Source organism: Mytilus edulis, chromosome 14 (genome assembly GCF_963676685.1).
Source record: "Mytilus edulis chromosome 14, xbMytEdul2.2, whole genome shotgun sequence".
Taxonomy (NCBI): domain Eukaryota; kingdom Metazoa; phylum Mollusca; class Bivalvia; order Mytilida; family Mytilidae; genus Mytilus; species Mytilus edulis.
Genome location: NC_092357.1, coordinates 51497589 through 51569677, shown reverse-complemented (window position 1 = coordinate 51569677; position 72089 = coordinate 51497589). Strand labels below are relative to the sequence as shown.

General features: G+C 32.3%; 3 protein-coding genes across 4 annotated transcripts; 2 read left to right on the top strand and 1 right to left on the bottom strand.

The window, feature by feature from the left end:
• Positions 1-12183: 12183 nt before the first annotated feature.
• Positions 12184-14434, top strand: LOC139503570 (cephalotocin receptor 2-like). The gene is made up of 2 exons (XM_071293370.1): positions 12184-13188; positions 14066-14434. The coding sequence occupies exons 1-2, from the start codon at positions 12255-12257 to the stop codon at positions 14386-14388; spliced, it is 1257 nt and encodes a 418-aa protein (XP_071149471.1). The 5' UTR covers positions 12184-12254; the 3' UTR covers positions 14389-14434.
• Positions 14435-22645: 8211 nt separating this feature from the next.
• LOC139504505 (zinc finger protein ZFP2-like) lies at positions 22646-29798 on the top strand. Its single transcript, XM_071294612.1, has 2 exons — positions 22646-22722; positions 27967-29798. Exon 2 carries the CDS (start codon positions 28007-28009, stop codon positions 29471-29473), a length of 1467 nt encoding a protein of 488 aa, XP_071150713.1. The 5' UTR covers positions 22646-22722; positions 27967-28006; the 3' UTR covers positions 29474-29798.
• An 8552-nt stretch (positions 29799-38350) lies between these two features.
• Positions 38351-67373, bottom strand: LOC139502490 (A disintegrin and metalloproteinase with thrombospondin motifs 18-like). 2 transcript variants are annotated; one of them, XM_071291972.1, is made up of 17 exons: positions 67146-67367; positions 66664-66842; positions 64246-64323; positions 63698-63815; positions 60092-60257; positions 58542-58617; positions 57328-57405; positions 53866-54017; positions 52919-52953; positions 51851-51956; positions 47298-47480; positions 46894-47038; positions 45830-45949; positions 44865-44916; positions 43832-43948; positions 42896-43042; positions 38351-39153 (listed from the first exon to the last, which is right to left on the bottom strand). In XM_071291972.1, exons 1-17 carry the CDS (start codon positions 67240-67242, stop codon positions 38981-38983), a joined length of 2022 nt encoding a protein of 673 aa, XP_071148073.1. In that variant the 5' UTR covers positions 67243-67367; the 3' UTR covers positions 38351-38980. The 2 variants fall into 2 exon arrangements, with proteins under 2 accessions (XP_071148073.1, XP_071148074.1); XM_071291973.1 differs by lacking the exon at positions 42896-43042 and having other exon boundaries at positions 67146-67373.
• Positions 67374-72089: the final 4716 nt, after the last annotated feature.

Below are 72089 nucleotides of genomic sequence, written 5' to 3'. Positions count from 1 at the left end.
TAAATTTGACAAGTAAAATCACAAAAATACTGGCCACCGTTTCTGAGCGGTTTACGTGTGGTACTACTGAAAGACTGAACTCCGAGGAAATTCAAAAACGGAAAGTCCCTAATCAAATGGCAAAATCAAAAGCTCATACCCATCAAACAAATATCTCTCAGCTCCATTCTAGAATTTAAGTGTAAATAAAATATGCTAACACTTATCTTGATGTTATGATACAATGTTAGTGCTTCATAAGATTATGTGAAGTTGACAAATCCTGCCTTTAAATAATCAAATCGACATGTTATGCTTAAAAGTAAGCAGATTGTTTATATTTTTACTGCATTAACTAATAATAATGACATTTATTTTGCTCAAATAATAACCCCATAAGAGGATCAAAACCATAAAACATGACTATACAAACAAATCCAAATTACATCATCATTTAGACATCAAAATCAAATAACATATCTAAACAGAGGCCTTGTCTTTATTCATTGTTTATTTGCCAAAATGACGTGATCCATTTAAGTGATAATTTTTGGTCTGCAGGGCAGCAAACTCGCGGTTGGTACAAGGAATTTTAATCAAATCTCCTGTAATCCCTGCATGGATTGATACACGAAGTAGGATAAGATTTTATATTTGTCATTATAAACTAAAAAAAAACAAAAAAAAACAGCAATGACAAAACATCATTTCAATGCAAACTAGTTTAAACTGTCTTCAAATTTAAACTTTGCGAGTGTTTCTAATGTTTTATTATATTTTGTTGTCTAGTTTTGTTTGGCTTTCAACTTTGATTCAACTGTGAGACGTATTATATCACTTTAATTAAACATCAATAACTGTGTATTACAACGAACAAATCTATCAACGAGTTTATTAAATTATACATATAAAAGTGTATACGTCAAACATAAATATATCTCACATTGATTATACAAATAAGAAGATGTAGTTTGAGATACCTAATGACACAGAAATAAACAACTATAGGTAACATTTAACAATGAGAAAAGCCCGTACCGCATTATCAGCTCATAAAAGACCCCGAATTACAAATATAAAAAAAACAATTAAAGGAGAAACTTATCGGGCTTATCTATGTAAAAAAATGATAAACAATAATCAAATATGTAACACAGCAACACACGACAATCAATTAATTGCAGGCTCCTGACTTGGGGACAAACACATTTTTATAATTTGGCGATGTTAAAACTCGTTTGAAAGAGATATTATGCTTGTTTTATTTTATCAAATAATAGGTTTGATACTGAAGAACAAGTTCAGTTTTTAATGATTTTTTCTTGGAAATTTGCAAAAAGTCTAAAAGAAGTTACTTCCCAACTTGCACTTATCATGTCGCTAATGACCGACATAAGTTCGTTGATAGTTCGCAATTAAAGCTAAAGACAAGACAGGAAGTCGAGTTGGTGACAACCATAAATTTTAAATAATCATATTCCATAATGGGCAAGCTAATCGAGATGGCTTTAGAAACATTCGAAGAATTGATTTCTACGATTCTATTAATTATACGAGTCTCTACTTCTGCAGATACTATCTTATATTATAATTTGATAACAGTGTAAAGACCTGAAATCAGGTTTTAAGCTTAAAAGTTCAGTTATCAATCGAACTTCATTGTGAATTTGTAGTTGATGGAAAAGATATGAAGCAGACACAAATACATCTGTTGTAACCTCTATTGTTTAAAATTTGAAAAACACGGACACTAAACTTCTGATTATTTAGAGAGAAGGTGTCATTGCAATTTTCCTCTTAATCTCTTTTGTTTAATTCAACCAAACGTAACAAATATGTTGTGAATAAAAACATTACCATTTAGAATGATGAATTTTTTTCATTGAATCCCCGTAGTGTAGTTGATATTAAAAAAAACCAATCAAACACAAAATTGTTTGTCGTTGTTCTCACTGAATCACATATATCGTCATATGTTTATATTGATACCGAGTTGTTAGCCATTTTAAGTATTATCTTTTTCGTATATTGAAATTTAACTAAATTCTTATTGCCCTGGACATTAACCAGGGTGAATTATAAACGAGTCGTTAAATATTTCTTATCTGTTTAATTTGAAAAATATAATCTCCATATAAAAGAGGGACGAAAGATACCAAAGGGACAGTCAAACTCTAAAATTCAAACTCATAAATTAAATCTAAAACAAACTGACAACGCCATGGTTAAAAATGAAAAAGACAAAGGACAAACAATAGTACACATGACACAACATAGAAAACTAAAAAATAAACAACACGAACCCCACCAAAAAACTAGGGGTGATCTCAGGTGCTCCGGAAGGGTAAGCAGATCCTACTCCAGATGTGGCACCTGTCGTGTTGCTTATGTGATTACAAATCCGGTAAATAGTCTAATTTGGTAGGTCACATTCATGAAAGGGAAGGGGATTGTAGTTACGACGTAAGGAACATATCCGATATCATTTGTGAAACGGTTATTCTATAACCTTTTTCTAATAATTGTTTCAGCTGTTTGTACAGTGTAATTTTTCTACATATTTGTAAAGCTGAATCAGAGGAATTGTTCTTATTTTACATTTTAACTCTTTTATTTATTTAAAAGTATCTTGTTAATTATGCGTCTTCAAATATTTAAGAACTGTCAACTAGCCTTCATTACGACTAATTAACCTACATAAATGCTACCTAGCTGACATTACTTTTATATACTTTCTATTATTGTTAACATCGGCCAAATTGGTTCATCCTACATCCTTCAAATATGTGGAAAAACACATACCGCATAGCATGCTATACAAGGCATGTCAAATGTTAAACAATTCAAACAAGTAAGCTTACGTCCTGATTCATGTACAATACACTAAACGAAAAACAAATATGATATACAGCAAACGTCAATAAAAACTGAATGAAGCTTATGGCTTGATGTTCACGAGAGAGAGTGCTCGACTAAGTGCGAGAAGTCGTGGGTTCGACATTCGTGTCATTTATTAGTAAGAGATTAGTTAGCTAGGATTCATAATGTGTCCTGGTATGTTGACATGATTGCGGACTGATACATTGTGTACTAGCACTAAAAACACGCCTCATCGTGTCGATTAGTACCAAAAGAAAACTCGGTTTAAAAAATTCAAGTCATATTCTCGTTCTAAATATGCATTTCACTAACCTGTAATATTAAACAGCCCCAATCATCATTGTCATTCTGACTAAAGACAGAATGTGGAAGGGTTAAACATTTTTGGAGACTCTGTCGTCTCTATCACTGGTGACAGCTGTAAAACAGCACAACATACAAACCAACGACAGAAATAAATTAAAATGAGCACAACTCATCAGATCAATACATAGCACCAAAAACTATCAAAACATGCCTTCCTGACAGTTATCCTACACTACAGTTGACTCGTATACATTAATTTTTACTTTTCTTTTCTATGTTATTGTTAATTTTCCTGCATTAAAAACAAGGAGATGTGGTATGATTGCCATCGATACAAATATGCACCAGCGTTCAAATGAAGTAAATGTAAGCATCTAGCTTTCAATATTGTTAACTAGCCTATATTGTGCTAGATCAATGTAGTAAATGCTAGGTCAACATGTTTCTGATTAAGAAGATTGGTTGATTGAACAACTTATTGAACACAAAGTGATTGACACTGATGATGACGATTTTTATTAAACACATAATCCCTCAATACATTCATAAGCATTGAAATAACTCTTACAAGTAAAAAAAAAATAGGATAAATTATCTTTGTTCTATATAATTAAATCCATATTTTGATAAAACGAAATCGCCTATCTTATCTTGGTATGTTTTCTGATTTTCTTTTATCGGTTTAAAAATAATGTGTTAGAATTGATTGCGACACTGCTTTGTGCTTCATTGTTGGCAGGTACAAATCCAATATCAAAAATATTCAACAAATTATATTAAATCATTTTTTTAGTTATTAACTCCTTTTAAAATTTGTCGTCTAATCTTTTATTTGAAAGATTCTTATTCGATAATTTAGTATTCCAAGTTATTGACAAATACTATTTATAATAAGTTACAATTTTGTTTTCAAGCGGAAATTCTTTATCATATTTTTCACACTGCACAGGAAGGAGAATAAGTGATTATGAATTGAACACACGATGCCGATCATATAAATGAATTTTATTAATTGACATGACTATTATGGCTTTAATGCGATTTAAGATACCTGGAAAATAAAATTGTTATCGATACGTTTATGCAATGTGATTTACACGATGTTTTTTTCTAGACTTTATCTGTGGGGACATCAACTTATTTGCCATGGAGGTCGGAAAAGTATTTGAAGGTCATTAAAGATTTATATAACATGTGTACATATACATCCATTTATTTTCTAATTCTGATCTGTATCAACGACCTCATAGCCACAATCTATCAGGAAAGAGTATCTACTTCTTTATCGCGTCATATCCATTGCCTGGAATAATTCCCGACAGAATCCATCCGTGTCTTGAAGTTGTGTTTCCGTTTAATGGATGTAAGATCACGATATTCGGACCATTTGATAACACATTTCGGGTCATTAATGCTCTTCGCCTTTGAATTTGCTTTGATTTACTGGCTATTTTGATCTGATTGATTCTGATGAGTATATGTAGACAAAACGCGCGTCTGGCGCATCAAATTATAAACCTGGTGCCTTTGATAACTATTAGTAGAGAAGCATTATTGAGGTCACCGGTAAAAACGTAGTCAACCAGATGATATAAATGGGGAACTAGCACAGGTGCAATATTGAATTCGTCAATATTGTGATCATGCAACACGTCTTTGTAACTGAAAAATTTACAATTGCAATTGGTTGGTAAAGGTATAAGAAATGATAGGTTCAGGAAAAATATTTTCGATTGAACTAATAATTTTTTTAATGATTTTGTCGAAGGTGAAGGCATCGAGCCCTTTGTCGGCAAAGGAAAGTTTAAGAAAGGATATTTTCTCTTTATCAACTTATCCAATGCTAACTTTATTTGGCGGTGCGGTGGTTGGTAGTGGATACAAGGTAATCAAATTGGATCCATTTTGTCAAAAATAAAACACGTTTCTGTAGGATCGTATTACATTGTGTTTTATCTATACATTAGCCTCGATAGGAAGCCCTATTTTATTCTAAATAATATATAATGCAATGACTCTTTAGTAATTGCTCTAAATTACCGGTATAATTTTCTTATTTCAGTGACGATGTACTGTAATGATAATTCTGCGCACTTTATTGACGACAATGAGGTTTCAAATTCCATAAACGGCGGAGTAACCTCAACAATAAAAACAGTAGCTCTAAATAACGATCTAATTGTACAAATACAATTTTTTCCTACATTATATCGATTTTATTCTGGTGTGACGATACGAATTGATGGAAAAGAACTAATGTTGAATAAATGAACATCCATGAAACAATTAAAAGTCCTCTTAAGTAGAAAATCAGGTGGTATATTATTCTATTTTATGTTAATTAAATTCAATATATTTAGATAGAATGTAAAACGTCTATATTGCTGTCTTTGATCGTTAAATGAAACCAATCTATGTTGAGATGCTTTCATTAAGAAACCTATTTAACTTGGTAGAAGCAATTCTTAAATTTCCGGATTAATTAAGAAAAGTAATGCATTTCAATGGTATGGTGTTGCTGGACATTTTAGTGTTGGTATTCAGTTCGGATCGATCAATACTGTTCAGAACATCAAGAAAAATACCTTTACCATTATTTGAAAAATATAACCCTAAGATACAAGAATGTATCAGTTTAAATGCTCATACAATGAGCACTTCGAAACTTATCATTATAAGCACCAGTACATTAATAAATATGACATTGATTGAAAAACTCAAAAGTATACTATGCAAGAGATGATGGCAATGAATTAAGAAAGCCCACAGAGGAAAGGGGTTTTGTTACCTTCATTTATAAAAAGTAACTAATTACAATTACTAAGGTACAAGACAAATGCTGATTCTTACCATATACATGTAATGAGATAATGACGACAGTTATCGCATGTACAGCTATGGCTATGGTTACTTATCTGGAATAACTTACGATCACTTTTGTTTATGATGGAAGTTCATAGTTCTGAAAGCTTTAGTACTAAGAAATCACTATGAACAACATTTTACTGTATGTGCCATTATTTTAAATTTTTTAATCTGTTGCTCTCTTTTGAATGTTAACTGCCATATAATAATGCAAACATTTGATTTTTTTTAGACAAGACAATTTACAAAAAAACAATTATTCATCAAATTATTATTAACATAAGATGATCATTTGGTCTTCAGTAAGGATAATTAGTAAAGCCTAAGTTAAAGATGATGAGTTAAGACTTTTTCAACTTATTTTATAGTTTGTTCTTATGTTGTACTATTTACACCACTGTCCCAGGTTAGGTGGAGGGTCGGAACCTGCTTATATATTTAACCCCGCCACATTCTGTATGTATGTGCCTGTCCTAATTCAGAAGCTTGTAATTAAGTGGTTGTCGTTTGTTAATGTGTTACATATTTGTTTTTCGTTCATTTGTTGTACATCAATTAGGACGATATTTACCGTTTGAATTGTTTTACATAGTCATTTCGGGGCCTTTTATAGATGACTATGCGGTATAGGCTTTGTTCATTGTTAAAAGCAATAATACAATACAATATTTTATTAACGTCTCACCTTATACAAAGCAATACATAACACATTGATTAAAACAAATTACACATATGTAAAAGCCATTCGTGTAGAATTTATAAGAGACGAACCTACGGTGACCAATAGTTTTTAATTTCTGTGTCATGTGTTCTCATGTGGAGAGTTGTTTTATTGGCAATCATACCACATCTTCTTTTTAAACTGAAAGTACAAACACGACGAGTGTACAGAAATATGTTAAACTACTGTTAAAGTGATGTTCACGTGTTTTTCTGTAAGACCTTGTTCATCACTTCTATTTAAAAACAAACATTCTCCATCTCAAAAACAATCTTATCAACTGAATTGACCTAGATTCACCTTTCAATAAATCCCGTCCTGTCTAATTCAAACGTTACCCTCCCACATAATTCAAAGTTTCAATTAAAAAAAACGATAATTGCATTACATTCAACTGAAAATTAAGTCTCTTAGAGAAGAATAAATCACTTTCTTGTTCGTTCAAGATGCGGTTTAAGTTTCACGAGTGTTAAAGTGTGATGGTATTAATATAACAACAAATTGATACAATTTGCTTTAAATGATAGATACATACTTGGCGTGTTTAATCAAGGGTGATTGATCCAGTTACTCTACTGGTTACAAATAAATGCAGTTTAACAATTCAATGAAACCACCTTTATGAATCAAATATGGTTAAAGTCATATGAAACCTCAAATTGAAAAAAATATGCATATGTTTTTTTATAACTAAATGGCTATTTTTTTTTTATTATAAAACTTATGTACAGACCACTAGTAAGTTTTTGATATACGTATGCATTAGTTCAATAATTAGATTAACATTATTGTACACCGATCACTCGTTTCATACGACTTTAATATTTATATTTTAGAAAGTGAAATAGTAAAATACCGAACTCCAAGGGATTTTTTCTTTTTCGTAAAGAGTTTATACCAACCATGAATTAGTAGTTCGTTGTGTTTATGTCTATTTGTATAAGTTACAATACTTTCGTCATTAAATGTACTCTTTTCGAAACTTTTATTATTGAAGATCATAATTATGATCGGATGATGAATACATTTTTCTTTGATTTTCCCTCTTTCTCAAACATGTCTTTTTCTTAATATATATATATAAGCAAAACAATATTATAAACATGTTATAACACTAAGGTCAATAATTAGATCTCGTATTATTCTACCTGCACCTTTCTCCTTTTTGAATTCTTTTGTTCCTCTTGATATTTGTGTCATGAAATACCAGTTCCTTCGTAATATAAAGTCAAAATTCAAGAAATCTTCTAGCTTTAATGGTATAGAATAATTGATCCAACTGTAACAGACTGTATTGCATCGTTTCAAGTGGAATTTATGTTTGCATGAACAAATATCAGTCTTACTTTTTATTGATAGATCTGTATTGTTTTGTTAGTTAGAAAAGGTCGTTCGTGTATAAAATTTATAGTGCACACCAAGCCATGTCCTATGAAATATGTGATGCAAGTAAGTCCACACTACTGGTTTTCCGTTAGATTGGTGGGGCAATTTTGCTCTAAATGTTGACTAGATATATTTCTCTTACTCTTATGTTAGATGTGAGAGCATGATTCTTCCTTTCTTCATTACTAATGAAAATACAATCCGCTTACAAACTAACAGTTAAAATGGTGTTTTGAATGGCTTTATTCAAGATTTCATTTTATTGTCAGTGACATGTTTGCAAATCATGTACGACTTCTTTTTATAAGCAAAATTTTTATTAGATTTAGGCATGCAAGTAATATCAATAATATAATCGAATTTATTACTGCACCGATAAAACTCATCTGATTTGGATTTTATCTGTTGGTTAAAAATAGTCGGCATCTGCTCAGTTATAATTATGATTCCTTAAAAACTGTTAAATAAGCTTAGGGGAGGTTACATATTGACTAACAGTCAGGATTCTAATTCGTTTAGATCATCTCCCCATTACGCCACCTAATTTTTGTTATAGAAAAAATGGAGGCCATAGCAGTGATGACGCGCTATCAATTTAGCTCTTGAAAACCTACAAATTTATCAACATAGTACCATAACAATCCTTATATGCCAGCTGTTTAAAAAGAAAAATGTATTTAATAGCTATTGGCATACATGTAATTTAGAGAGATTTCTAAAATCTTAATTTTATTTTTTTATAAAGGATTTTCCGTTTTGAATTTCTCTTAAAATTCGGTCTTTTTGTTAATTTACTTTTTTCTGTAACCATGTTCAATAATGTAACTGTTACAACAAATAATCAAACAAATGTAAAAATCAGTCAAAATGGACTTGTGTATCACAAAGCACTAGCCAAGTTACAACAGGAAAAATACACAAAATACCGATCCAGGTTTATTTGCATTGATTGAAGGCTGGTTTAAAGCCGATTTTCAACTTACTAAACATGTGATTAACTATGTTACCCCAGATTAAATTGCAAATTAGTACACTACCGGAGGATTCAGTATAAAGATTTCATAAGCAGTTGGAAAATCCATACTATGTGAAATACCATGACAGAAATAGATATCGTTAGAAACTAGGAGCATACGAGTAAAATAAGGCTGCATACCAAAATCTAGAGAAACCGAAAACGCTAGGACAAAAATAACAGATGACAAAAAGATAAACATGTTTACAAAACAGTACAGAAAGAACCGAAGACTGAGCAACACGACCTCCATCAGATATATGACACAATTTAATTTATAAAACATATCTGTCGTGGTTGGAGACACTGATACGTCCTATCTGTTAACTAATTCGTATTGGTGATCGTTACAGATATGTTATGTCGTTTTTCTTCATAATTTTGTTTGATCAGTTTTTGTGTAAGGAGCAATGAAGTCCGTTTAGTGGGTACATTCTTGAACGTATAAGATATATAAATAAAGAGATGTAGTATGATTGTCAATGAGACAACTTTCTATCATAGTTCAAATGAAATAGATGTAAGCAAAAATCGGCACCGGTAGACATTCTACCATGAGAAAAAAATCAATACAGTAGAGACCCGACATGCAAAAATATGAAACAATTTGATTTAGAAAATTGAATGTTGATTTATATTTACGAATGATGTCCTTGTACCAATGATAAAATTAGTGAAAGTTTTAATAGTTAGTTTGTTTTATACAAAAATCTGTCAGTATTAAAAATTATTTACATTGTAAAGTACAAGAGCTAATTGAACAAGTTGAAATATATATAAACATCTTACGATGGTGCAAAGAAATTGTCAACTTTTAAAGACAGAAAACTAACATTTTGAACACGGCTACGTCTTATAAACGAAGTCGATAACGTGTTTTTTTTCTAAACATTTTCCAATTGATATTTCTCACATGTGATGTAAATAAGTGCACACAGTTCGGGGGAAAAGATCTATAAGCGACCTTCCCAATTTTTACAGTTATACACAGGATACTTTATAAATAGTACTTAACATAATCGATTTGAGATATGTATACACAAAATGGGCCAAATGAACATCATCAAAAGGGGAAAATAACAAAAGGGTATGAAAAAGTCGTTTCTACTTTTGGATTGTCAACTTTTCGAAAAGTACAATTTGAATTGCTGATTATTTTATTTGTATTCAAAGTCAGATCCCAAAGGAAATATTCAACAGAATAATGAGATAAATCTTGATTATGTAAATCATTCAAAACATCAAAGTAACGGCCTAGCATTTCCACCTAAACCACAACCTTGATTTCACAGACTGACGTTTTTTTTTCGTTTTTTTAATAACATGTACACTTTATTCTTTAAAACAATCGTTTTAAATTGTTTATCAATCTTTATCTTTAGGAAAAAAAAGTGTTTCCTTTTTATTGGCAATAGATGCATCTTTTTGTCATTTAGAAAAGTGTGTTTGTAATTTCGAAGGGCATGTAGGTATTTAATTTTTCTAGATTTCATACAGTTTTGCTTTTCAAATCTCTTCTAGTCAAATGTATCAAAAAAGAAAGAAAGAGTGGTATGATTACCACTAAGACAACTGTCAACAACAGACGAAATGACACAGAAACTAACAGCTATAGGTCAACATACGGCCTTCAGTAATGAGCAAAGCCCTATACTCTTAAAAAAGATTAAAAAAAAATAGATATACGAATGTGTAATCCCGTAAGAAGTTTGTCCGTTCTCCGCTGTAAGTAATTTTTGAGTGAACTTCAGACAGTTGATTGTTTGACTTATACATTATCAGGACAATTGCCATTGATGTAAAGGTATCATTAGGAATGGCAAACTCAATTTAACTATTCAAATTAGTCAATATTTGTAATAAACAGTACAACTTTCACAAACTTCTATAAAGATTCTACACAGATTTTTAAATGCCAGTGTATAAAGATAGTGAGAAGATATTATTTAGTTACAAAACTTGTATCTGATTCATTTTCATTTGTTCTTTTAGGCGATAAAATATGTTAAAACTAAGAGCAGACAAATTAATGAATTGTACCTACTATGGTATAACGAACAGACGTAAATAGGATTTTATTTTGTCCTATAGGATAAGAATAAATTCCATGGAGAAATTAAAGTTCATAGGATTACACAAATCTCATGGGACTAAAACTGTCCTCGAGATTGAAAAAAGTGTATTTTTGTAAATTCAAATAATAAACTACATAGTACATGTATAAAGCTTTAAGACTTTGTATTTAATAAATCCCGTTTTATTTCGCACGTTTTGGTTATTAACATGACGCGGTATATTGAATGAAATGCGGCGCCGAATGTGCAATTGAGTGTTATGCAAATTCAAAGTTTTAGTGTTTATTACGTTTATGTTATAATCATCCAAAACCATTCCTATTGTGTAAAATTCAACAGCTAAATGATAGAGCTTCGCATTATTTGAATCAAGTTATCTTTAAATTAATAATCATGCAATTAACTGGGAAGGCTATTGGAACCTCTAATATTTAAACGGTGAATAAACTTGCTTGAACCTGTATCGAAGATGTTGTATGAGGAACAGTATTTTCATTTCGGGTTACTTTGATTTCTTAAAAATAAATGAGTATTCCGAAGATGAAGCAGAAAAACATGTAAAAGTGTATATGTGGTAATCCCCCCTCCCCCCAAAAAAATTATAATAAAAATTTAGATGTGATAATTTTCAACATTAAATAAGATCTTCTGTAATAAAAAGGTAACTATTCTTTAGTTAGAGAGAACCCAATGGAACTAAACTACAACTGACTTCTTGCACATATATTCAGAATTACATTGCATTGCATGTTTCACTTTTACTACTAGCAACTAATCTTACTTCTTTTATCGTTCATTCTTCTCAATTATATTTGATGAGTCTGTTATCACTCTGCTCATAGACAGTTGTCTGCTTTATGTTGTGATCTGTAAAACATATAACAAAGTTAATCAATTTATACGACTGTCAACATCATACTTACAAGCGACTACAAACTTATTTATTGTAGGAAGGATGGAGAGTATTGTAGTAGACTTTTACAACAACAGCTTTTGGGACATCAGGCCGGTCTACAATGTAACAGATATGTCATCTTCTTCAAATAACAACACAAAATTAAATCAAAGAGACGAAGAACTTGCAAACATTGAGATTGCTGTCCAAGTGGCGATTTTAACATTGGCTATTTTTGGAAACTTATGTGTACTGTATGCATTATGGAAACGAAAACGGAAAGTTACTCGCATGCATATTTTCATCATGCATTTATGCATTGCAGACTTGCTGGTGGCAATATTTAATATTTTGCCACAAATGGTTTGGGATGTTACAAATAAATTTCAGGGTGGAGACTTTTTGTGCCGATTTATTAAATACATGCAAGTTTTTGTGATGTACTTATCCACCTATATTCTCGTCATGACAGCTATCGACAGATATCGGGCGATATGTCATCCCTTATCTAACCATACATGGACACCTAGATTAGTCAAAGTGATGATAGGTGGTGCATACTTCATTGCAGGAGTGCTGAGTATTCCTCAATTTATCATTTTCAAATATCAAGAACGGGAGTTCAGTGGGGTGGTGGATTGCTGGGTAGACTTTAACCCAATATGGACATTGGATCTTTATGTCATTTCGTTTACAGTTTTGGTTTACATTATCCCACTGATTATACTATCTGCATGCTATGGATCTATATGTTATACAATTTGGAAAAAATATAAACTGTCGGAGGAATCTGGTAACTATATCCAACGTAACGAAAACAGACGATCCAGCATACAAGGCACCAGTTCACCGTCATATTCATCAAAGGCAGTCCTAACTAACAATCGGCGCGGCACTCCCTCTGTAAACATTATTCTCCGATCACATTCATTTCGAGGATTCAGCAAAGCTAAGTTAAAAACAGTGAAGTTGACCTTTGTGATTATTTTGGCGTATATAACATGTTGGTCACCGTTTTTTATTTCACAGCTTTGGTGGTTATGGAATCCGGCAGCTCCATATACTAGTAAGTATTTACGTACTCATTGAAATTTTAAGTAACACTCGTCGATTGCTTAAATAATGCCTATGTTCAATCGCATGCTTGATTGGAGTTCTATTTCCTTTCAGGGAGACGCGTATATATTATTTGCTGTCATCTCTGTATTCAAAAACAGCTGGAGATTGTGTTCTAATTCCTAACAGGTTTTTTCCAATAAAATAGCATTTTCATTTTAAAATATAAACGTGTCGTACTAGTTTCTTAAAAAATCTTCATTAAAAGCAAGCGAAAACATAGGTGGGAATAGCCATATAAGACACTGTTAAAGGTATAGAATGGTCTTTCTGAACATTTACAGTATACATTAGCCAGTACCAAAGGATTTGTTAGTTGATAGAAAAACTTGACAATGGTATAACCAAAATATCAAAATCCCAGACAAATTCAAATTAAGGTGTCAATAAAAACTGACAACATCAAAAGAGAGGCGAAGAATATCAAAAGAACATTCAAACACATAAGTTGAAAAATAAACAGGCCATGGCTAAAAATAAGGAAAACAAAACATACAAATATCAGTATATCAGAACCAAAGACTGAGCAAAACGAACATCACAAAAAACTGGGGTGAGAATCTCAGGTGCTTCGGCATTACGAATAGTGTTATTATGTCTGTAGATATTTTTTTATCATTGATTTTTGTAAAATAATCATAACCTGACATTTCTAACCAGACACCTAGAAGGCGGAAAAAACACTAAAGCGTCTAAAGTTATTCCATTGAATATTATATCTTTCGCTGTAAGAATTGACCGTACTTTGCTTTCTTTTAGATGACACAGTGGTAATCATGTTATGTTGGCTAGCCTTAACAGTATGACTGTACTTTTCTTTCTTTCAGATGACGCGGTGGTAATCATGTTATTGTTGGCTAGCCTTAACAGTTGTTGCAATCCATGGATATATCTGGCATTCAGTGGAAATATGCTTTCTCACCTGAACCCCTGTAGATGTAAAAACAATAACGTCATTAACTCACCATATGAAGGGAAGTTAAGACATCTTTGTCTTTGTTCATGTGCAGACTCCAGAACCAATGGATTATCTTTAAATTTAAACATTCAACGTGAATCAGTAACATCAACCAAATCGACTGTTGTAACATTCAGTTCTGAACCAAACAAGTTCAAATCGGTTGCTATTCCACTTAAAGATTTGAATTGAAAGTTAATAAATGTTGATGTATGTGTTATAAAATACGATCTTTCAACTTGTGAATTTTTTAGAACATATGATGATGAGGTTAAAATAACAAACATAAAATATTCAACAAATGAAGTGAACAGGGTAAAAGAATAAACAATTCCTAATAACTGACGTACAAATTAAAAATGTTCTGTCAAGTGCAAGTTACCATTTCACTTTCAAACAGAATTTTATAGAACGAAAATTGGTAAGATCACTGTATACTGAAATGGGAACTGCATATACATTGTACATGTATATAGGAAGTAATATATTTAATTGGACCAAAAATAAACAATCTACACTTATTAAAAAAAACATTATTAACATTGCCTAACACCTTAAAATACATGTGCAATTTAAAACATCTCCAACTTGACATGTTATTCAAAGGCAAGCATTTACTAAAACTTATTACTGTAAGAATGACCCTGATTAACGGTTGCAACTTACATGGAAGCTATTAAAACATTTCTTTTAATGTGTTATATGTTTTTTCTGATGTGTTTGGTCGTAACGCACTATCTGTGTGTTCTTGTTTGTGGCGAATGCAACAAATCACCTGAATTTTGTGTGGTTCGTCTTGTATACTTTTTATTATTCTTATGTGTAATGTTTTATTGACACTTGTATATTTCTGAGAAATTATTGATTTGATTTACCAAGCAACAAAATTCCGTAGTTTGAACTTGTATCAAAATGTAAATCCAATAAATATCATCCCTGTTGCAAGCCCTTTGTGAATTATTTTGAAACCTCCACAGTTAGTTTAGTCTGTACCAGCTTTTACAAAGAATGGTAATTATGATCTGATGTACTGTCGAGTATTGTTCCGGGCGGGTGTGGGAGATTCTCGCTGCGTTGAAGACCTATTGGTGACCTTTTGCTGTTGTCTATTAGATATGATCGGGTTGTTGTCTCTTTGACATATTCCCAATTTCCATTCTCAATTTTATTGATGATTTTTATTATACCTTTTATATATTAATAAACAGAACGGTGGAAGACGAACTTAAAAAGGAAGGAATCACTATGTGGTCAAAATGTGATATTTTATGAAACTTCATTTGCAATACAAGTAACTTTTTCTTGGATTATGAACATGGTTAGCATTTATATTATATATCTATATATACATGATATATATATAAAAACACGTACGCTTTCGCAGTACACTGTGTTATTGTTTTTACTTTTATTAATGAGATTTTTTTTACAGCAAATACATCTGAAATAAGCTTCTCATTTAAAATATGAGATTTTAACAAAAGTTGTTTTACTGAACATATAGAACCAATTATGTTATCTGGAACTAATATCTGTTTTTTAGAAATGGTGACTGATTGTTGTGTTGACACTTGTAAGATAACGCCATTGTACTTATAACATTGACATTCCTAAAGGAATAGTGTCACGATCCTACTTTATTCTGATTGATTGTTTCCTGGTTTGCTGATTTAAAATAATTAAGAGATGTCGAAAAGTTAATACGTCCTTTACGTGACGCTGAACACTAACATTGTTTACACGGTTAGACGTTAATTATACTGGTTCGGGAAATGGTGGAGCTCATCTAGACATTTTATTTAATTTGGAATAAGTCTTGGTTTTTTTTTTGGGTCTCATTTCGTTTCAGGTTCCGAGTAAAATAATATAGCTTTAATAAAGGACATTCACTGCGTATACTTAAACCCAAATATCAATATTAAAGCAAACAAAAACAGTTGTTAATACAATAAATGAAGTTTTTCCATCATTAACTTTCTTGTTTATTTTAACAAGAAGCCACTTCTGGTTCACTTAAAAGTTACTACTACTGACATCAAATCAACGGTTTTTTATACTAACTGATTCCGTAAACATATGGTTTGTACATTTATACATGTTATACTATTTCCTGAAATAAGGGATATTATTTGTTGCCTTCGGTTATGTATAATATGTTACTTCTTGTCTGATGTGAGAGCTTTTTCATACCGATTAAACATACTTGGAAGGAGAGTTGTCTCAAAACGTGGCGGACGAAGAAAAAACTAATCATATTAAAATCAAAAGGTATTTCCACAGAAAACGTGAAAAAAACTTAATAAAAATGGTTATTCGAAACTAATAAGTCGATAAGAAAAACTGACAACGCCATGACAGTAACCTATTATACTAATATTACATTTCTCTGGCCATGACAAACAACAAACACAACAATAATACGTACAAATCAATACAAACTTTACATAAAAAAAAACCTAGAGATTGAGAAACACAAACCCAAAACAATAAAAAAAAAAAAAAAGGGAATAAACTCTGGTGCTCCTGAATGGTGTGCAGTACCTTTTCCCAATGAAAGTATTCTATGAATTTTAAAATATGTTCCGTAGTATAATAGCCATTTCAGAATAATAACCTCTATTAGGATTCATTTAATACTTTTTGTCTGATACTTTAATCGTTTGTCGGAGGGCTTTTTGCTTCCCCGGAATGAATTAGTAATTCGGGTTCATCCTGACTCTGCTCATTGTTTGGGTGGGGTCTGTTTGCTTTCACTGACTGTCTTTGTGATTTAGGTACTTTCTGGCTTTGCTGATCGTTTATTGGAGGTCTTTTCTCTTCCCCTGCCCGATTGGGTGATCGAGGTCCTTCCTGACTCTGCTAATTGTTTGGGTGGGTCTGTTTGATTTCACTGACTGTCTTTGTGATTTAGGTGCTGTCTGGCTTTACTGATCGTTTATTGGAGGTCTTTTATCTTCCCCTAATTCATTGGATGATCCAGGTAATTTCCGGCTATAGGAAACGTTAATTACACAGCACGCCAAAAACAAATAAGACTGTGTGTCTCATTTTCTGTAATATAAAACAAATCTTCTCAACGTTAGGCTCTAAAAAGTTACTATGATGATGATTATGCACAGTTTTTGTCTAATTGCCTTAAAACTTATATTTGTAAGTGAATATATTTGCGTTAAGGTGGGAGATGACATAAATGGATTACTCCTTGTTTATCTCACTCGACCGATTATTACTTTATAGTTACCGTTTAATGTAAAACCAGGACATCAAAATAGTGAATTAAACAGTATAAACCAGAATAATTTCCATTTTTTGCAACTTTTTTTTGTGTACCAAACTATTAAAACACATGGTGCAACAGACCAACTGACTGACTTTTTTAAAAGTACGTTTCATTGAAAAATACACATTTACAAATTAACATCCAAATGGCACCACAAATGTGCGTCCGTAACAAAAAAAACCCGACTAATTCAAACTAATGCTTTAACCAAAATATGTGAATTTCATTGTAGGATTTATGTCTCTCACCGTTTGTATAAAAGGCGACGACATCATCGCGTTAACATTCTGAAAACAACCTGGACGATCTTGTACTTATAAATCTTGGTTTAACGACTTTATTTGTGAAACCTTTGTGGAAGTAATAAGCTTCGGCATATCGTAAAATTCTGCAATGAAATTCTCAAATGAACACTTTCTATAATTTCAAAGTTCAAAGTGGTCTTTATTTTTGAAGATTCTATTTTACAAGTATCTATCAGTGTCAAGCATGTCTAATAGGACTAAAGGATAAGATTGGTTTATCCAGATTGGTTGGTTATATAAATTGGACCGAAAAGTAAAATACAGCATCAATATATCTGTATCTAAATTGATTTAACAACTGTAAAATTGATTTGTGTCTTAAATAATTATTAATTTAGTCCTGTTTTGGACTTTACAATTGAAATATCCTAATTTTAAATTTTGTGATTAATCTGCAAAGTCAATTAACTTCAAAGCTATAGTAGTGAAATTTTGTTATACACGAGAGAACCGAATAACAAATTACAAAGACAATAATGTTTTTTTTTTTTTTTTATCAATTTTAGGCAAATATGACACATTAGTGGAAGAAAGTAGATAATATCTTTATCCAATTTAACAGAATCTTCATTTATCTTAAATTATACAAACTTTAAATCATGTAAAAGAGACAATTTATCCTTGAAATTCGTTTTTTAATACCCAATCCAAATATAGATTTCATTAAATTACCAAGATCATTATGAAAGTGTCAATTCTATAAGAAATATGACCATGTATATATGATACGCGCTGTTGTTGATTACTAAACTTCGGACATTAACTTGAAACACGACTTATTTTAAAAATTACATGAAAGATATTTAATTGAAAAACCTCGATTCATGTCAGTAGGTAGGTACACTCGTTACAGTTTCAACATGTTTCTAGAAGAAGAAAATAATAATAAAGCTTGATTGAACCTTTTTCTCAATGATAAATCGAATTGTGTGGTTGGAGATGATTGGGGTCTTCCGTCATCTCTAATTGTTACAAGAGTGCATACGCTGAAGTGACATGCATGCCTGTTAAACTTATAGTGATTCAATTTGTATGAAGGTTTTTCTACAAGTATATATCATGCACATTTATAACATTATCAATGATTCGTGTAAATAAGGCTTAGGTCATATATGAACACTGCTAAACAGACATTGCTACCATTAAAACGTTTAATCCCGCTGCGATTGTTTGTACCTGTCCTAAGTCAGGAATCTGATGTTCAGTGGTTGTCGTCTGTCTATGTGGTTAATTTAAGTGTTTCTCGTTTTTATATAGATTAGACCGTTGGTTTTCCCGTTTAAATGGTTTTACAACAGTAGTTTTTGGGGCGGGTACTGTTCGGTGTGACCCAAGGCTCCGTGTTGAAGGCCGTACCTAGACCTATAATGGTTTACTTTTATAAATTGTTTCTTGAATGGAGAGATGTCTCATTGGCACTCATACCACATCTTCCTATATACATGTATATGTACACCCTACAATCATAAAATACACCAAATATAGTAAGCATGTTGCCTGTATTAGATCATAATAACAGGCTTAATTATTTAAAATAAACATTGACCAATGAAACCAGAGAATTTAGGCCAGTGTCCGATAAACCTGCCAGATAACATTCAAACTAAAGATGATTGGCTATCTTGAGGGTTTGTATGGGGTTAAAAGATTAAAGAATAATGCCCTTAAAAAATGAAGATTAGAGAATAACGGGCAAAAAAAATTAGGAATAGAGTAATGCGTGGTCTAATTTTTGAAGATAAGAGAAAAAAGGGGTTAATTTTTGAAGATTAGAGAAAAAAGGGGTATAAATTAAATGTTTACAGAATAACAGACCCCCCCCCATCCAGACCCTCTATCATAGTATTCGAAAAACAGACAAAACCTTGAAAAATAACATTGACCAATAAAACATTAAAATGAGGTCAATGTCAAACGTGCTAGACAGACATGTACATTACAATTTATATTAAAGTTAAGAAAACAAATATAGTGGACTGGTCAAGGAAATTGATTATAGTATCTGAGAAATAGACTTAACCGGTAAACAATGATAAAAAAAAGTCAAGGTCAGATGAAATCTGCTAGACATACATGTATTCCTTACACTCATCCATATATAGACACATATATATCATTTGTGCATGATAAATAGTTCCTTAAAAGATATATTTTATATAGTCTTTAAATACCTGAAAATAAGACCGGCAAAATAGCGAGACTCTATATAAATCGCTGTTTTGCCAGAGTCTGCAAAATAGCGTGAAGGTGTCACACCACCAATTACTCCCTCAAATTTAGAACGTAGTGAAAGTAGGCCTACTAGAACAACAAATAGTGCATTTGATGTCATTGTTTACTTAAACTAACCAACAAATTGGCAGAAATGAAACTTTTGGTGAAAGAAAAAAATATTAAGACCATTTTGAGCTAAAATTTAGCTGTTAATGAGTTTGCATTCAAAATTGAGGATTAATGCACTCCATAGTATACTAATTCAAGATTTCCAGAAAACCAGGGTAGTGGTACCTCTATTCGGAAGACCTTTTCTTTTTTATATGATTTCAAACATCTGTTGAAAATTGGCATGTAGAAAGCTGATACATGTACGATTCAGGATATACCTGGTTTCTATGAAGTTAAACTCAACTCAAAGTAAAATATTTAGAAAGCTGTGAAACTTTCAAAATTTGGTTGAACAGATAGGGACTTTTAATTGGTGGTATGACACCTGAAGGAGGCAATTTTTCCGGAGCCGGCAAAATAGCCACTGTAAAAAAAAACTGGACTAGTAAACACTGAAAATGACTCGATAACTCGATAAATTTAAAACGCGAGATACTTATAAGATTTTACTGCTGAGAGTTGAGAAATATCGCAATACACGCGATAATGTGAATAATCTACTGCTCTCGTGATTTTTAGACGACATCTAAACAAAGTCTATACTTACCTTTCAAAGATTTGCAGAAAGTTGTGTTCTTTATATGTCATTTATGTGACTGCACTGGACATTGTTGTCTATTCATGATGTTACAATAGGAACTTCATAAGAAGTCAAGGGCCAAGTTCGAATGGCTATCAGTCATCTGTTGTTAAGTTATCACTATATCCACTGTAACTGATACAACACCGCTCCGTGATGACGGCGGAAGCAATAAATGGAGGCCTATCCTGAGCAATGCATTTTGAAGTCAAACTAATGCCTCTCAACATTCTCCTGTTAAAGTATTTCTTGTTGTACATTTGTAAGTATGTATCGGGAAATGGTGATTATGCGTTTAGGGGCTTACCGTGATAAAAAAAAGCTGCCAAAAATAATCTTCGCTGTGGCTCTTACAGGCGCTTTGTCAACATGGTAATATGGACCTGCTAAGTTATTCACATAAACTAAATAAATCAAGTGGCGGATCTATAGAACTTTTTCAAAGAAGGGGGCACCGACGACCCGATCCAGTCATGCTTTAGTCATGTTAGTGATTCCCTATATAATTAACCATTTTCCCTCAAGAGCTGATGGGCCAGCCATCCACCACCCCACCCCACCCATCCAGGATCCGCATGCATATGAACACTTATATACTAGTTTATAAAATTGAGAATTTATAAGCTAGGAATGTGTTAAAAAGACATCAACCGGAACATCGAGCAGAATCATTAGAATTGCATGCAATTGTGATTGGGGTTATATAGTTGCATATCATATGTTCATTCTAAATATAATGATTGTTATACTAATTGGGGTAGAAACATGTTTCTTAGGTCTGCCTTGCATTTATTAACATAAAAAGAAGAAATAAATAAGTTATGTGTTTTATTTGTTTCAGCAGACCGTTTCAGTTCTTCACATGATTTTCACGACGGCCAGCCTCAGTTATGTCTGAGATTACTATAACAATAGCACTGTTTAATTATAATGCTTTTTTTGTTATTTTTTTTTATGGATCTTGTCTATATACCAGCTTTGATTATCATTTGGAATATCTTCTAATTTTCACTTCGTCTTACTACATTTGTATAAACTTCAAGATTTACCTGTATTGTTAAGTGAATACTTTCGAAAGGTTAAATATTTCGCAGTGGTGTCTTGCCATTGCTTTGTTTGGACTTGTTTGTTTGCTTTTTGGCCTTGAATGTTTGTCCCTAATATTTTATTAACTGTGCATTTGCATTCAGATATCGCAGATCAAATTTATTCGTTCATAGTGTATTAATTTACGTTTTTTGATTGAGTTAAGCCTGCCAATTGATATTTTATCGTGTGTTTTTCTATGTTGTGATGTTATGCTATTGTTTCAGAAAAGGGAGAAGGTTTGGATTCATTAAAACGTTTACTCCCGCTGCAAATGTTTGCACCTGTCCTGGTCAGGAATCTGATGTACAGTAGTTGTCGTTTGCTTATGTAATTTATACGTGTTTCTCGTTTCTCGTTTGAAAAAAAATATAGTATAGATTAGACCGTGTGTTTTCCCGTTTGAATGGTTGACACTAGTAATTTTGGGACCTAATTTTGGGGCCCTTTATAGTTTGTTGTTCGGTATGAGCCAATGCTCCGTGTTGAAGGCCGTACATTGACCTATAATGGTTTACCTTTTTTTGTTATTTGGATGGAGAGTTGTCTCATTGACACTCACACCACACCTTCCTATATCTATATAGTAATCTCAGATTATGTCAATCATAATTTGTACTGACTTATTGTTTATTTGTGGCACATTTTTATCTAAATTATATTTTTTTTAATTTAAGACTGATCAATAAATTTATCTTATCTTTATCATGAATTGTAAGGGGTGGCAAGAGGTGAAATTAAGCTATTATTTTAAACGTTACATCGATTTTCAAGAGGAGTTAAAGACTATGCCAATTGCGCATCGTAGTTTTTATTGATGGATAATCTCCCTTTGTTTGAGCCAAGCTCATTTAACATTTTATTTCTACAGTTGAAATTGAATCATTATCGTAAGTTTGAACTTCTTATTGTGTAATCGATTATATTGTTTGTCAAATCGCATCATAGCGTTTATGATGTTGATGTTTTTATTTCTGCCTTTTATAATATGAACGTTCAGTTTTTTTTTTTTATTATGATTAGTTGCACAAAAGTATGGAACGCCTCTAAACAGCTAATACATATATATACTAGAACACACCCGTGATATCGCGGGTCCGTGACAGAATTAAAGTATATAACTATGCGCAAGCATTATTTTAGTATTAGTATTGTCATCTGATAAAGTCATGCCGATTATAAGATACACAGTTTTCTCTGCTTTCAAATCTTTCTGTTTGAACCCGTCGAACTGGAACTTATCAATTATTGGTAATATTAATAATTTGGAAAACAAAAGGTCCTGGAATGGAGTATTTTTTAATCAACAGCATTGTCCTATATACATGTTATAAATAAAGTTGAATTCTTTGATTCGCTGTTTTACGTCATGCCCGCTAAATGTACCTATATGCCTTATGCCTTATTTTTAGTTCAGATTTTTAGTATTCGTATTGTTATCTTAGAAAGTCTTACTGATTAAAATGCTACAATAGGTAACAATTCGACAATTTAGTAGTGTCAACTCTGTGATTATGACCCGTGTATATAGCATATATAAATCCTGAATACACCATTTGTTGGTGCGCCTGTCAGATGCGGAACATACAGATAAGGTAATAGGTAACAGGTGAATATACTATTGGTATCGGTATCGGACTCGACCCGGAACTTCTTAATTATTGGCAATATTAATTACGTGGAAAACAAAAGGGCTTTGAGTGGTGTAATTTTTAATCTACACCTTAGTACTATATTAGTTATATATAAAGTTGAATTCTTTGATTCGTCGTTTTTACATGATGACGGCTGACAAATTGGACCTCGTAATTTTAGTATTATAGATATATATTTGTATCTGTTACAAAACAATGTGTACAATTGTTGATATTATTTTGTAGGAAAACAAACTTATTTTTACAGACACATTTTTAAATGAAAAACTAATAAATGTTGTTTATGCATAAATTACAAAAAATATGTTATAATTTATATATAATATCTTCAGGCAGTGGCTTTGCCGGTGCTAGAAAATTTGATTTTTTTGCCTCTGATTAAAATAACTTAATTCAAGCCAGCAAAATAGCCTGTTTCTGTATACTGGCACCAATATATATACATGATATAGTGAATTTGTCATTTTGCTAGATCTTTGTGAAAAGTGAAATTTAAAATGATATTTACTTTTGAAAAGTACTATAAATAAACAGCTGCGCCATGAGCGCATGATACGCCTAACGTCTTGTGTGGAAGTTTTATGCAATAATCATAAATAGTTTCTGAGAAAGTTTTAAGCAATATAAACCATATATTATTTTTGAGACACGGCGGGACATGTGAAACCCCCAACCCTGTTTTTTTTTCAAAAAACTAAATATCACTAAAATGAAAACCAAAAAGTATACAGACCTTTAGATTAATATAACAAAGAAGTGTGTAAAGTTTTAAGCAATAATCATAAATTATTTTTGAGGTACGGCACGACATGTAAAAAAACCCTCCCCTTTTTACAAAATACTCAATAACTCAAAAATGAAATTTTGAATCATCACCAAAAAGTATACAGATATTAAGATTAATATAACTAAGAAGTGTTTGAAGTTTTTAGCCATAATCAAGTATCCTTTTTGAGATACGGTGCAGCATGTGAAAAAAACACACCCCTGTTTTAGTTACAAAGTGCCGTAACTCAAAAAGTTTTAAACTTATTTTCCCCCAAAAATATACAGATCATTTGATTATCATAAGAAACAACTATGTTTAGTTTCATGAAATTTGGATAAGTTGTTCTCAAGTTACGGTGTGATATGTTTACGCCGGACAGACAGACGGACAGACACCGGACATTTGCATACCATAATATGTCGCGTCAAAATTTTGACGGGGCGTATAAAAATGTGCACTGTCAACAAAAAAGAATAATTTAATTTTGGATGGAAAGCGTCTTCTGATTTGCTGACGTTTTTTTGTTTATCAGCTTAGAGACACGATTTAGTCATGTGACCGTGACTTCATCAACATTTTTTCATGGTTTACTCCAGTTTAAAATGGAATTTAGAATTAAATTATAAGAACTAACTGTAATATTTTTTCTATCTTGTTTGAAATAACATACAGAATGTGGTGCACACTTTAAAATAATTAACCCGCTACACAGGTTATTCAGTGTGCACCACTTTTTTGTTGTTATTTATTCATAGACCGAAAACATATCACAGTCATTCTTTAAATTGAATCAAATAATTACATTTATTACTGTTCCTCCATATTGATAAAATTTTAGTAGGTTTCTGTATATGAATGGGAATGGGATTTTGAATAGAAAAGTATATTCACTGGGGAAAACGTTGCGTGCTTTTACGTGCTTAATTTTGGTAAAGAAAACATTTGATTTACAATTGGTTTAGAATTAAAAAATTACAGTCTTTTGTTTCGGTAAATATGTGGTTTCATTGACTTTTGAAAAACTGATATTTACTTTGCCCGGCAGTCTTCATGCTGAGTGGCAGCCCAGGCTTGTAAAATTGCTCTCGGGCCTGTAAAAATCATATCTACAGGCCAACAGAATCTAACTAAAAAAATTTTTAAATTGAGCTCAGGGCCTGTAGATTAAACAGTCCATCGTGAAGACTACTTTTGCTGTTGCCCTCAGTGAATATCAGTTTTTCAAAAGTCAATAAAACTACATATTTACCATGTTTACCTTATCAAATGACAGTAATTGTATAATATTTTAGTAGTTAAAAAAGAAAACAGTTATCAGTCGAAGTGTATTTCTTTCTTTTCTCTATTTTTTTTTATGGCTAATTACAAATGTAGTAAGATTACCTTTGTGAAAGTTTAACACCCCCCCCCCCCAAACCCCTTACATTAGAGTTAAGAACTATGCAATGACCTAAAACAAAACCTTTTTGAAGATATCTTGAATTTTTATCATGAAATGAAGAATTATACCCCCCCCCCCCCAAAAAAAAGGAAACTATAAGAATTAAATAATTGCATAGTTTAATCATTGTAATGTTGCAAAACACTTGTCCTACCTCCATGACAAATATTTTGTTGTCCCCTCAGATAAAGCCCCAAACAACATTGTTTTTGTGTGTAAATATCATTGCATAAACTGCTTGATAAAAGAATTATGTATTGACAATTAACTTGGGAACTCAACATATACCCTCACGACACTCACCAAAGAGGAAGTCCTGGATAATCATGATAAGCATAGAACATTCTCTGTTCCTTTGGAATTTCAACATAAGACGGAGAACTGGATCTTCCATCACTATATTGGATACCTAAACTACATAAGTGTCCTTACAAACAACGGTATATTGCTGGATCTTCCAAGTGCTCCACGAAAACTCTTTCTAAATTATTAACATCTATTTTATCAGCAATCAAAGCCGGGCTCCAAAGTTATTGTGAAACTGCCTATCCTAGAGGTGGCGTGAATCAGATGTTGATAGTAAAAAATCCAAAGATCTTTCACAGTACATGTACATACAATATAAGACTCTCTCATCTTGCAATCGTATTAAAACAATTGACTTTTCTACTTTTTACAAAAGTATTCCCCATTCCAACATGTCCAAACTAAAATACAAATTGAAAGAGTTGGTATTACTTTGTTTCATTAAAAGGAATGGCGAACGTAGATACAAGTATCTTGTCTTGGGGAGGGATTAAGTTTACTTTGGAAAAAATCACTCTGATTCCAACAAAAAATTCTCTGAAACTGACATTATCAAGATGCTTGATTTCTTGATTGACAACATATTTGTTACGTTTGGAAGACGTGTTTTCAACAGACTGTCGGAATTCCAATGGGAACCAATTGTGTACCTGTTCTTGCCGACTTGTATCTTTGTTATTATCTTGTCGTACAGGAGCTTCTTAGGAAGAAAGATAAGAAGTTAGCAATACCCTTTAACTTTACGTTCTGCTATATTGATGATGTTCTTTCAAAAAATACAAAATTTGGTGACTATTTTAAACAAATCTATCCCATCGAACAAAGATGAAGGATACTACAGATAAAGTTAGGTCTGCCTCATATTTTGACTTACATCTAGAAATTGACAATGAGGGTCGGTTGAAAACAAAACTTTACGACAAAAGAGATGATGTCACCTCCCAAATTGTGAACTTTCCGTTTCTATGTAGCAACATTCCAGCAGCGCCTGTATACGGAATATATATATATCCCATATGATACGATATTCCCGGGCTTGTATTTCTTATCATGATTCCCTTGATAGGGGATTGCTGCTCACAAGGAAGCTATTAACCCAAGAGTTTCAAATGGTGAAGTTGAAATCATCACTTCGTAAATTTTACGGACGCTATCACGATTTGGTTGACCGTTATGGAATAAGCGTTTCTTGGATGATATCGGATATGTTCCTTATGTGGTAACTACAATACACTTCCCCTTCCACAATTGTGACCTACCGAATAAGACTATTTACCGGATTTGTAATAACATAAGCAATATTACGACGGGTGTCACATGTGGAGCAGGATCTGCTTACCTTTCCGGAGCACCTGAGATCACCCCCTGTTTTTTGGTGGGGTTCGTGTTGTTTAGCCTTTAGTTTTCTATGTTGTGTCTTCTGTACTATTATTTATCTGTTTAATCTTTTTATTTTTAGCCATGGCGTTGTCAGTTTATTTTTAATGTATGAGTTTGACTGTCCATCCGGTGTCTTTCGTCCCTCTATTACATGTTAGAATTTGTAATTAGGCCAGTTTGAGGGGAGTCCCAAACAGTAGGTCAATATTTTTGTGCAGTGGTATACATAAGCATTATCACATGTCAATTCAAAGTTTCGTCCTTTCCCTGCAGTATGTTTTATTGATTTTGAAACTTTTGCACAATTTACATTAAGGTCACTTAAAAAGGAACCACTTCTGATAAGACTGTGATATTTGGGATAAAGCTGTATTATCATTCGTATGGATTATTTCCATGGATTTGACTTAGAATATTTTGCATATTTTACACGTTAAAGTGTTGATATTTCAATACCAACATTTATTTCTCTCATATTTTTGTCCTAGAAATATTGGAACAACCAGTTTTTGTATCAGTTATTTGGTGGTAGAGTGGAAGACAGTAGTATTACATTTACAGTATATATATGTTTGTTTTTCAGATCGAACTGGTGGTGTTTCAGGTGCACGAAGTCCTTAATTATGACTGGAATCCCTCTGTGTGGTAAGGATCCAATTCAAGACAATCTATTACAGATGGAAATAGCAACACATATTTCAGGCAGCGTATTTTATCAGATAGTTGACCCTAGCAAACAAAGGGGAGAACAAAGTAGTGACAAGTATTTTAAATGTAATTACTGTAATAAGTTTTTTGAAAGTAATGGAGACCTACAGAAACACATAAGAACACACACAGGTGATAAACCGTATATATGTGATGAATGTGGTAAAGGTTTTAGTCAGAGCAGTAATCTACGTACACACATGGGAATACATACAGGTGAAAAACATCACGAATGTAAAACGTGTGGTAAGTGTTTCCGTCTGAAATCATGCTTACTGGAACATGTAATGAGAATGCATACAGGCGAAAAAAAATACAATTGTGATGTATGTGGAAAAGGATTTTACACCAAACCTAATCTGAGGAGTCACAAGAGAAAACATGCAAGTGATATAACATATAATACCATAAGGGAAGATATCGCCAATAAACCAGATCACATCAACCCCTCTTATACCGTTGAGAAATCAGATAACAGCAATGGAGGTGGTATCGCCGATAATCCCGATCATATCAAAGGAGTTAACATCACCGATAAACCAGATCACATCAAAGGAGTTGATATCGCCGATAAACCAGATCACACCAATGGAGTTGATATCACTGAGATTTCTAAGATCAATAAAACAGGAGGTGAAGGAAATGCTCTTGATTTCATTAAAAACTGTAAGGGAATTATTGCTGAAAAATCTTCTAATGATCTCTACCCAAGCGGAACATTAAATTTACACATCAGAAGGGATCGAAAACGTTTCAAATGTTTTGCGTGTGTAAAGGGATTTGCAGCAATTAGTATTCTTGAAGCACATGTGAGGACACATACTGGGGAAAAACCATTTAAATGCGAAATCTGTGGTAAATCATTCAGTGAGAAACGAAGCGTAAAGGAACATTTGCGAATACACACTGGGGACAAACCTTACAAATGCTATCTGTGTGAAAAAGATTTCAGTAGTTGCAGTAATCTTCAAAAACACGTTAGAACGCATAGTGGTGACAAACCTTATGAATGTTATTTCTGTGGAAAGCATTTTTCTTCGACCAGTGTGAGAAAAGCTCACATTCGTTCTCATACAGGTGAAAAACCATATAAATGTAACATTTGCGATAAAGGAGTTACATCTTCTAGTAGCTTACAGGAACACATAAGAACACATACAGGTGAAAAACCATATAACTGTGACGTTTGTGGGAAGAGATTTACTAAGTCTAGTAACTTACATGTACATATGAGAACTCATACGGGTGAAAAGCCATATTCATGTTCTATATGTGGAAAACTGTTTAATACAAGTAGTAATCTCTACAAACACAAGAGACAGCACACGGATAAAGATGACAAAGCATACATGAGTGATAAATGCAATAAACTTAGCGTTTAAACATTGAATGTGATAAGTGTAACTTATTTTTACTGGTGCAGAATTTGCGTGGAAGAGTGAAAATTATCATAAAAACCCTACCGGCTATTTGACGTTGATATACAACCTCTAGTTATGGTAGATACAGCGACAAAGGCCTTTGACTGTTGACACTTATCATGCTTATGGCATTCACCACAATTACATTCTTCCCCATCGGTATTTTTCGTGATCGAAGTGTTAAGCGACATATTGTATTTTCGATGCTTAAACTAATTATCAAATGTGAATGTTGTTGTTCGATTTCAAAAATGGAGTGTTAAAAAATTGTATTCGAAATCATGAACTCTTTGTTCTTGTCTATTTTTTTCAACAAATAGCATTACAAAAGTTAACGCACCATACATTTGCTTTATGAAAACAAGATAAGTGGTTTTTTTTAACGGATCTACGGTCTCACATCCGAGGAACGTCGTAACCAAGTGATGCTAAATTGTCAGGTGGGTTTGGTATCGAAAGCGTGTACTACTTGTATTATTTATAGTTATGATATGTTGTTTTTTTTAAATGGAATAAGGTTAATCATAAAAAATGGACAAAAATGGCTGTATTTAGACCTCAAAAACTAACCTGTGCAATTGGAAAAGTTTTAAGGCCTGACATCTACTAGATATATAAAAGCTCCTTGATTGTCATTGCTAATATATATTTACAGAACTATAGGTGAGTGAAAGTGTATAACTGAGTGGACAGTATCAAGAGCAATTCAAGTGTTTGTTTATTTTTGCAACCTTAGAGTAGTTTTTGAGGTGTAAATACAGCTATTTTTGTTTATTTGTTATAATGAATTCTTTTGGTCTGTTTCTCCGATACTTTTACACACAATGTACATGGACAATTTTATTTGATTAATGTAAAGATTGCTTGTGATTATGACCCTGTAACACGGTCCATCTGACCTTGTCCCAATAGCATGGTACATTCGACATGTTCAATCAAATACATTTAGAGAAAGGAATGGTGTAAAAAAATGTCCTCTTTAATTGGTTCATTGTTCAGCGTGCTATAAAAGTTTTCGTTATTCAAGTCTATTTCTCTAATGCTCTAAGCGGTTTACATAGTTTAGAATATAGATTTCAATGATGAAGTATTTCGGTTCATCTGGCAGGGTTCCGACATCTGATCTTGACATCATTTTGTATGGTTCATCGGTCAACTTTAAGCGCATTTCTCTGCTAATTTGAGTACAGAGTGATTTTAATTATAAACTCATCATATAATCGAATTAAGTTATAGTTCTTTATATAACATGATATAAAGCTTTATTTCATACTCGTATGATTGACATATAGCGAAATCAGAAAACTATATTTCAATAAGATTCACCATTGAAACCGTAATTTTCATGTTTATATCCAAGACGCGCGTTTTGTCTGTAATGCAAGTGTCATACATTGACATAAAGACTGACGTGCACCAGACGTAGAGAAAATTGACTTCAGTCCGTATACGTTAGATGCACGCAATAGGAACACTAAGCAACCGTTAGACCCGCATTAAATACGTTTGAAGTACGTCAAAATGCACAGATAAACGGTCAGTGAACGCTTCAGCTCCAGGAAATTTGTATGCAGCAGTACAATTGTTACCTAGCTCTAGCGTTTACCAAGCGTATACCTGTTTACATATGTTAAAAATGCGTGGGAAAACGCTACAGATAAGTTTGAGACACGTTTAGGGCACGTTTAGGCCTCAAGATCGTCCGACTTTGACGTATGCGGGGCGTGTTTGTAGCATACACGTGACGTAGTTTCAGCGGTCTGTGAACGATTAAAAGGCATCAGTTGCGTATCCAAAACATATTCTGACATTCAATGAAACTTGCTCTAACCTTTATATAGCGGTATATGTCCGTGAATTTACAAGACAATGTGAATTCAGAAGTAGTGTTATGATATTGTAATTATTATGTTATTTATGTTGGCCTAATTTGTGTTGTATGGCCTGATAGTTGTTTACCAAATAATATTATAACTATGCAGTTTAGGAATCACTGGAACAATCACAGAATGATTGGAACTTTCTAGAATGATCCTTATAAAAAATGCGTAATTTAAACTTCTACGATATTCCAGAAACTTCCGTTGTAACTTTCCAGGATTTTCCACAATGTTCCATTATAGAGTGTTCTAGAATTTTCCATGACAACACTATATATACAGACACTAAAGTTAAACTCTCATAATTAAACTTGGACTTAGACATTGATAGACATTAGTATTCACGGCATTTGGATTGACACTTTTATTCTACAAACAACATCATACTGGATTGTGACCTTAGTAGTGAACATAATATTCAGATTGGATTCCGAAAGATTTCCGGATACAGATAAAGATAACAGATTGGACTCATATTTTGACAGTTAAGTTAACAGTAATATTTGTGTAATACCTTTTGTAAACTTTTGTATAATAAATATTGTTAAATTTTACTATTGATTTGTGTCTTTTGTTGGCTACAATTTAAAGGCGATTTCTGGCCGTAACAGAAATTGGGGGCTCGTCCGGGAGACTGAACATATTTTATTCAAAATTTGTTTAATATTTTTATTATAACTAGCCAACAAAATTCTACAAAATGGCATTTGATGCTGGTAAATTTTTGAAAACGCCGGACCTGGAGAGTTTTGATAATTTAAAGAAAGAGGAACTTGTGTTGCTTGCTAAACAACTGAAATTAGTTTTCAAAGTATCTATGAGAAAACAAATTATAAAAAATTTGGTTATAGACAAATTAGTTGACGAAGAAATTTTAGGTGAAGAGGCTCTTGATCTTAAGGTTGAAAATGTTGACGCCTTTAAGTTAAAACAGCTTGAATTAGAACATGAACTTAAATTAAAAGAAATGGAAATGAAGGAGATGGAGAAAAGAAAAGAAGATGAATTTAAATTAAAACAGACAGAACTGGAAATGAAGGAAAGGTTAGAAATGGAGAAAAAAGAAAAAGAAGATGAATTTAAATTAAAAGAACTGGAAATGAAGGAGAGGGAGAAATTAAAAGAACTTGAAATGAGGGAAAGGCTAGAGATGGAGAAACTGAAAATTGAAATGGTCAAAGAAGAAAGCAACACTAAAGTTCACTCGAAATCAGATTATTTTGATGCAGCAAAAAACATACGTTTGGTTCCAAAATTTTGTGAAAAAACAGTTGATAAATATTTTCCACAGTTTGAGAAAATTGCTAACAATTTGAAATGGCCTATGCCGTATTGGACTACGATGCTGCAAAGTGTTTTTGAGGGGAAGGCCGCTGAAATATACTCCGCACTTCCATCAGAAAAAAGTTCCGATTATGACACGGTAAAACAGGAAGTTTTGAAAGCTTATGAGCTAGTACCAGAAGCATATAGACAGAAATTTAGATCTTATAAAAAGTTTGATTCACAAACATATGTGGAATTTGCTCGGGAAAAAGAAGATCTATTTGACAAATGGCTTACGTCAAAGAAAACAGATAACAATTTTGATAACCTAAGACAATTGATATTATTAGAAGAGTTCAAACTATGTGTTCATTTAGACTTAAAAACACATTTAGACGACAAAACTGTTGAGTCAATACATGATGCAGCTGTCATTTCAGATAATTATACTCTTTCACATAAAAGAAGTTTCAAAGGTCAAAATGTCAATACTTCCATTGGAAATTACAAAAATCAAAGCAATGAGCGTACTGATAGTAAGCCTGTTGCACAGAATAAGAGTCAGTCCAGTTATAATATGTCTAGTCCAAAATTTGATACTTTTGAGAAAAAGTCACTGACTTGTGCTTATTGTAAGAAGATTGGTCACCTGATGGCTGATTGTTTTAGACTCCAGAAGAAGAATGAACGAGATAATAAGCCGAAGACCAGTGCTTGTACGACACCTTATAATACCAGTACATTGGAATGCCCTGCGCGTCAGGCTTTTAAGTCCAGTTTTTGTGATTACATGGAGGAATACAAACCCTTTATGTCTGATGGGTTTGTTTCTATTGTTGATGATACCACTCTTCAGCCTATTAAGATTTTACGGGACACTGGAGCTTCTCAGACTTTATTGTTAGAAGGTGTGTTGCCTTTGTCCGAGAATACTTCTGTTGGTGCCTCCGTTTTGTTACAAGGTGTAGAGTTAGGTTGTATAGATGTTCCTCTCCATCGTATTTATCTGAAGTCAGATTTGATAACTGGACCAGTTGTTGTAGGTGTTCGTCCTAATCTCCCTGTTGAGGGTGTTACATTATTGCTAGGAAATGATCTAGCTAGGAACAAAGTGGTTGCTGAACCAATTGTTACCAGTGAACCGGTGGTGGATGTTAAATCACCTGAAGATGATGCTGAATTGTATCCAGCTTGTGTTGTTACTAGGGCGATGGCTAGAAAACAACAAAATCAGAATTTGCAAGAAGACAAGTTTGATTACATGGACCTTTCTGACACTTTTATAGCTGACATTGAAGGTCCTGGTAGCTCAGAAAAGGCCATTACAAGACCACCTAGTGTTAACAAGAATGTTATTATGCCATGGCCAGATGTAAACAGCCATTCATTAGACCGAAAGAATTTATTCGAAGAACAACATAAAGACCCTGAGGTTCTTCAGCTCAACCAGCGGGCTCAACCACAGGAGGAAGCAGACAAAGTGGCCGAATGCTATTACCATCAGGACGGCATTTTAATGAGGAAGTGGAGGCCTCCTGATGCTACCCCAGAGGAGGAATGGAGAGTGGTATACCAAGTGGTGGTGCCTAAAGTTTATAGGCAAGAAATTATTGGTCTTGCCCATGACACCCCCTTGGCTGGACACTTAGGTATAAGGAAGACTTGCCTTAAGATCTTGCAGCATTTCTACTGGCCCAGACTTCTAAATGATGTCGCAGAATACTGCAAATCATGCCATATATGCCAGGTTGTTGGTAAGCCTAACCAGAAAATACCACCAGCACCACTTCTGCCTATTCCAGCCTTTGACGAACCTTTCAGCAGAGTTCTAATTGACTGCGTTGGACCTTTACCAAAGACCAAAACTGGAAATGCATATTTATTGACAATCATGTGTACATCTTCCCGCTTTCCTGAAGCTATTCCGCTCAGAAATATCAAGACACCTACTATCGTCAAAGCTTTGATCAAATTTTTCACATTAGTAGGACTTCCTAAGTCTATACAGTCCGACCAGGGATCAAATTTCATGTCAGGTTTATTTCAGCAAGTCGTATACCAGTTAGGGATTGCTCAGTACAGATCAAGTGCTTATCATCCAGAATCTCTTAGAATGCCTTAGAACGTTTTCATCAAACATTGAAGAACATGATTAGAACTTTTTGTCTTCAATTTGACAGAGACTGGGATGATGGAGTTCACTTTCTACTCTTTGCGGTTCGAGAGGCTGTTCAAGAATCCCTTGGATTTAGTCCCTTTGAGTTGGTATTTGGTCATACTGTAAGGGGACCGTTAAAATTGATTAAGGAAAAGTGGCTTACTGAACATACTGACTTGAATCTTTTAGACTATGTATCTAGATTTAAAGAAAAATTGTATACTGCTTGTCAAATTGCTCAGAAAAACTTAAAAAATGTACAGAACAAGATGAAAATATGGTATGATAAAGCTGCCAGGGACAGAGTTTTTGAGCCTGGTGATAAGGTACTTGTATTTCTGCCTGTCCCTGGACATCCTTTACAGGCTAAATATTGTGGTCCTTATACAATAGAGCATAAAATTAATGATTTGAATTATATTGTAAAAACTCCAGGTCGGCGCAAACAAAATAGAGTGTGTCATATTAATATGTTAAAACCATATTTTGAGCGTACTAATGTACTATGTGATAGTAAACCAGTTGCCACTTTAGGCATGGTTAACTTTGAGAACAATCATGACAAACCAGATGTAATTGAACCAACTTTTAGTTGTAAAACTATGGAAGAGACAGTTAGATTGAAAAATTCAGAAATTTTGTCAAATTTAGATTCAAAACTTGCACATCTGTCTTTTGATCGTAGAGAAGAAATAACAACTTTGGTATTTTCTTTTAAAAATCTTTTTCCAGATGTGCCAAACAAAACCACTGCTGTTTGTCATGATGTTGATGTCGGAGATGCTTCTCCAATTAAGCAACATCCTTACAGGCTCAATCCACTCAAACTTGAAGTTATGAGAAAAGAAATTAAATATATGCTTGACAATGATATTATTGAGCCGAGTAACAGTGAATGGAGCTCTCCTTGTCTCCTTGTGACAAAACCAGATAAAACTTTTCGTTTCGTGACTGATTTCAGAAAAGTAAATTCAGTCTCAAAATCGGATACCTATCCGATTCCAAGGATAGACGATTGTATTGACAATATTGGTCAAGCAAAATTTGTGAGCAAATTTGATTTATTGAAAGGTTATTGGCAAGTTCCATTGACACAGAGAGCTCGTGAAATATCAGCTTTTGTTACACCAGATGGCTTATTTCAATATACTGTAATGCCATTTGGCATGAAAAGTGCTCCAGCTACATTTCAAAGAATGATCAATAATGTTATAAAAGATTTAGACTGTTGTTATGCTTATATTGATGATCTTATTGTATGTAGTGATAGCTGGGAACAGCATTTAAAACATTTGTATGATACTTTTGATAGATTGTCAAAATCAAATTTGACTGTTAATCTTGGTAAAAGTGAATTTTGTCAGGCCACTGTTGATTATTTAGGGCATACAGTTGGCCAAGGTCAAGTAAAACCTATTATGGGTAAAGTGGAAGCTATTTCCAAATTTCCACCTCCTACAAATAGAAAACAACTTATGAGATATTTAGGCATGATTGGATTTTACAGAAAATTTTGTTCAAATTTTGCTACTGTTGTTCAACCATTGACTCATCTTTTACGGAAAGATTCTAAATTTATCTGGAGCAAAAATTGTCAAAAAGCTTTTGAAAATAGCAAATCACTTTTAATTAATAGTCCAGTTCTGATTACTCCAGACTTTGAAAAACAATTTAAACTTGCCGTTGATGCAAGCGATGTAGGAATTGGAGCTGTTTTATATTAAGAGACAGATGATAATGTTGAAAAACCTATATCATATTTTTCTAAGAAATTAGATAAACATCAGAAAAATTATTCAACTATTGAAAAAGAGTGTTTTGCAATGTTGTCAGCACTTCAACATTTTGATGTATATTTGAATCCCACTGTATATCCTATTCTTGTTTATACTGATCATAATCCTCTCACCTTCATGCATAAAATGAGAAACAAGAATCAGAGGTTGACTAGGTGGAGTTTATTGTTACAGGAATATGATGTAATTGTAAAACATATTAAGGGTAAAGATAATGTAATAGCTGATGCTTTATCTAGAGCTTATTAAATCACTTTGTATATATTATGTATTTTTGTTCATATTATTCATGATAAGTTTTTGTTACACTAAAACTTCTTTTAAGGGGGGAGGTGTTATGATATTGTAATTATTATGTTATTTATGTTGGCCTAATTTGTGTTGTATGGCCTGATAGTTGTTTACCAAATAATATTATAACTGTGCAGTTTAGGAATCACTGGAACAATCACAGAATGATTGGAACTTTCTAGAATGATCCTTATAAAAAATGCGTAATTTAAACTTCTACGATATTCCAGAAACTTCCGTTGTAACTTTCCAGGATTTTCCACAATGTTCCATTATAGAGTGTTCTAGAATTTTCCATGACAACACTATATATACAGACACTAAAGTTAAACTCTCATAATTAAACTTGGACTTAGACATTGATAGACATTAGTATTCACGGCATTTGGATTGACACTTTTATTCTACAAACAACATCATACTGGATTGTGACCTTAGTAGTGAACATAATATTCAGATTGGATTCCGAAAGATTTCCGGATACAGATAAAGATAACAGATTGGACTCATATTTTGACAGTTAAGTTAACAGTAATATTTGTGTAATACCTTTTGTAAACTTTTGTATAATAAATATTGTTAAATTTTACTATTGATTTGTGTCTTTTGTTGGCTACAATTTAAAGGCGATTTCTGGCCGTAACAGTAGTACAAACAATAAAATTATGAATGGAAATGGGAAATATGTCAAAGAGACAACAACCCCATTAAAAAGCAGATAACAGCCGAAGGTCACTTATGGGTCTTCAATGCAGCAAGAAAATCCCGCACTCGGAGGTGGCTCTTAGCTGGCACCTAAATACAATTGTGTACTAGTTCAGTGAAACATCCCACAATTACATATCACAGCTAGCAGACACACCGAAAGCACGGATAACTGTCTTGGACGCGTCTCAAGTACGTCCAAGGGACGTTTTCCTTCGTATCGTGCATTTCATATACCATGTATACGTTTGACAAACGCCAGACATACTTTACTTGTAGATAGTCATCAATGCTCTTCGACTTTATACTTGTTATGCTATCTTTACTATTTTGATCTGAGCGTCACTGGTGAGTCTTATGTAGAGTAAACGCACGAAATGTCTTATTGTAATGTATTGTAACGCAAAACAAGGTTTAACCCACCATTCTTTCTTAAAATGTCCTGTACCAAGTCAGAAAAATTGTTGTTATCATATAGTTCATTTCTGTGTGTGTTGCATGTGTTTCCCTCATTTTTAGTTTGTTAAAACGGATTTGTTTTTTCCCCAATTGATTAATCAATTTTGAACAGCGGTATACTACTGTTGCCTTTATTTATATAGTATGTCGTCGTTAATATATCCGGATTTACTGTTTCTCAGAAACTATATGCAATTGGTTAAATGTATCATGTGCATATTGATTTTTTTGTGAGTTGTTTATGTCCAGATGACTGCGAATCATAAAATATTTGAAGGCAGAAAACATGGAATAATTTATAATTTGATATAAAAACACTTCTTTCTCTGATGATTAAAGTCCAAAATGGATTTCAATTGTTTTTTTTATATCATACTACCACACTTCATGTACATAATTTACAACACATTAATTATGTTTTGTGTTGAAATTTACGTAAAGTATTCACTAAGTTCAAAGAAAGTTGAATTATTATCACAGATAGCAACATACTAGACACATTCTTTCGCACAACATCAGAACTGGCAATACCAGCGATAGGTAGGCGTCTCTGATGGAAGCAGCCATTTATGTCCAAGTTTTGTGAATTATTTTCAGTAATTTTACGTCGCCGCAATTTTCAAATGACTATTCAGACAAGTTATTATAACTGATCAGAATATCCTTTACCTTCCGATGCACTACCAGAACAGCACAATGATGTATTACATACGTAAGCCTTAATCTAAACATGACACTAATAGAAAGATTTCATCGAAAGCTATTTCACTTTAAAGAAATTTAGTTATAAATGAACTCTGAACCTCTATGCTAGATAAATCCCGTGTCATAAGCTTGCATTCCCCATCTGTTACATTTATTAACCTATTTCGATTTACTGGTTATTCTTATTCTTTAAATTTACTAAATTTTGTCAGTAGTAACAACTACGGCAACAATGTTTAGCCACCAGTGGACGGACACATTCGCTCTTTCCATTCTGGGCTACAAACTCTGTACAGTGAAGGCCATTGATTCTAACATACGTATTATCAGTGCACTCCGTATTCGTTATATATGGAGAGTATGTCGTTGGGATGTTTTGTTCTGAAATACAAAGTATAAATATGATAAGTCTGATGATGGTGTAGTTTATATAATACTTTATTACATATTTGTTGGCATTTTATCAAAGATAAGATGGTCAGGGACGACTGCTTTTCTAGAAAATTGATAATATCGGTACATTCAAACATTGATTCAGTTCTGCATGTCACAAATTTTTATAGTGGCTTTCTCACCACTTTCTTAAAACGGAAAAAGAGGAATATTATCTGTTATATTAGAAATGCGCTAAAGTGTTTCATTAATCAAAATGACATTCTTCAAAGTAATTCAAGTCTGCGTTTTTTAGCTTAATGTATCAAAAAATATTTATATGTATAAACTATTGCTATTCTTTGTAAAAAGATCTTCTGACAAGAATTAAAAAAACTATAAAAAAAACAAAAATTGCCTCTTTGCAACAATAGAATCCAATTCAGAATCAAATAACGACAATATTCAGGTATCTAGTTATGCGCGTGTAGCATGTGAAGTATAATGAACGCATTAACACAATGTGCAGAATGGTTTGGTGGGGAGAGTACAATTCTACATACTGCATGTATGGTATGGATCAGCTGCCGTGATGAGACATTGTGTCCACCATTATTATATTATAAGGTAGAAAATAATGATGAAATATATGACACTCATTGATGCATCCGGAATAGTGTTATCATAATTTGTCCATAAAGTATATCTTGTCGACAAAAAAATGTATGATAGAGTATGTATGTCTCAGTCTGTTGTTCACAAAGATAATCATATGGATGTCCCAGCTACTCGTTCCTACCACACAATTTTTGAAGTGCACCCTCCCCGTGGTAAAAACAGGGATACAAGTTCGTGTTCTGGTCAATGAAAATGTGACTAGTGCTTTTGTGTGAAAACTTTTCATTTACAATTTTGTTGGTCAAAGTTAGATTATGAAACAGACCGTGGATGTCAGTTGACCTCTTTGTCTCCAACAAACACGTTATCTGATTTTCAAAACTGCCAGTGAGCTAGACTCATACTTGAAGTTTTCGAGTGCATTATTGTGTTTGATATCTAATTAAAAATTTGAAGATGCGGTATTATTGCTGATGAAATAACTTTCCTCAAAGACTAAAGGATGATAATAATAATTATTACCGTACCAATATACCCCCAACATTGAACAAAAACCTAACCGTGTAGTCAGCTATTAAAAATCCCGATATGAATGAATTTAAAATTAACCAATGTCCTAGTGATTACTACAGCATTGAACGATAAAGTTAGGTTAATGTAGCGACCAACGATACACATGATATACGGCATTGGATTACAGCGACCATTTTTACAAATAATCTTGTGATTGAATTTGATCCTTAGTATACTGTTTTTTTGATGACTTACGATGAACTTTAGTCGTAAGTTTTTTTTGTGAAACTGACAAGCCTTTGTATAAGACAGGCATTTACGAAATTTGTCAGGGTAAACATGTCTGTAACCCCTCAATCATCCCTCTTACTTTTGACGGTAACAATATAACATGAGAACAAATGGTTAAAATAGTTGGAATGTGGTTGACTCATCAGATAAGAACTAACAAAAAAACGTGTTAACCGATAAGATTCAACGGTTTAAAGGGTCAAGCAGTTTTAGAAAAGTAGCACTGTGTGGAATTCTGATATATGAATATGAACATGGCCATAAGTGTTTATATATATATATGGATTGCAATACAGGTTCAGTAATGTATTAAAATGAAATCTATATTAACATAAAAATGACCCCATAACGATAATCCAGATCGATAGCGAATTTTAAATGAGTTTTTAAAAGGATAAATATACTTATATGGACTCAAAAAACACAATCCCAGTAAAAATGAGTATGTCATATCCCATTTGTTAAATCTATTTTCATGTACAAATAGTTGTGAAAATGAAAAAAAAATTGTAATCCGCCGGTTTTCATAGAATTCCATTCTAAATTGGAAATATACGCAACTTCTTTTGTTTTAAAAAGTAAACGGTTGTTTCTTAAAAAAAAATCGCAAGGGTTCCTCCGAACCCATTGGCTCGTCTACTTTTGATGTTAATCACAGGCTCAACAAACACGAGGAAAACAATTAATAGAAATATTTCTCTTGATACTATATTTTGATTGTAAGAAGCTTTTGTCCAAGTTTGGTAAAAATCCAGGCTAGTTTATGAATCTAATAAATGTTTTAAAAACTTTAACTGCAGACTCTTTGTAATGTTAACTGGAACTTGAAGTCCATTTATAAGTAAAATACATAAAAAAAAAGGAACAGAACTTTAACAAAATTTGCTTTCTAGATACTAGCATTTGATCAGAAACAAGCTTCTGTCTAAGTTTTGTAGAAATCCAGGATAGTTTGAGAAAGTTATTAAAATTTAAAAAAAACTTTAACCACAGAGTGAATGTAATGTTTCCTGGCAAAAAAACTAAGTCCATTTAAAAGTAAAATACGGAACAACAGGATTTTGTTTTTACAAAATTTACTTCTGGATACTATCTAATGGTCATAAACAAAATTCTGTGCAAGTTTGGTAGAAATGTATTATTCAGAATAGTTTAAGAAAGTTATTAAAATTTCAAAAACTTTAACCACAGAGTGAATATTTGTGGATGCCACGGACGACGACAACGATTGTAGAATCGCTATGTCTTTCGACAAAAGTTGAAAGCTCGACAAAAAGAATGGCATTATCATTTTACTAACTGGAATTTTGTCTGATGCTTGGTCCGTTTCTGTGTGTGTTACATTGTAGTGTTGTGTCGTTGTTCTCCTCTTATATTTATGCGTTTCCCTCAGTTTTAGTTTGTTACCCGATTTTGTTTTTTGTCCATGGATTTATGAGTTTGAACAGCGGTATACTACTGTTGCCTTTATTTTATTTTTTTTGTAATTTGATTAAAACACAGATCCTGTTCCTAATTTTCTTAAAGGTTTGTTGTTCTGGTATTCATTATATAATCCCAAAGGAATTCCTGCCTTCCAGTTACCAACACAAAACAAGAGAATTTTGAATGTTTTTAAACATAGAGATATCATAAGTGCCAATACATGAATAGAAATACATGTTTAGTAATGTATTAAAATGAAACCTGTATTCGTATTTTTCTCTCAATCGATTTATGAATTTCGAACAGCAGTATACTAGTGTTGCCTGTATTTACCTATATACAGGTTTTACTCCACCTTCTTATTGTTTGCTGATATCAAGCTTGATAACAATGCTCGAGCAAACATTGAAACAAACAATCAGGCAAGGCAAGCAAGCCGACCAAATTATTACTCTACATGCATTAATGGTTTGACTCGCATGAAATCGGTCTTTTGATTTTCGTCAATATTATTACATTAACCATTCAAATAGAACATTTTTTATCAATCGAAGCGTCAGTTCATTCACCTGCCTATTGATGTCTAAACGTTATATATATTAAACACTCATTTGCATTGAAGCTCTACATGTTTTAGGCGTTAGCAGCGATTTTGCCTTCAAACCTTTTTACACATGCCAATTTTTAGCAGAAAGCAATTGTTAGTAAGTAGTATGTAACACAAACAAATTTACAGCACAGACATGGCTTAAAATGAAATCAATACTTTGGCTTTTCAAACCTTAATTTTCTGTTTAAGATGTAGGTTGTATTATTTAAAACGAAGGTAAATGAATTGAATATATAAACCAAAGCATGATTTCATATTGTGTTAGTTGGCTAGCATTAAACCCGCAATACACACCAAGGGTATGACAGCTGCGGCAGCAAAAGTCCTTAATGCTTGGATCCACATGACAGATATATGTCCCATATTTGGTTATAAATTCCAGGCAAGACAATCCATTAAGCAGGATCTTTGTATCCGTGCAGTAGTCTTCTTCTGTAAAATCTGTAGCCAAAGTTACTCATTAATATCACCAGTGTGGATACTTCAAATCAATTTTTGATTGCACAGGTTTGAGTTAAATTGGGGATTGTCAGATATTAATTATAAAAAAGAAGATTTTATATGAGTCCCAAGGAGACACTCTCCACAAAACATCGAATGATACAGAAATTAGGTACTGTATTGAGCAAATCGTATGTAATAAAATGAATAAAAAATACTTAGTAGCACATAGCGAAATCGCGAGCACATGATGTTTGTGTGGTTTTGTTTAACCTGTTCCACGAAGAGGACTGTTAAGCTCCAAATATTATGGAAAAGTGCGCTTTAAATTTTTATACACCTGATCTACATTAACCAGCCATTTGCGCTTTTGGCATCAGTAATGCGCCAATTGCTATTTTCATGATGTATTATTTGCGTCAAATGATATTGTTCTAAGGTATAAATTGCGCCAATATACATAATTCGGTTGTGATACGCGTTAACAATGGACATAAGTAGGGAAATAATCCAACAGCTAAATGATATTTTAGCTGAATTCAAATTGATGAATATGCTTTGTTTTGGATATAAAATATCATCAAAACCTGTAAAACGATATAATTTGAAAATAGATTATTCCTACATAAGATAGACTACAAGGACGAATTTGATTGTAAAACATTTAATTTAGTGTTTTTTGCATCGATTTACACATTAAAAGCTTAGCTAGGTCCACATTTTAAAACCTACAGCCAATAAGAACAGCATAATAAAATAGCTCATCTAAAGAATAACGAAACTACTTACTTTTACTGCAGGACTGGCAACATCTTTTTTGGAATATAGAATCTTGGCACTGGAATGGGGAGGCATCTTGTTCACAATTCGCTTTAGGTGGAGGTACATCTGGGAAGGGACAGTTGTCTTAAAATGAACGAGACATTACAATTAATGAGAGAAGCATAATGATGTGAAGACAAATATTCTACGAAATAATCACTCCATACTAAACAGCAAGCAAATATTTAATGTGTTTCATATAGATTCCACCTTTTTGATCGGCACAAAACAATTTAATGATTTAAAGTTATATGTATGTAATAATAAAACACAAAATTACTGTCTGCACGTGTTTTTGATATCAACTTCAACGTTACAACGTGTATATAAGATCAAATAACGTAAAACTGGCAAACTAAAAAATATAGTCCATCTTCAAGATTACATTAGATACGGAGAGCTTCATTTTAATTTGGCTCTATAGAATTTGTTTTAAGAAAGCGGGAAAAAACATTCAGTCTGCGGTTATGCTAATCTCAAAATTTTAGTCTATCAGCTCAAAGACATAATTTTGTCACTTGACGGTGACGTCATCAACGTTTTTTTGATATCATGATTTACTCCTTAAAATGGAATTTAGAATTTAATTATAAGAAACAACTATAATGTTTCTGTCTATTCGAAATAACCCAAAAGAATGAAGTACACCCGTTAAAATAACCCACTACGCTGTTATTCTGTGGGCACAAAGTTTTTGCTTCCCCTGTCTATTCGAAATAATCTAAACAAATATGATGCATTATTTAAGTTAACGCGCAACTCGTGTAATTCAGTAGTAGATCCTTTATGCATGTCCGTACCAGATTTACATCAGGTTAACTCACTCCAAACCGTTGAGAAGATGTTTGTGAGTGCATCAAACCCACGTGATCAAGAACAACTGTCGTGAGAGAACATTCTTAAGGTCCCTTTATGTTGACATTATGATATGAATGAGTACATGAAACCTATTTTTAACCAGTGAATATACATAATATACAAAAATAAAAAATGTATCTACCTGGCGCAGAAGGTGCAGACTCGTCCAATACACATTTTCCCAACATGCACCACTGGAAGTAAAAAGAAGTTGATATTTAGTAACTTATTTTATTTGTATTAATTTTTAATCAAACACCAATTGAAAGTCTATCATCTAATAATATAATTAATCTCTTTTAGTATACTGAGACATCAAATAAAATTATGTTTTTAAAAGTATTTCAGCTTCATAGATTTCTTTCGTGGTTTTGAAGCGTTCAGTTTAAATGTTGCCACTGACTTATGAATGCTTAAACAGTGGTTCAAACTGAAATTATGACTTATTTTGGGAATATCTATGAATTTGTTCAAGAATTGTTATTTTAAAAGCAAATGTAATAGTTATTGAGTTATCCTGTTCGTATATAATATGAGTTCGGATCAACGAGCAACTAGACTGTGAATAACATATACCGATTAGATTGCTCAATTACCATTACTTAACCAAACGGATGCAAGGTTCATAAGATCAATAAAACCATAGCCGAAATAAAATAGAAGTAACTTATATTATCGCTATTTTGTGCATTTTTCTTTTGATCTTTTTTTGTGATAATTTTCATATGATGCTTTGCTTGAGATGGAAAAATTATCGCTAGAAACTAAGGAGGCCACGTGGCGTTGCTAACGAAATTGACATGAAATTGACAACGTTGTCATAGGTAAAATAGCGATAAACAGATTATCATTGGTCATCTCAACTCGATTGCTTTTCTCACTTTCGCTGTACCAGCTCAAGCGAGAAAATCAATCTCGTTGAGATGATCAACGATAATCTATAAGTATTATCTTACAGATACTAGTTATATCAATTAGACAACTTATGTCATCCTATGCAAAATAAATTAAAAAAAAAAGATCATTGACAACAATGATATGCGTTAATATGGTAATTTGTTGTCTGTAAGATTACATGTGTATGCTTTATATTCCACGTGTTCATACCTTTTTATCACCACAAGATGTTCCCATTGCAGCTCGCTGTTCGCTAGCTGTGATACAAATTCCCTTTACTGGATCAAAGCAATACATTTTGTAGCACATTTCATCTATTGTCGAAGGGGGCTAAAAATTGATCATAAATATTTATAAACTTTCATTCATAATCTCATTGCCATTATGATAAACACTTTTGAAAATCGCATTAAACGACGTTTTGTAGTGTTAACATATACCTAGTATTCTGAAAACAAATAGCAAAAGTTTATAAAAAGATCAACAGTTTTGAAAAGATCATTTAAGCGGATTATTCAAGGTAAGGATGGAATCTTTCGAAATCTTTGATAGCAAATAACAGCAAAACAATTGGTACAGGTTTTTAATGAAATAAACAATTTTGATGCAGGATTTCTATTCATTTGTAAGACTTTTCATTTCAATGCAGAAAGTTATGATTCTACGTTATGATACAGATATGTTTTACAGAATCAACATTATACTTCCTCCAAATCTTTGATACTTAGCTTAATGAGGAAATAGTTAAGTTTATAAAGAAATGAACAGTCAATGTTTGCTATTTTGTCAATTTTACAGTCCACAAATCTTTTCTTTTATTCTTTGTATAAAGCGTTTTATAAGACGTAATATCTTCTCGCAATCCATATCAAGATTGTGTACTGTATTTTTCTTTTTTTTCACATAAATCTTCCTCTTTTTAATCCTTCCAAAATATGTCATATACAATTGTAATTACAATGGTCACATAGAACATGTTTTGTGGTCTGTCGTGTTTATTATTTGAAATAGCACAATAAAAGATACATTTTGACAGAGTTTTAAAAACTATAGTCATTTTCTTTTATAGTACAACCCGTACTACCTTAACGCGACAGAGATACTCAATTTTTTTTTTAATTAAAACTATTATACATAAAAATTGAAAACATCACTTCACGTCATAAAAATATATTTAACTTAAGAGGGAAACTACGTTGATCATTACAGTAATGTTCTAACTTACATCAAGCTTATATTCATATATATATATCATATTAAAGCAAAGTACATACACACATAAAAGAAGTATTTCCATATATTTCCTGACATTGACCATGAACATTCATGATTTGTCCAGGTGGAACCGATAAAAACGGTTTCACCACTCCATTTGTCACTGAAGACCCACTGCTATCTTCTCCTAAGCAATTGTTGTGTCTTAAATAAAATGAAAAAACTGAGCATTTTTAAGAATAGATATATGCATGTCTGACGATTTAAACATCTCGTAAGTTTGACACAGAGTACTATGAATACTAGAATAAAACATTGGATTGTAAAAACATATCTAATTCAATTGTAAAAATATGACAAAACCTTATTAAATTTAGAAATACGATTGGCTTTAACATTTAACATGAACTTCTTGCACAGTTTATTATATTTACGGATTTTTTGATAACAAAAACAAACTTACAGTTCTCTCATTTTTTTGACCTGCTGTTTCATCTGGTAAATTGAACAATCTGAAAATTTGAAACTGTATTCCACCGTTTTTCTGTTGATTATGGCTGACGATGGCGCCATTATATAATTCATGGCACTAGGACAATTAGCTGCTTCTGGTACACTGTCACCGTCGTGATGTATAACGCCAAGACTGAAATAAAACATAATAAACCGATTGACCATACACATAAGGAGCATTAAAATGAATATCTTTGTCACATATAACCATAGAAATAGATCATATGTTGTAACCACAATCTCTTGCTTTATTTCGCCATTGTAATATAACAGAGAATGCGACCTGAATTTTACCTTTACAGGCAGTGTCAAAGCCTGTAATTTCAGTGGCTGCTATTTTGTTATATTCGTTGTTTTGTTTATCATTTTTTAAATACATTGGGTAGTTATATTGAATCTACTTATGTAAGTACTGTACTATTTTCATGTCTATGAAAAGTAACATAAAGAATGTGGTGCACACTGAATAACCAGCGTAATATTTCTTAGAATTCAATTCCAAATTCCATTTGTAAGGATTAAATTTTGAAAAAAACCGTTGATGACGTCACGATCCCGCAAAAGTGCGTAATGACTTAAAGAAGAAATTTAATTAAAACGGTTATTAATAATATTTTATTTCCGTACTTCATAAATGTAAATTTTCCAGTTAACATCAAGTTAAGACGTAGAATCATCTGGTATTATACAGGATGTTTATAAATAAATTAAATCTAAGTTAAAAAGTGGGCAGACTGTGACATCAATTTGATGCGAAATAAAAGAGCATTACAATAAAGGTTAACTGATGAAAATATATAATACTTTTTTTGTACAAATCTTTATTATGTCTGGCGTGTCCCTTGTTATTTCATATTTTATTGTTTTTGATGGAGTATTATGTACCTTTTATTGTGTCGTGTTGGAGTTAATATTTTATCAAAATAAGGTGACATAGCCCACGCAGTAAGCCTCAACACTAATAAAACGCTGGTTATTAGATTCCTAACTTAAAGATTCTAATATTGTATAATCATATTTTATATACACAAATTCATTTATCTTAATTCTGATTATATGTTAAAAATATCCGTTTTTAGCCTTAGAAATGTTTAATTCGAATTAATATATTTAATTTATTGTATTAGATTGCCATGTATTACTTTAACAGAAAACAATTTTGGTCATACTTTTAACTAAATTATCCTTAAGTTAAAATATTGTACTTCGTGGTGCATACGTATTCTCAAGCTAAAGAGAAGGTTAACGACTGTACATTGTTGTCAGTGTTAATTTGTTGGTTACATTTGAATTAAACGTGTTATTCTAAAATAGTCAATTCCCAGCCAATTGTGCTTACTCAAAGGTTGCAACTCCTTCAGTCAAAGTTGAACTTAGACGGTTACTGATTTTGTTAAAGTCATATGAAACGAGTGAGTGGTGAAAAATAATGTTTATCGAATTCTTGAACCAATGCATGTATATATCATAAACTTAGTCCTCTGTGCACGATTTTTTCATTTTTCGCAAATATATCGTATAATCGTAATTTTTTTTTCAGTCTGTCTGTTATGATTTAACAAATATGGCTGCTCATTAAATGCCGTGTTTCAAAGCCGAAGTGTACCGATTGTCACCTTATAGTAAACAAATAACAAAAAGCATGGGCATTGAGCACGTATTTAACATGTACAATCAGATAATTGTTTATTTTAATGACAGATCCGTGCGTATTGTGATCACCGGATTTTTACGAGGAGGGTTACGCTCAGGTCACTATGCATACGGAAAATATGTCGGCGAATTGCTTCCTGGAAGCAAGCTATTAAAAATAAGTAGACTTCTTCTAAATGTGGACAAAGTGAAGAATTTTCCTCAGAAAAAAGTATATGTACATAAGTTGTATAGTGAAAACTATCCATTTAGTTATAAAAAATATGTGCATATTTTTTTTTAATTTGAGGTTTCTTGTATGAATAAAATGACTTTAAGATACTTTTCATTGTATGCATACTCTAACAGGTTTTATAGCTTTTGGCTTTCCAAATGTCTGGTCTCGTGCTTGCCTAGTCGATTTTATCACCTAAACACTTGTTGCGAGTATGGACATTATATCCTACAGTATTGGGGTATTATCGGGATAGTTTCTCATTAACATATACTATAACCTCACATTTCTTTTTATTTAAAGAATCAGTAATGAATAGTAAGAAGTAGGTAATTTTAACACAAATGTCACTGAAGAAATAAAATCTTTAATACATTAGTTAAATTGTGATTTCGTTCTACTTTTGGTTGATTGATTCTACTAGTATTCTGCTATCAATAATTTCTGGCATATAAAGGACGCTAACAAATTGAAAATAAATCAAATATTATAGCAAGTTCTGCAAAGGGATACAACGAGATGGAGTATTGGAAAGGAGGAGAGGGATGTGATAAAATCTATTTTTTGGATCCTGACATAACAAACAAAGTTTCAATCTTTTCAAAATTTCGTGGCTTTAATTTATGATGTTGTAAGCTGGGCCCTTTAGAAATGCTTTTACCTAAGTCACTATAACGCCTTACTCATATTGCAATATAGAATGAAATTCAAAACAGTGTGGCTGTGACCATTGATTGACACATTAAATGCATCCATATGTAAAGGCCACTGCTCACTATGTACTTTTTTAAGATACTTAAACTATGGTGTCACCAAAGGATCTCAACACCTTAATAAAGTAATTCGAAAAATTAATCAGAAATAACACGATGTTTTGATTTATATCAATTATATAAATCAAAAGATAAAGGTTATTCCTGATTATTTTTTCGAATTATTTTATAATTAAAGGCGTTAAGAAACCTTTGGTAACCCCACAGTTTAAATGTTTATCGTAGGTACGTCGTGAACAGTGGTCGTTACAGACAAGCGTTCACGTAAATTTTCCCAGTCAATGGATGAATTTAATGTGTCAATCAATGGCCACAGCCACACTGTTTTGAATTTCATTCTATGTTAATTCTTACATTAGCCATTGCATATGTTATAAGCATCTGCATTTACTTTTTGAATAATACATCGTGTGCCAAAATATGTTTTTAAAAGGCATTGTCTCCTATCTAAATATAAATGACAACTTATGAGGAAAATTCTACAAAAGTGTTGCCATATATCATTCATAAATTGTCCTTTAAAATGTCAATACCGCAATTATTATATGTTTGTTTTATAATCTCTTAATAACATGGCATCAAACAAGGAATCTCTCAAATTAAGGAATACTGGACTAAAAGATGTCGAACATAAACGTATTCTTCTCTCTTAGTTGCATTTCTCTAAGTTGTTTGTAATGTATTTCCATAACAAAAAGCGATGTAATTTGACCTGCGCTGTCTCCTGTTTCTAAAAGAGCGATGACAATTGACATGTAATGTCTCCTGTTTCTACAACAGCAATGACAATTAACCTGTGCTGTCTCCTGTTTCAACAAAAGCGATGTAAATTGACTCACGCTGTCTTCTATTTTTACAAAAGCGATGTATACAAAAGCGATATTAATTGACCTAAGCTGTCTCATGTTTTTACAACAGATATGTCAACTGACCTAACCTGTCTCCTATTTCAACAAAAAAAAAACAGCTTTGGCAATTGACCTAAGCTGTCTCCTATTTTAACAAAAGCGATGTAAATTGACCTATGCTGTCTCCTATTTTTAAAACAGCGATGTAAATTGACCTAATCTGTCTAGTGTTTCTACAACAGCGATGTAAATTGACCTAAGCTGTCTCCTATTTTTTCATCAGCAATATTAACTGACCTAAGCTGTCTTCAAATTTTTACAACAAACAGCGATGTCAACTGACCTAAGCTGTCTCCTATTTTTACAACAACGTCAACTGAATAAGCTGTCTCCTATTTTTACAACAAACAGCCATGTCAAATGACCTAAGCTGTCTTCAACAAACGAGGATGTCAACTGACATAAGCTGTCTCCTTTTTTTTAACAACAAACAGCCATGTCAAATGACCTAAGTCGTCTCCTATTTATTCAACAGCGATTTTAACTGACCTATGCTGTCTCCTACTTTTACAACAACACCAACTGACATAAGCTGTCTCCTATTTTTACAACAAACAGCCATGTCAATTGACCTACGCCGTCCTATTTATTCAACAGCGATTTCAACTGACCTAAACTGTCTCCTACTTTTACAGCAACACCAACTGACATAAGCTGTCTCCTACTTTTACAACAAACAGCCATGTCAATTGACCTAAGCCGTCTCCTATTTATACGACAGCGATGTCAATTGACCTAAGCTGTCTCCTATTTTAACAACAACGTCAACTGACATAAGCTGTTTCCTATTTTAACAACAAACAGCCATGTCAAATGAATAAGCTGTCTTCAACAAACGAGGATGTCAATTGATCTAAGCTGCCTCCGTAATTCTTCAACAAGCAGTGGTATTACCTAGGATAACTTATCATTTTTTCCACAAACGGGGAAGACAGTTGACCCATATTTTACTTACTTGTGTCCAAGCTCGTGCGCTGCGATTCCCCCTGAATTATATGATCCGTGGTCAACAATAACGGACGTACTCATAGAAGTACATATCCCACTTAAGTAGCTCGTTCCTACAAATAAAATAATGAGGACCTACTAAACATAGAAGTACATATCCCACTTAAGAATCTCGTTCCTACAAATAGAATAATGAGGACCTACTAAACATAGAAGTACATATCCAACTTAAGAAGCTCGTTCCTACAAATAGAATAATGAGTACCTACTAAACATAGAAGTACATATCCCACTTAAGAAGCTCGTTCCTACAAATAGAATAATGAGGACCTACTAAACAACTTACAACAGTACAATTAAACTGATTACATGTATGTATGCCATAATGCTTAATTCATACTTTAAACACGTTACTCTTACATCGACTAGTTTATAAGGACAATTTCATTCGATGATTCAAATGAAGTGAGTCGAAAGATAACAGAGTGAAATTCAAACTTATAAAAGTCGAAAATTAACTGACAACACCATGATTAAAAAAAAAAATAAAAAAAATATTAGTAATCAAAACCCAACATAGAAAACTAAAGACTGCGCAACACGAACCCCGAAAACTGAGGTGATAACAGATGCGCCTTCATGTGGCACCTGTTGTGATGCTCGTTTTTGTACAAATCGGTAATTAGTCTAATTCGGTAAGTCACCAAAGGCGTTGGTTGCACCCAAGTTTGGCACTCAATTTTCTTGAAAAAAGGTCACCTTCTTATCGATAGTGAACTTACAGAACAGCGCATGGTTATTATAGCAGATATTTAAATATATACAAACAAATAAATAACTTTCCTGCGTAATTCGAAAAAGAGCAGGCTAATGCCGCCACAAGGAAGCACTCGCACCCGCAAAGTGGAAAGGAATTAATATATTAAGTTGCAAAACGTGTTTCCCAATCCACTATAAATAAATATGTTTAAACTAAATAAATAACTTGAAACATGTCTTTATGAATCATACAATAACTTGAATAATGGTCAACAGACACTTTATTCTAAAGGGAAATATATTATTGGTAACATACCTAATATGTATCCTCTACCATTTGTAGCATCGTGTCTGAAAAATATAAAAATAACAACAATATTTAGACTTTTATAATTTTTTCTATCTGCGCAGAATGGTTTCTAGATAATCCGATACGAATAAAATGTTCTGCATTGTATACTGATCTCGTCAACATACATTTTGATTTCAACTTCGCGGTCTGCACCTAAGACATTTTGATTTCGACAACAATTGAGGAATTAAGGCATAAATATTACTACTGGATAATATCAAATTTGAGAAACGAGGGTTTGTCACTTTCTTTACATGAATGCCTCGATAACCTCCGCTACAATTCCGATCACAGTCTTATTATAGTGAACAAAGAGCAACAACTCTGTTTTTTATGCAATGATATTTTAAAACGGAATTGCACGACTTGTTAAGTTTTTCTGTTGCACGTCTTATTAAGTTTTTCTATTGCACGACTTCTTAAGTTTTTCTGTCCTGTTTAAGGTCAAGTGTAGTTATAATTTTGTTGTTGACGATATGGCAACACACTGTTATTACTAGATTTATTTCACTTGGCTTGGCGGGGGTTGGAGAAGTTCGCTTATTTAAGACCAGTCCATCTATAGACAAGAGTATTGGGATAAACTCATCAGTGAAGTGTCAAGTTATTCGTCCCATATCATATTCATACACTCAGTTCTTTTGTATATGCGTTTGGTGACACTGACAGGTGATTAGAATTCAATATTAATTATAACGGCAATCATCCTTATCACACACATCTTAAAATAGACTGTCCTTATGCAAATTTAAACATACGCTCTACCCGATCATGTGGAAATAACATTGGTAATACAATATGTATTTGAAGATTTGTTCAACGAACTTTCATCAATTTCGTTGTACAAAGGCTTTAAATAAATATGTTTTAAAAGGTGAGTACATGGTTGAAACGTATTTGGTTGAACTTACTCTGTAAAGAACATGGCGTGGTCGTGTTTTGGTAAATTTGTCGATTTTTTTAGAAAGTTTGTCAATCCTAACAATGTCGTACTTCCATCCACTTTTGATCGCTTATCCTGTCCCTGGGAATAAGTTAATACAAAAGGCATATCTGTTGGATTCTGAAAGTAAATAATATCTATATTAGATTTATAACTTTCTTTTCGTATGATTTTCTTTGTCATTGAATTATATGTGCAGCTTTGTATTTAAATATACAAGAACAATAACAAGTAATTGGTACCATGGTTTTAATGTTAGTGTTGAACTGTTGTATGCATATGTAAATAAGACTTGAAGAAACATTCAAATGAAAGACTCGGTTGCTTTTTTCAAGTGTCAAGTTATTCGTCCCATATCATATTCATACACTCAGTTCTTTTGTATATGCGTTTGGTGACACTGACACTCTTGTGTCCAAGCTCGTGCGCTGCGATTCCCCCTGAATTATATGATCCGTGGTCAACAATAACGGACGTACTCATAGAAGTACATATCCCACTTAAGTAGCTCGTTCCTACAAATAAAATAATGGTCGACATAAATTGTCGATTTATAATATTCAAATAATATTCAAATAATATTCAAATAATATTGTCTTTGTATGTAAATCGTATTACTACGAATGTCTTGTAAAAGAATTGGGTATAAAGGAGCACTCAGGTAATCCCACATACAAAGACATATCATTTGACAAGGATGAGATTTTAGCAAATCATAAGTCCTTCATGGCTTCAATAAACATTGCATTGAACACCAAATCGGAGGACTTACCTTGTTTGTATTGGATACCAAAGCTTCATAAAATTCCGTACAAACAACGGTATATTGCTGGCTCATCTTCATGTTCTACTAAAGAATTGTCCATTAGATTGACTAAAATTCTGTCCGCAGTGAAAGAGGGTCTTCAGAAATACTGTGAAACTGTTTACTCGCGTAGTGGTATTAACCATATGTGGATTCTTAAAAATTCTAAAGAACTTCTAGACAATTTTAAATCTCGGTCTTTTTCTGAAATTAGTTCCATCAAAACTTTTGATTTTTCAACCCTGTATACCACCATTCCCCATGTGAAATTGAAAAATCGCCTTAAAGAAATAATCCACAATGCCTTTCAACATAAAAATGGTAGCATACGCTATAAATTTATTACTTTGGGATTTCATAAGGCATATTTCGTAAATAGTGACAAACAAAAAGGTAAGATATGCTACACAGAAGAACAAGTGGTCAGTATGCTGGAGTTTCTTATCGACAACATATTTGTTGAGTTTGGAGGTAGACTTTTCCAACAAATTGTCGGCATTCCTATGGGAACAAACTGTGCGCCTCTTCTTGCCGACCTCTTCTTATTTTCATATGAATCGGAGTTCCTCCAGACACTTGTAAAAAACAAGAGAATCAAAGAAGCCAGATTATTTAATTTCACTTTCAGATATATTGATGATGTTCTTTCCATAAACAATCCGAACTTTTCTGATTGGGTTCCATTAATATATCCCCCAGAACTAGAGATTAAAGAAACAACAGACACGGCTTCCTCCGCCTCATTTTTAGACTTATATCTCGAATTTGACTTACACAGTCATCTCAGTACCAGAATCTATGACAAACGAGACGATTTTAATTTTGAAATCATAAATTTCCCCCACCTTAGTAGCAATATACCAACTTCACCTGCATATGGGATATATATTTCCCAACTTATTCGATATTCAAGAGCTTGCAGCTCCTACTCAGACTTTGTAATACGTCATCAGTGTCTGAGTAGAAAGTTGATGAAACAGGGGTATGTCAAAGAACGTCTCGTTCTTTTTCTAAAAAAGTTCATCGGAAGGTACCAAGACCTTGTTGATAAATATTCCGTATCAACTTCTCAAATAATACACGATGGTCTTGATGTATAGATTCTTCGTACTGATGTTGTTTATCATCTTAACAACGTGTTTTATAGTTCTTTCATTTGTCTTTGTTCTATTATTAATATTACTTTTACTGTTAAATGGTTTCATGTGATATCCGTTTCACGTGGCTCGGTACTTATACATCTCGTCAATGTGTTTGTATTGGCTTTCATTTTTTTGTGGTTTGTTTTGTATTTGCGACTTTTTGTATTTCTTTTGTTCTTATAACGTGACTCTGTACTTTAAAAGATCCCGTCAGTATGATATTGTTCTATTATATGTCATTATGATATATTTCTATTATGAATTACAATATACGTTGAACCACAAACGTCAAAATCATTCAATCGCGTAGTGGTATTAACTATTTTTGGATTCTTATAAATTCTATATATATCTTTTGGACTAGTTTAAATCTCGGTCTATTTCTTAAATTTATTCTTACATACCTTTGATTTTTTAACCCTGTATGCTAATATTCCCATGAAAATTTTAAAATTGTTTGTACGCACATTGAACGACAAATTTATGTGACGTATAAAATTTTCTGACGTCAGACACTCAATAAATGTGTTCGTAGATAGTAGATGTTTTTGTGTTCTGTTAAATTGTTCCTTTTAAAATTGTTAAACGATGATGACTGATGTACCCATATTTTGACTATTATATTTATTGTGTCTGTTTATTTAACGCATCAATGTAAAAATATCGGAAATTGATGAGACTGTCATTACAAAAGTGAGAGGGTTAGCGCTATAGAACCAGGTTTAATCCACCATTTTCTACATTTGAAAATGCCTGTACCAAGTCAGTTCTTGTCCATTCGTTTTTGATGCGTTTTGTTATTTGATTTTGCCATGTGATTATGGACTTTCCCAATTGATCTTCCTCTAAGTTCAGTATTTTTGTGATTTTACTTTTTGTACTTAATGAATATATGTTTTGAGTAATAATAAAGTCACTAAACAGTAACCATCGCAACTGATAGTTACAAAACAATGTGTATGGGAATGAATAGAAAGCATCGTATTATTTTACCCACAATTTTATCTTATGTCTCAAGTGTTGTGTTTAGTTATTTTCATTTATATGTTAAAAGGGGGATAGTTCTTGCTGAGTGATAATTTAGCCTGGCTTCTTGGCCACACTTCCTCGTGCTTGTCAGTCTAGTGTTGAGCAAGCGACACAGTAAACATAGAAAAACTAATGCATGTATTGAATACATTCACCACATACATACATTTGAACTATCGAAAGAAAATGTATAAATATACCTAGTAGTATGATACAGTAACCTTTACACTGTTGTGGAGAGGGCTTACATAGGCTATGCCTGTTGCCCAATCCAATTCAATTTATTTGAATAAAATATTGTTTAAACTAAACACTCTTAAAGCTAATGACATCTCGGATTCGAAAAATCTCTTCAGGAATAAACTGTAGATCTTGATTTTATATATGAGGTTTGGAAGACAAAATCGAGTCTTTCTATGGAAAGGAGAAGGAACATAAATAACAATATACTTACCTTTGCAACAAAAAATCCCGCCAGTTTAACTTTTATATGAAAATCAGTATTATTAATTGATGAAAAACGTAGATCTATCTACAAAGAGCAAAAGAAATTTAAGGATCTTTTTTCATATTGTTTTCTCTTATAAATTAATGTGATACTTGGTTATTTATTTAACCTTTTTGTGATTAAGTGTATAGTTTATATTAACCTGTCCATTAGAAAAAAAACATAATATGATTTAAACAAGTTTTGTAAAATGTTACCACGTTTGCAATTTCGGGGGCCAAATAATGACCTTAAGTGATCTACATTTAATGTCTGTGTCATTTGGTCTCTTGTGGAGAGTTGTCTCTTTATCATTAATGCCACATTTTCTTTTTATATTCATCAGACATGACAACAGATGTAGCAAATTTAATTCACATAGTTAGTAATAAAAGCATCATGGTAAGAATAAGTATAAGAATAAAGCAGACTGACGAATACCGACTAATGTGTCCGTTACAGAGACGTTGATACGAATACAATATGACAAAAAGCATGAATGCTAAGTTATACTCGTGAAATATACAAGTTTATGATAAAAGGCTAATTTTTTTTCGAGCGTAACTGATGAGTCTTTTGTAGACGAAACGTGCATCTGGCGCAAAAACAAATTGTCAATCCTTGTTTGATGAGTTTTTTTAAAACTATAAATAGATTGATGTTCAAAAGAAATTGTTGACTATGAATAAGACCATATACTTTTTATCTTATTTGCGTTATGTCATATTCGAAATCTTCTGTATTTTTATTTTGAACTATAAAACTAATTAGGACATTCTAGTACATTTGACTTATTTTTGAAATTGTCCTTAAAATTCTAAATTTCATGAATTTCAAATATTTTTTTGTGAAACATGTTTGTATATGTGTTTGATCTCAAATATACGTTATACAAAAATTAAGGATACAAACTTGGGCTTAATAGCATTTCCCAATGTACAGAAATGATTAGTTTTATACAGATTCAGAATTCGTTTTTTTTCTTGTTTTTACATACAGTTTTATTTGAATTTCCACAATTCGGCTTCAAATCTAAGATACGATGTACAGTTATTTTCGTAACTCGATTCTGAAATGTTATCATTTTATTGTTCATTAAAGTACTCTATCGTAAGTAGATTTTTCTATGAATTATGGTTTCCATGATACGTCAAAGATAATATATGTATAAGTTTACTTACTCCATTAACAACATGCGTAAAATAATATCTTAATTTCGTCATAGTATCGTCATCGTTACCATGCTTTTTGTAGAATCTGTAAAAAAATAATCAATTTTAAATGTGCATCATTGCGAATATATCTTTACAACACGGAGTAATGTTCTTAGTCTTTACAGAGCATTTATCAAAACATAGTGGTTATTGTATAATACAATCGCCCCGGTGGCATTTGGTAGCTTGCCTTCGTCGATTGCAGGAGGTCGGGGTTCGACCTCCCCCTCTCCAACCGGGTTTGAAAGAAAAACATAAAAATTCCAAATTTCTACTTCTCTGCTTAACTCGTAGCATTTAGGAAAATAGCAAAAAGTGGTGGGATCGAAGTCGGAATAAAGTCACGGTCAATAAGAATGAAATGCCTTCCTGCTGAATGTTAACTATAGAACGTTTGAATACCATTTGTGTGTGTCAGTCTAGTACAAAGCAAGGTTCATAATCATATCACATGAATATGACTGTTCTCGTCCTGATATGTATGTAAAGTTTGTTACTGGACGTAAAACACCACTCCATCCATCAATCCATATTTGTTTTTACCATATTTGTTTGTGTTATAGGGCCTTTTAGTCCATTTGGACGAGCACATGGCTAGTATGTATTTTGGTAAGACTTGTTCAAGGTTTAACGTATATTTTTAGATTTCCCCGTAATATTTGTTTCATCAAAAGGCAACTATCTTTGTACACTGCGAGTTGGGAACGGAAGTGTCCTAAATGAGTGACCTCAGTCAATTCCATGACTGTTCCGTTTACAAATATAGGGAACTAAAGTTAATACCAGGAGTTACAAATATCATAAACATGGGGAACCTAGGTTAATACTGTGACTGTTCCGTTCACAAAGATTAGGAACCAAAGTGAGTAACCATGACGCTACAAGTCTTGTCTGAGTGATAATTTTTCCTATCAAATATAGGTTTCAGGCTAAAAACCAAATGTCAAGAAAAGATGACAATCATCGTCATAGAAGGGCAATAAGTATACTATTGGAAGTCGTCTAACAGTTTTGATGTAAATATACTGTAGGTCTGATTTTGAATCTTTACGCCATTGGCAGATTTTGTACTTCTATGTATAGTAGTTTTCAAGATAATACACAAAACTGGTATGTTACCCCTTTGTTCTATTACTAGCCACGCTGGTTGGCAGGCGAGATCATCGGACTCATTATAAAACTAGATACTGCAATGAGGATTGTGGCTATAAGTTTGGTTAAATTTGGTCTATTAGCTAGTTTCATGCAGAGAAGAAAATTTTTGTACATCAACCGTACTACCGACGATAACGACTGTAGGATTACGATCTATAATCAGATGATAAACTTGCAATGGTATTTTAAAACGGGCTATTACACAAACACTGCAGAAACCATAGTGAACTACTGTGATGAAAAATAATCGAAAAACTAATTATTTTTCTTCATTAAAATTTTCCACTTTATGAATCGATAAGTAATAATATAAACAAACTAAAACAACCTTATCTGACCACTATAGAAGAGATATGACTTACTTTTTGTATAAACTATGATCAATGAGTATAAGGACTTCTACAGTAAAGGTTGATGGCATGTCAAAGTCACTGTCTGTGATATAGTTATCGCGCGGATCAACCTGGCGTCTCGATAAATGGACCATGTTATGTCCTAGATACTGTGTGAAGAACGACCGGTGGCGATCTGAAATAGTCATTTATAACATTGTAATTATAAATGTCTAATACGTGCAGTATTGTCATATACGTTGTACATACTTAATGCTGTAAATAACAGAACATGTTTTAAAAGACATGCACGAAACTAGATTAGAATTTACCTCAATGGCCCTAAAAATATCATTCAGATCTTGAGTAATACCGAAAACTTCTTTTTTACTTTTTTGTCTAAAAATTCACATAGAAATATCTTTTATTTGTATATTGGTGAAACAAAAATGCAAAATGAACATTCCCCATTTCCATTCTCAATTTTATATTTAAAGTGTTGGATTGGGTTCTCTATATTTTCTCACAATGATCGGTACAATTGTGTTTACTATTATATGTAAATAAACATAAGAGGCAGGTCAATGTCCCCTGAACATGTTTCACACCAACTTAACCAAGGTCATGTTTTACTAAAATCACAGTATAGTTTTAAGACTAGATAAAACTATTTCAATAGCTATACAGCATGATTTTAAGACTACCTCCAATTATTGAAATATGATTTAGCTAATATTTGGTTAAACAGCATAATATTAAGACTATCTAATATTGTTAAAATATCTTTAAAGCATAGTTTAAAACCTACCTTATTGTTGGGCCATCTTTAAAGAATAGTTTTAAGACTCGCAAACATAGTTTTGAGACTACCTTATATAGCTGAAACATCTTTAAAACATGGTTTTAATATTACTTTATATTGTTGGAATATCTTCAAGCATAGTTTTAAAACTACCAAATATTATTAGAATATCTTTAAAGCATTGTTTAAGACTACTTTATATTGTTGGAATATCTTCAAGCATAGTTTAAATACTACTTTATGTTGTTGGAATATCTTCAAGCATAGTTTTTAAACTACCTTAAATTGTTAGGATATCATTGAAGCATAGTTTTAAGACTACAATTCTCTTCAACTTCGCACTTTATTTTACCTTTTTAACTCTTTTGAATTCGAGCGTAACTGATGAGTCTTTTGCACACGAAACGCGCGTCTGGCGTAAATACAAAATGTAATCTAGGTATCTACGATGAGTTTATTTAGAGCATTGTTTAAGACTACATTATATTGTTGAAATATATTTAAAGAATAGTTTTCAGACTACCTTATATAGCTAAAAAATGTTTAAAACATAGTTCTAAGACTACTTATTATTGTTGGAATATCTTTTAAGCTTACTTTTAAGAATTCTTTGTATTGTTAGACTATCGCGAAAGCACAGTTTTAATACTACTTTATATTGTTGAAATATCTTCAAGTATAGTTTTAATTACCTTATATTATTGGAATAGCTATACAGCATAGTTTTGATATTTATAAGCTTATATTATTGGAATAGCTGCACTTTATTCAGTATAGTTTTAAAACGTAGCTAATATTGGAACATCTTTAAAGCATATTTTTAAGAGTAGCTAATATTGTTTAAGTAGCTATACAGCATAGATTTGAGACTAGCCAATACTGTTGGAATAACTATACCGCAGAGTTTTAAGACCTAATATTGTTTGAATATCTTTAAAGCATTCATATTGTTGGAATAGCTATACGGCATAGTTTTAAGAGAATATATTGTTGTAATATCTTTAAAACATAGTTGTTTAGACTAAGTAATATTGTTGGAATATCTCTAAAGCATAGTTTTAAGACTTCCTAATTCTATAATATTATTAGATATCAACACATTTCTTATTTTAATCATAAAAATGAAACAAAATGCAAGGGATATTAGGAAAAGGAATTCTAAAGCACATATATCAATAAAATAACTAACATCCGTTGATATATAAATAAAAGGAATCCACCAGAAATGCTCATACTTTCCAAGTTTTCTGAATTATATTGCAGCATTTTATTGTTTATATAAAAAAGAAGATGTGGTATGATTGCCAATGAGACAACACTCCACAAGAAACATAGAAATTAACCACTGTAGGTCACCGTATGGCCTTCAACAAAGTGCAAAGCCCATACCAAATAGTCAACTATAAAAGGCCCCGAAATGACAATGTAAAACAATTCAAAAAAGAAAACTAACGGCCTTACTTATATGAAACAAAATTAACGAAAAACAAATATGTAACACATAAACAAACGACAACCACTGAATTACAGGCTCCTGACTAGGGTCAAGCACATACATACATAATGTGGCGGGGTTAAACATGTTAGCGGGATCCCCCCTAACATAGGACAGCGGTATAACAGTACAACATAAGAACGAACTATAAAAATCAGTTGAAAAAGGCTTTACTCATCAGACGGACAAAAATACAAGTGGACGTGGCCGGGTACTTGTACATCCCAACAAAATAAAGGCACTAGGAACAGATCTGAGAGTACTCGCAGTTAACTGGCAGCTAGTTCAAAGCCACTAACAACTAATAAAAAAAGCATGCATCTAAGACTAAATTATCAATCAATCGGTACAAATCCAACATCCAATGGATGAGTGTAAAGACGTCATAAACAGTCAGAGAAAAACATGACCTTGTGCAATGCCAAGTTACAGGTATCGACAGATTATAGATCCATGAATGTGTATATGTATATAACAAAATAGTAATATTTAGTTTGCTTTTAATTTACTGATAACAAAATCAATATTTGTACCAATACAAACAATATTCCATTTAATTGTAATTACTGACATTTATAGAGCGCTAGTATAACATGATATGGGAGAGTTGCAAGTCTCTTGTTTACTAATAGAAAAGGATGTAGTGATCATATAATCTAATTTCTCTTCAATATCTTCTTTATAATAACATACACGTTGAGACTCCAATGTCTACCGTTGCATTTCATTGATATATCATAATGATGAAAAAAGCTGAGAGAGGCGTTTTTACTTTTTTTTTTACGAAGTTAAATATGCTATAGATATGTCTTGTAATCTTTCATCAAAAGATTATGAAGTAAAAACACCTTTTACATCATTTGGTACTTAAAATTTGAGCGACAAGTATATTTACCTTGAAAAAGGTATAGTAAAACCAATATTCAAATTTTCTCATATAAGTTACGTTTTCATTACAGTACTTATTTCCTTGTTTGTCATTTAGGTTTATTAACTTTCAATACAACAGGAAATAGGATCAAGAAATCGTAAATACGTCAACAAGAATACTTGTGATACTAATATAGACCATTCATTACTGTTGTATAACTCCCACAACAATCATGTTCCTTAAGCAGTATGTATAGAATTAATTACAACTTATTTGACATTTCGTATCAGTTGATAATGTAACTATGATCTGCTTTACATTTAAGACGCGTACAAATTCACAATTGTTAACATAAATTATTTAATTGATATGAAAACACTTTGTTATCATTTCTATCATTTTTATTTTAGAAAACTATATAAAAAAAATATATGAGAAACTTAAAACTAAGGAATAATGATGACTTACTTGAAGAAATGCCAGCACTTCTCTTACGTAAATAATGAGAATTATTTTTGAATGTATTGGCTAGTTTCCCTGATGGCTCCAATACATATGCCGTATTATTTGATACCATATAACCATCCTAAAAGAACAACAATATGTTTAATAATAATTCGTTATTGTCATTTAAGTAAAATTATACTTGTAACATAAACAAAATACAGAAGTCAAGTAGGCAAGCAAGTAATTGAGGGTTTATATAAAATGTGGTGCGTTTTTTTGTTGTTGTATATGTTGTATAGTGTATCATTTATTTTAATTTAACAAATAGTCACAACAGGAAAAAATGCACTTTCTTATTTCAATAAATCGCTTGAGTTAATAAACAAGGAATTTTAAGAATCGTAAAATAACAATTTCCATTCTCAATTTTATAAATCGCTTGAGTTAATAAACAAGGAATTCTAAGAATCGTAAAACAACAATTTCCATTCTCAATTTTATTAAACAATGCCGAACAACCTACTTCAAAGAAGAGAAAATTAAATAAAAATTAGTGTTGACTAACTTACCAATTCTGTATGATTATCTTTACTTATTTTTAAAGAAAAAGCTCCAGTTTGATCTTTTGATTGGTAAAACGCAACATCCTAAATGAAAGTACAGCATGATTAATTAACGATTGAAGACTATTGCGGTGTACATGTATTTATATAGCAACATCAAATGGAATCGAAGTATTCACATCTATAAGCTTATGAAGCATTTTTCTGATTTGCAGAATTTATTTGTCATGTTAAGTAAAGACTGCAAAAGCAAATTTAAATGATATGTATAAATGATACACGTATATAATTTTTTTTTTTGACAACTTATTATGGATGCTATAGTTAATTCTTATTGCGCACAGAAGCATAAAATGCAATTTTGCCCTCCTTAACTAACATATTTTGAACAGTTAAAAAAGATGTACGGGAAAATGTGCAAGATAGATGAATTATTGGCTGCTAAAAGTGTATCGCAAATGTAGCATTTTTATTTAAGATGAGGTCATGCAATTGAATAATGTACTATAGGTCTTTTATTTAACCGAAACAATTACTGGGATGTTAGTTTAGTTTGAACATATTTATTTATAGTAGATTGGGAAACAAATTTTGCAACTTATATTAATCCTTTTCCACTTTGCGGGTGCGAGTGCTGCCTTGTAGCGGCATTAGCCTACTCTTTTTCTAAATCTACAAGGGTGTCTTTTACGTGCAAGAGATATGGCTCTCTCTTAACACTGGTCAGCCATTTATCGTCCCCTTCCGACGGACTATCATCGTTTCCTCAAGACCATACTCGCAAAAGGTGTCAAGGGAAAGCCGAAAATTCAGTCCCTGAAATTTTCATCCCGGAACGGGAATCGAACCAGGAACCTTTGTGGCAGTAGTCCGATGCACTAACCACTACATCACGGCTCTGTCTGGGATGTTGAGAGGTTAGTAGTATATCAAAAGTAACAGTCCGTCTCAAGTTACCTTCCTGGGACACATTAACATCACTTCGAGGGAAAGGCAATTTTTGTCACTTGCTCCGTAATTTTCGTGCTTAGCAGAGATATTAATATTTTAAGAGTATTTATAAAATCAGGTATACAGACAGATTTCAAATAAAATTTATACAATTCTAACTTGAAACAGATATAATAATAAACATATTGTTAAATTTTCAGAATTTAAAAACATGAAACTTTTTTCACAAAATATTGCTGATCTTAAAAAAAAATTAAACACATTATCCTTGTTTATTGTTATGTCATGATACTAGATTAATTATGATACAACAATTCCTATTAAAATAAAATTATATCATACATAGTTACAAATTAAAATGATAAATCCGAAATGCTCAGCTCGTTAGTTTTATGTAGTATACAAGTATAATAAATTGAATGATTTTACACCCAAGGCTCTTCAAGCGTACACACGAAAGACTATAAACGTATAATCTAAAACAGTAAAATCATGACAAAGTATAAGAGTCTTCAAACGTATAGTTATGACTTTGTGGTATTTTTATAAGTCCACTAGGTAATCAGTAATGCTAGTACAAATGTTCATTGTTGTAAGCTTGAGACATTTATACATTACTATTTGTATTTCGTCCACTACTTGAAATATTACCATACAGTTGACTGTTACTTAGTTTCAAAATCGACTGATAAATGTATGTCACTTTAGATGTTTCAGTCGAACAAATGTGAATCTTTCAGTTTTATAAATGTAAACGGAGGATACCCAAACTGCATCAGTGTGTTGACGTTTATTTAAGAAACAGACAAAAGTTTCCTATTCTGTGTTTATGTAGTTCTATCCTTATTAACAAAACAGGTCCTCATATTTAATTTTTAATCCATGCTGAATCATATAAAAATATGTTTGAACCGATATCTGACCTCCAAACGACACAGTATTATGTAATGAGTAGTACTTATATATGCTTAACTTCTCATCCTCACAAATCTAAAAACAGATGTTTTATTTTCGTTTTCCATATTTTTAGGACAATTTAACAAAAGTCTATGCTTACTATTCATTTTGTAAGAAATGAATGCATGTTACGGTCATAATTTAATTGCTCATTTTAAAGACTTTTCTAGTATGTTTGTTTGCGTGCTCATTAATCATAGGAAAAAATATTGTTAAGAATTCTTTTATTGGATTTGTCAGTTGAAAAGATTAATGGGAAAAAAATAGACAAATCTTACTGTACTGAAATCTGTGCAAGACTTCAAATAACTTAAGTCTTAAGTTTTTACAATGTCGATGTTCTGAATTGTTATTTATATTGTAAATCAACATCAGCTCAACGAAATGCCAGAGATGGATTTCATTACTGTTCCAAATGTTAAAAAACATTTTATCAATAACAAAAACCCCAATTGTGATAATAGTTTTCAAACTACAGTCGTATTATGCTTTACAACCGATCAGATAAACACTTACTTTACTGGTACCAAGTTCACATATCACATTACCAGTTTCTAGAGAGCACATTGGCACATTAATATCAATATTTGGATTTCTTTTGAGATCTAAAGTTTCTATAACATCACTTTGGTATATATCGAAACTAATTTCCCTTGGTAATGTTTCCTCATTAGAATTTTGTGTCTGTTCAGCACCTAAAAAATAAACTGAAATATAGTTAAGCTGTAAACATGACCGTTGACATTGTCTTTTAACCACAAAACTGTTGTTTTATAATACAAATGACATGGATTGCAAATAAAAACAATAATAAAAAATGGGTATAAATCACAAAGAAAATTATTTCCAAGTTGTTTTTTATACATGCAAATGACAAATCAGAGGTCAATCTTACATTTTATTCTTTATTCTATGGTTGATTATTTCTTTTTTTTTTGTAAGAAGAAAATTTATAATGTGCTTTCAACATTTATTTTATTAACATGTACAGTACTTACCATAGTTTGTTGGAATTTGTGCATTACTTTGACGTGAAAATAACTGAATAACATATAAAAAATAAACTCCGACTGGTAGTGGATACATCCAATCCATGATTCCGGATATTGTCCGAGATCCGTCCCTGCATATATACTTCTGCAATATGCAGCTGTTCGGTTCGGAAGCAATAAATAGTCCGGACCGTCTTGGATGAGGATTATATTCGAACTAATCAAGATGTAAAGGTAGTACAAAGCAATAGGACGATTATTGCCCGGAGAACAAGGCAATAAATTGTCTGTTTAGTGTATATTGGGGGCACATGTAGGTGTCATCAAATACATCTGCATAAATACATTTATTTGTAATACGTGCAAAATAATTCTCATAAAACCCATCAATTTAAAATTTATACATATTTAAAGTGTGTCAAGAGATTTTCTGTTTTTATTTGTCATTTTGACTAATTACATTGGTATAAAACGAAGGCAATTAAAACAAAGCTTTACATGGTATGCAAAATTTAGAAACCTATTTATGTTTGAAACCAAAATGTAATGTTTTGTTTAACTTTGATATAGGAATAACATTACACTGTCCAGTATGAGAATGTAAAAAGGCACGCTCCGATTTTGAAAAAAAGAGAGCTCCTTTCTTTGGACAGACTCATACAGGATGTGGTGGAGTTAAAGTATTTGCTGGCACAAACCCCTATCTCTAACCTAGGACCATGGTGTATCAGTACAACATCAGAACAAATTATACAAATCAGATGGAAACGGCTGAGCTTATCAGTTCGATACAAAACACAAAAACCCTAACAAAAAGAAAAATCATATATCTGAGACTAAAATAGCAATCCAACATCCATTTGAGTCAGTGTAAAGACACCAACTTTCAGAATTTGTCGTTCCTGTCATATCATTATTGTCTATGTTTGATTAATTCAAAAATCAATTTAACTCTAGTGGTTAAAACTTATGTGCACAACATAACTTTTTCTTCTTCTATTTTTTTTTCCGAAGACATTTCAATATATCAGTTGAACAATTCATACGTATTTCCCACCAAGTTATGTGACAAATGTCGTGATATGTCCCGTGTGTGCCTTCATGTTTGTATTATTTTTATGAAAATCCGGAGATGTGGCATTACGCCAATGAAAACAAAGATCAAAAGACACAATGTGAACAACCGCAGGTAACAATATGGTATCCGAATATGAGCACAACACATACCGTAAAGAAAGCTATAAAATGTCAAGTCAGGACATAAAGTCAACCAACTAAAAAGGGAAACCATCGGCCTTCTTCTATAATAAGAAACTTTTTTTTTATGGCAGACAAAATCTAGGACAACCACTACAAGGATTAAAAACACTATTACTGGAACATTTATACTGAGAAGTCGTTTTATAAATACTCCGGTACATTCTGTATTTGGCTACCCTAAGTCAGCTAGTGGTTTCTGTCTGCCTTATTTATTTTATATTTATTGTTTTTAGCATAAATACGATCGATGCTTTTCTCTTTTGAATTGTTTCAGATTTTGTCATGCCGAGGCCTTTTATATTTATTACTACACGATATTTATTTTTTTAATTTTTGAAGGCCGTAAATTGTCCTAATTTGTTGTTTACATGCTCGCCCTTTATTCTCTTGTGAATAGTCTCATTAACAATCATACCATGATTATCTCCCTTTTTTGTTAGCGACGTCTTTCAATGGAAAATTTGACAAAAACATGCAAAATTTGCAATTTTGTGTTAATGTGCATTGCACAGAAGCACTGGATAACTTTTTAATTTAATGGGAATATGTAATATTTTGATACACTATTCTTAGTATATGATATAGACTCTCTTGAAACTAATTTTGACAACAGTTACATTTAGGCCTTGTGAGAGGGACAAATACAGGAGGAAATTAATCTTATTTCTTTGTATCCTATTTATACTTTTGTATTGAGTGTTACCTTGAATGAATATTTATATAATAGTTCTTGAAAAACTGGTCATTATCGTGATATATGGACTGCCCACAGGACAGTGGTATTGACTAAGATAGTGATAATGACTGAGCCGAAGGCGAGGTCATTATCGCTGTCGCAGTCAATACCACTGTCCTACGGGCAGTCCATGTATCACGATAATGACCAGTTTTTCAAGAACTATTATGTTTATTTCATTGAGAAACCATGTTTTGGAAAATTCTCATAAATTCAAAATGCCTAAAGCGAACTCGAGTAGTTGTACGATTTCTATGGCAAAGAGTGAAAAACAGTCGTAGTAATACTGCCATTCATTTTAGTGCAATTTTTCAGTATATAAATACTTAATCAAGTTCTCTTTAATTTTATAATTAACCGGCTAAACATATGATAAACAATTCAACAACTTAAATATAATATTAAAAATAGGAACATGTTTTATAAAAGATACATCTCTCTAAACAGAGAAACCATGCCCCACCGGTCATTAACAGAGAAACAACGCCCCAACGGTCATTATCAGACGGAAACCACGCCCCGACGGTCATTATCAGACGGAAACCACGCCCCACCGGTCATTATCATGTAAAAGTTCGTTAACGACCGGTTTTCTGGTCCGTTTTGTTCTGTAAATGACCGATGGAATGTATTACTGAAGAATAATGAATGTCATGTGACCCCTTTTTATCCAATAAGAGAATCTTATTCTCAACCGATATGAAATAATATACAAATATCGTCCTTTGATGAGGTTAATATGTGGTTTTAACATGTATATTGACTTTTGAAGAAAAAAAAAACTGATTTTCACTGAGGACAACGACATACGTGAACGTCTCTAGGTTTTTCAAAAGTATATTAAACCACATTTTTTCCGAAACAAAAAACAGTAAGTAGTTGTTTTATACCATGTGCCGAGATGGAAATCTATATATTTAATAGCAGTTATTTACCAGAACCAATTTCAATTGAACGACAAATATTCAATTGTTATTATTAAAATTATACACGTAAAACACGCGACGTTTTGTGCGGTTGAATATACTTTTTCAGCAGGCGAATATGCACTTTTAAACAAAATTCAGTTCATATAGAAAACCCTACTAAAATTCTATTAATACGGAATATCACAAACTATGATCATTTAACGTTCAACAATTTGTTTTGGAATTGTAGTATTTTATTTCCTTTTCGCCACACCCATAGCCGGTCACAATAGGAATGGGGGTGGGGATGGGAACAATTTGACGCGGTGGAAATTTTTTCTCTTTTTTGTCAATAATTCAAAAATTATGCAATAAACAGTTTAAAATTTAACACTATAGTTTAGGCTTTGCTTGCATTGTTTGGTTGCCATGAGGTCCGGGTTTTTGAAGGTTAATATATAATGTGAGACCAAAAAGAAAAACACGATATTCAGTAGAATTTAAATGACGTGTCTTGTTTAAGTTTTAAAATGGATTATCTAATGTGTGTTTGTTGCTTGGCCTTTTTCAAACAGTTTTGCAAATAGAAACATAATTTAGCAGTATTAGTTTTTAATTTTTTTCTTCTCCGTTCTGTATTCCAAAATAAATATTCAAGCACTTTACTTTTAAAGTGAAATCAATTTAAACAATCTTATTTGATACACATATTCGCATTTTTAATGTACGTAAAATATAGTAGTTTCCCTCTTTTTACCCCAGAAAAGTAAAACACCTGGAGAAATGTAGATATTACTGTTTTCTCACTTAAATATATTATCTCGCTTTAACAGGTGTCCTTAGGTAAAAACACGGAATTATTAACTTGATCTTTTCCGTTATCTGTATTGCAATTAATCATCAGTTATTTAACGTTCAATGTTTACGTAGTCTACCAGTGCATCTGTTTTGTTAATAAATGCATTGTCATTTCAGAAAGTACAAATAAGAATAAGAAATATGTAATACTTATATATATCGAAATGTTATATCATTCTAAACTTTTAACAGTACATATTCCTGTCAAACTTTTAAGAATTGAAAGAAAGAACATGTAGAAACATCTTATTTTTAGTTTTCATCTACAAAGTTTTAATTTCTAAAATGAATTTTCTTTATGTATGTGAAATTATAAAATCAATGAATTTGGAAAATTCTAAAATATTTGCTACTCTATTATGGTGAAAAGGCAACAAAAAAAGAATCAAATCTTATTTATCTGCATATGTACCATAAACCGCTTCCATGTTCTCGTGATAGGGTGGCCGCTTTGAGTGTGGGGGTCCTGTTCATTGAGTTCCGCTATAATTTGTTGTCATTTTCTAGCGCTAGATTGATAACACTCTTGGCGTACTAGTTCCAGAAGTAATCATTAGTTCAGTTTTAAGTGCTTCGAACCTCAAACGATTTATAAGTTGACATACCTGTCTTAGATTCTCCTTTGATAAGATTACATATTATTCAGAAACTAAGGGCCCAACTCCTTCTAGCAAAGTTGAACATAGGTGCATTTGTCTATTGTCTTGCAAAGTATGTCTCTTTTATCGCATTGCTATTTGCTGCAGGTAAATCGGAAAGAGAGCTTCGGTCGAAAAAAAGATATAAAGTGTTATTTCATTTTCATGAAATTCAAAATTGGTACTATCGGAATCTCTGAAAAAAAATGCCACATTCATGAATACAATTTGATGTTATAAGTCAGGGTAATGTGTCCTTAGTTGAGTGATATAAAGCATGTTAGAAATGTATCTTAGCATGACTGCTAGTGCAAACCAGGATTCTTATATTTATATGTATTTATATCACATTGCTTAGCGCTCGTCCTAAAAATGTTTAATAATTTCAGCTTAAATAGCCCTCTATCCATCAATATTCTTGGTCTTATGATAAATGCAGTTTTAAGTATTTTAAAAATGTTTAATTTTCTTTCAAAATCCCTTATTTGTAACCCACAGAACAACACAAAAACAAAATCTGACGTAAGTAAATAAAACTGCGACGCACTAC

Excerpts from the sequence above, each read along its gene's own strand:
- LOC139504505 (XM_071294612.1), top strand. The coding sequence starts at position 28,007 with ATGACTGGAATCCCTCTGTGTGGTAAGGATCCAATTCAAGACAATCTA.
- LOC139502490 (XM_071291972.1), bottom strand. The coding sequence starts at position 67,242 with ATGGATTGGATGTATCCACTACCAGTCGGAGTTTATTTTTTATATGTT. Across the intron at positions 54,018-57,327 it reads CGGGATTTTTTGTTGCAAAG|AATCCAACAGATATGCCTTT; the intron begins GTAAGTATATTG and ends ATTTACTTTCAG. Across the intron at positions 52,954-53,865 it reads CACGCCATGTTCTTTACAGA|ACACGATGCTACAAATGGTA; the intron begins GTAAGTTCAACC and ends TATATTTTTCAG.
- LOC139503570 (XM_071293370.1), top strand. The coding sequence starts at position 12,255 with ATGTCATCTTCTTCAAATAACAACACAAAATTAAATCAAAGAGACGAA. Across the intron at positions 13,189-14,065 it reads TCCGGCAGCTCCATATACTA|ATGACGCGGTGGTAATCATG; the intron begins GTAAGTATTTAC and ends TCTTTCTTTCAG.